At 37.3% G+C, this 71,336-nt stretch overlaps 5 protein-coding genes across 8 annotated transcripts; 3 read left to right on the top strand and 2 right to left on the bottom strand.

Moving 5' to 3' along the window:
- Window positions 1-18,241: 18,241 nt before the first annotated feature.
- Window positions 18,242-40,034, top strand: LOC121981801 (general transcription and DNA repair factor IIH helicase subunit XPD-like). The gene is made up of 11 exons (XM_042534528.1): window positions 18,242-19,327; window positions 19,692-19,774; window positions 19,866-20,269; window positions 20,350-20,543; window positions 21,676-21,856; window positions 21,923-22,047; window positions 31,215-31,304; window positions 32,019-32,097; window positions 32,214-32,290; window positions 39,300-39,408; window positions 39,739-40,034. The coding sequence occupies exons 1-11, from the start codon at window positions 18,501-18,503 to the stop codon at window positions 39,850-39,852; spliced, it is 2,283 nt and encodes a 760-aa protein (XP_042390462.1). The 5' UTR covers window positions 18,242-18,500; the 3' UTR covers window positions 39,853-40,034.
- A 1,882-nt stretch (window positions 40,035-41,916) lies between these two features.
- On the bottom strand, window positions 41,917-45,915 carry LOC121981800 (uncharacterized protein YpgQ-like). Its single transcript, XM_042534527.1, has 7 exons — window positions 45,694-45,915; window positions 44,709-44,739; window positions 44,607-44,625; window positions 44,208-44,308; window positions 43,372-43,467; window positions 42,929-43,104; window positions 41,917-42,284 (listed from the first exon to the last, which is right to left on the bottom strand). Exons 1-7 carry the CDS (start codon window positions 45,856-45,858, stop codon window positions 42,198-42,200), a joined length of 675 nt encoding a protein of 224 aa, XP_042390461.1. The 5' UTR covers window positions 45,859-45,915; the 3' UTR covers window positions 41,917-42,197.
- Window positions 45,916-51,311: 5,396 nt separating this feature from the next.
- Window positions 51,312-53,329, top strand: LOC121981798 (UDP-glycosyltransferase 82A1-like). Its single transcript, XM_042534525.1, has 2 exons — window positions 51,312-51,881; window positions 52,214-53,329. The coding sequence occupies exons 1-2, from the start codon at window positions 51,401-51,403 to the stop codon at window positions 53,110-53,112; spliced, it is 1,380 nt and encodes a 459-aa protein (XP_042390459.1). The 5' UTR covers window positions 51,312-51,400; the 3' UTR covers window positions 53,113-53,329.
- A 16-nt stretch (window positions 53,330-53,345) lies between these two features.
- Window positions 53,346-56,868, top strand: LOC121981799 (probable beta-1,3-galactosyltransferase 12). Its single transcript, XM_042534526.1, has 7 exons — window positions 53,346-53,857; window positions 54,937-55,089; window positions 55,173-55,255; window positions 55,327-55,426; window positions 55,525-55,638; window positions 56,124-56,266; window positions 56,548-56,868. The coding sequence occupies exons 1-7, from the start codon at window positions 53,418-53,420 to the stop codon at window positions 56,649-56,651; spliced, it is 1,137 nt and encodes a 378-aa protein (XP_042390460.1). The 5' UTR covers window positions 53,346-53,417; the 3' UTR covers window positions 56,652-56,868.
- A 2,968-nt stretch (window positions 56,869-59,836) lies between these two features.
- LOC121981797 (dihydroceramide fatty acyl 2-hydroxylase FAH1-like) lies at window positions 59,837-62,584 on the bottom strand. 4 transcript variants are annotated; one of them, XM_042534521.1, is made up of 8 exons: window positions 62,435-62,584; window positions 61,629-61,706; window positions 61,246-61,338; window positions 60,973-61,169; window positions 60,774-60,879; window positions 60,489-60,635; window positions 60,274-60,393; window positions 59,837-60,183 (listed from the first exon to the last, which is right to left on the bottom strand). In XM_042534521.1, the coding sequence occupies exons 2-7, from the start codon at window positions 61,677-61,679 to the stop codon at window positions 60,274-60,276; spliced, it is 714 nt and encodes a 237-aa protein (XP_042390455.1). In that variant the 5' UTR covers window positions 61,680-61,706; window positions 62,435-62,584; the 3' UTR covers window positions 59,837-60,183. The 4 variants fall into 4 exon arrangements, with proteins under 4 accessions (XP_042390455.1, XP_042390456.1, XP_042390458.1 ...); XM_042534522.1 differs by having other exon boundaries at window positions 62,474-62,572; XM_042534524.1 differs by lacking the exon at window positions 62,435-62,584 and adding an exon at window positions 62,156-62,241.
- Between the last annotated feature and the right edge of the window lie 8,752 nt (window positions 62,585-71,336).

The following is a 71,336-nucleotide window of genomic DNA, read 5'->3' as shown; positions in this document are numbered from 1 at the left end:
TATTATTTATATGGTGTGTTGTTGATTATAGAATGAAAGTGTGTCCTAGTAATCTAGGTTGATGATGTTCCCTTGAAGAGCTCATAAGGATTGTCATGTAAATCCTGCAGATGGACTTAGTACGATATGACGATAAGGATGAGTGGTACTACTCTTGGAGCTAGATATTAATTAAGTGAGTTGTCAGTAACTCATTTAATTAGTGGTCATTCAATATCTTAAACATAGGGAGACTAACACACTCATGATAAGAAGGAGCTCATATAGTAATATATGATTGGTGTGGTAGTGCAATAATAATCTTTAGTGGAATGAGATATTATTGATGAACTTGAGTTGGGTGTTCGGGGCGAACACGGAAAGCTCAAGCTCATCGAGAGACCAAAACCAATTTCTCCTCTTGGTCCCTATTGTGGCCTCTTATTTATAAAGTCTTATATCCACCAAAACTCAAATTCTTACCCACCTCTTGGTAGTCGGCCAAGCCTAGCTTGGAGCCCAAGCTAGGGTCGGCCAAACCAAACCAAGAAGGGAGCCAAGTTGTGGTCGGCCCTAGCTTGGAGCCCAAGCAAGGGTGGTCGACCACATTAAGATTAAAAAGGAGGTTTTAAATTTTAAATATTTTCTTATGTTGAAGTCATGGTTTTAAAAGAGAGTTTTTAAAATTTTAAATCTTTCCTTTTATAGCTTTCTATAAAGGATTAAGAGAAAGGTTTGATATCTTTCCTTATTTGTAGTTAAAAGGAAGATTTTAATGTTTTGATAAAAACTTTCTTTTTTTACAACCATCCACATGTTTTAAAAGAAATATTTTAATTTATATAATTTCCCTTTTACAACCAACAAGGGATTTAAAGAAAGAAATTTTTAATTAAAATTTCTTACCGGAAACAAATAAGGAAGTTTTAATTTTATGTTTAAAACTTTCCTTCTTTGAAGCAATAGATATGGTCAGCCATGACAAGAAGAAAAGGAAGCTTTAATTTTTTTGTTTTAAAACTTTCCTTTTTAGTCATTGGCAAGGAATATAAGGAGGTTTTAATTATGTTTAAAACTTTCCTTATTTGCCAAGATCAAGGAATATAAAAGAGGAGGAGGGGGTGCCTCACCCAACAACACATCTATTATTCTTCCTCTCTTATTCCTTATGGCCAACCCTTCCTATTCTCCTTCTCTTCCTCTTTGGTGGCCGGCGGCATCATCTCTTGGAGCTTGTTTGGTGGCCGGATTTTGCTTGAAGAAGAAGAGGAGAAAGGAGGCATTGTTTCCTAGCATCCCTTGGAGGTTTGTTAGTGGCCGAAACTCATCATCCTTTGGAGGTTGTTGGTGGCCGAAACTTGGAAGCCAGAAGAAAAGACTTGGGTGGATTTCATCTTGGTAGATCGTCGCCCACACGACGTCCAAGAGAAGGAGAGGAATACAATAGAAGATCAAGATGTCTATAAGCTATAAAAGGTATAACTAGTTATTAGTTTTCGCATCATAACTAGTTCATCTTTTGTATAGATCTTGAAAAACCAAACACAAGAGGTTATCGGTTTTAGTTATTGTTTTTGTTATCGATTTTCGTTTCGATTTCCTGTTTTGATATTGTGCTCCTATTGAAGTCTCTATAGTTAAAGCTAGTTTACTATAAGAAGTTAAATATCCAATTTCTCTGTGAGGCTTTATCTAGGAAGTGGTGGATGATCCCATATCCAAGAAGGCCTAGTGCCTCGTCATGTTTAACCTGGAAGTCGATCTTAGAAATAAATATTTGATAACTTTTGTAATATGGTTTAACTTAGGAATATCTCATCGGTTGAACTTAGAGTAAGAATGTTAAGTTTCATTCCCAATCCAAGTTTAACTTCTAAAGGGAAAATTTGGATTAATAATGTTAAGCATCGTTTGCAATCCAAATTTAACTTTAGTAGAGCACATAGGTAGCTAGGATAGTTCTATGCTTGTAAAAATTTTTGTACAGGGGAACTAAGACGGTATTCCGAGTAGCAACCAACAATTGGTATCAGAGCTAGGTTTTAACCTCTGTGTTTGGTTTTAGTTTAATTATGCACATGTCATACATATTTTAGATAGGATAATAGTAGGATGTGCAAATAAATTAATTCTGTGGTTGTAGGCTCCAACTATTATGGTATATTGTGATTGTCTGTGATTGGACCCTCAAACATGTCGAGGGTATTTTATGTGTGTGCATGATTGTACTTATTAAATATAGCAGGAGTTGTATTGGTTTTAGGATTTTACATTATTGTTCGATCTAGACTCTATGTACATTCCTTTGTGGAATATAGGATCGATATATGTAAAATTTTATTTTTGTCGCAGATCGTATCCTTGCTAGGCATGGTACTATTTGAGGACCAGAGGCGCAGCGAAAAAAGAAGCAAGATAGATGCGACGACTAGACCCAATTGCAGTGGCTAAAGATGATAACAACTAGGGTTGGCAGCACACGGAGGACAGCGATGGAAGAGGCCATAATAGTTGGAAAATTATTTTTCCATATTTATTACTTTTATTTGCTGTGATGTGCGTGTGCATGTTAAAAATCCTCATCTTAAATAACTAAGTGGGAGAGGGATTTATAAATAAATTCTACGGTCTCCATTACTGGTTTGTAAGTGATGCAAACAAACTTACGTGTTGGCTCTGAGTGCCTCTCTTCATATTGGATAAGTTTGTTTGCGGATCACCAGATCAAATTTCCTTTATGGATGATTATAGGAAATTATTTAGGAGCATGTGATCTTCTCCAACTGAAGGGGCACAATCCTATTTAATGAACTAAGTATCAAGTGACGGTATACACTTAGGCGCATTTAATAGTATCCTCCCCAACAGAGTCACTGCTATTATTTATGTGACCAAAGGAATACCAACTATTAATTTTATTTATCATAAAGTTAGGATGACAAGAATAAATTAATGGGTAAAACCTCCTCTTGCAAATGTTTGAATTTGTATATGTCCATACTAACGTGACATACAAAATTCACGGTGTTTTGAGGTGTTGGTGAATTTAAATAATATTGTTTGAGGACTCAATATTATTCTAAATTCTAAAGTATTGACCAAAACCTATTTTGTAATTCTTATGATGACTTTCAACCCATTAGCTATTATTCTGAAAGAGAACAAACTTACTGGTCCAAATTACATAGATTGGAAAAGAAACTTGAACATTGTCTTAACTATTGAAGGCTACAAGTTTGTACTGCTAAAGGTCTGCCCTAATGAGCCTAATAGTGATTCTAGTGAAGAGGAGATTGAGTATTATAAGAAATGGGTCGACAGATGAGATGACGCGATATTACATTTTGGCTTCTATGTCAAATGTGTTGCAACATCAGCATCAGTCCATGCCTACATCCTATAACATGATGTACAATCTCAAGGAACTCTTCGGACACCAGAATCGGGCTGCTAGGCAAGAGGCAATGAGAAACTTAATGACAGCCACCATGTCTGAGGGGACACCTGTAAGGGATCATATCCTCAAAATGATGGTTTACTTAAACAAGATACAAATCCTTGGAGCTGAAATCGATGGGGAAACCCAGATAGATATTATTCTCCAAACGCTACCCAAAAATTTTGAGCAGTTCCACCTGAACTACAATATGAATAAAATGATTTATTCATTGGCGGAACTACTGACAGAACTTCAGGCAGCAGAAGGGTTATTTCGTCATAATTCTCAAATTCATTTTGCTGAAATGTTTCTACTTCTAAGTCGAAAGGTAAGAAGAAGAAGAAGAAGAAACAAGTTGGCTAGCAAAGAAAGTGAATCGATCTCTAGGTACTGGACTAAAAGCAGGAGTGAAGAAGCCAAAGGGTAAGTGCTTCATTTGTAAGCAGTCTGGACATTGGAAGACGGACTGTCCTCGTAGGAAAGAGAACAATAAAGGTATATCTTATTCTCTAGTAGTTGAAACATGCTTAGCGGTGTTATCTACCAGTACCTGGTGTGTAGATACAGGAGTCACTGAACATGTCTGCAATTCATTGCAGGGGTTCCAGGAAATCCGTCGACTATATGAAGGAGAGATAACCGTCTACATGGGCAATGCTACGAAAGTGGCGATTGTTGCAGTGAGAGATGTCTACTTATCATTTGATAGGAATAAAACTTTAATTTTGAGAAATTGTCTTTATGTACCAAGTTTTAAAAAGAATTTTATTTTGATTTCTAAACTGTTTATGAATGGATATACTGTTTCTTTTGATGACAAGGTGGTTGTCAAGAAAAATAGGGTAATTATCTATTCTGGTACATTAGTTGACAATTTGTATACTCTAAATCCGATAACTCCTACAAAGCAACAAATAGAAATTAATAACACATCTTCTAATTCTAATAAGAGAAATGAACCTTCGAAAATGAACCAAACATATCTTTGTCATCTAAGACTTGGTCATATTAACTTAAGTATGATTCAAAGGCTAATAGTCGATGGACTTTTGGGTTCATTAGTGTTGGAAAACTTTTCAACCTGTGAATCTTTCTTGGAATGAAAAATGACCAAGAGACCTTTTAAGGCCAAGGGGTATAGAGCAAAAGATGTGTTGGAATTGGTTCATTCTGAATTGTGTGGACCTATGACTATCCAGGCAAGAGGTGGTTTCGAATATTTCATCTCTTTCATAGATGACTATTCGAGATATGGGTACATTTACTTGTTGTGCCGCAAGTCTGAGTGCTTTGATAAGTTCAAAGAGTATAAGGCTGATGTGGAGAAATGTCACGGTAAAAGTATCAAAACACTACGGTCTGATCGTGGTGGCAAGTACCTCTCAAGAGAGTTTAGGAATTACTTATCAGAGCATTCAGAGGTTGAGATTCAATCCTAATTGTCTGCACTTGATACACCCCAACAGAATGGTATGGCAGAATGAAGCAATAGGACTCTTATGGAAATGGTTAGATCGATGATGAGTTATTCAGAATTACCAAATTCATTATGGGGATATGCTTTAGAAATGGCAGTGTACATTCTGAACTTGGTACCTTCCAAATCAGTACCCTCTACTCCCATGGAATTGTGGAATGAGCGTAAGCCTAGTCTGAGTCATATTCGGATATAGGGTAGTCCAGCACATGTGTTGAAGGAAGATACTAATAAGTTAGAATCTCATACAAAAGTTCGTCTGTTTATAGGTTATCCCAAAGGAACGAAAGGTGGTTTGTTTTATAATCCTAAAGATCAGAAGGTCATTGTTAGCATGAATGCCCGATTTTTAGAAGAGAACTATATGATAAACCATAAGTCCATGAGTAAAATTATTCTAGAAGAAATGAGAGAGGACACGTCTACTTTAGTACCAACAGTGCAAGATGAAATATCACAAGAAACTGCAACACGTATCACAAATGATACACAACTACAGACAGTGTCTCGTCGTAGTGGGAGGGCTGTGAGGTAACCTAAAAGATTCATATTTTTAGGAGAGTCATCGGACTTGATCCCAGGTAAACATGAACCTAATCCCCGAACATATAACGAAGCACTCCAAGATAAAGATGCAGCATCTTGGCAAAGAGCAATGAATTCAGAAATAGAATCTATGTATTCTAACAAAGTCTGGGAGCTAGTAGAACCATCTAATAGTGTAAAAGCTATTAGATGTAAATCGATCTACAAAAGGAAAAGAGGGACAGACGGGAAGGTGAAAACCTTCAAAACAAGACTTATTGCGAAGGGGTATACTCAGAAAGAGAGAATCGATTATGAGGAAACATTTTCGCCAGTAGCTATGCTTAAGTCTATCCGAATGCTCTTATCTATTACTACTCATATGGATTATGAGATATGACAAATGGATGTCAAGACAGATTTCCTTAACGGAAGTCTTAAAGAAAACCTCTATATGAAGCAACCAGAAGGGTTTATTGCAAAGGGCAAAGAGCATCTAGTATGTAAGCTCAATCAGTCTATTTATGGGCTGAAGTAAGATTCAAGGTCTTGGAACATCCGATTTAATGAAGTAATCCAGTCGCATGGATTTATTCAGTATTCAGATGAGTCTTGTGTATACAAGAAGTGTGATGGAAACGTGGTGATATTTCTTATACTATACGTAAATGACATTTTGTTAGTTGGAAATAATATCAAAGTGTTGTCGAAAGTAAGGGTATGGTTGTCCAAGTAATTCGATATGAAGGACTTAGGAGAATGCGCGCATATTCTTGGGATCAAAATAATAAGGGATCACAAGAAAAGGATGTTGTGCTTGTCCCAAGCTTCATATATCGATACAATTCTTGCTCGTTTTAGCATGCAAGACTCCAAGAAAGGTTTTCTATCTTTTAGGCATAGAGTGACTTTATCTAAAGAGATGTCTCCGAAGACATCAAAAGAGATAGAAGAAATGAAGCCAGTTCCTTATGCTTCAGCTGTAGAAAGCCTAATGTATGCTATGTTATGCACGAGACCGGATATCTATTTTGCCGTGAGCATGGTTAGCAGATATCAAAGTAATCAAAGACAGGGACATTAGACTGTCGTAAAGTATATATTAAAGTACCTGAAAAGGACTAGAGATTATATGCTGATTTACCAAGCAGATGATTTGCTCCTTGTGGGTTACACGGATTCTGTCTTCCAATCAGATAGGGGCAATAGTAAGTATACATCAGGCTATGTGTTTACTTTAGGAGGTGGAGCCATAGCATGGAGGAGTATTAAGCAGAAATGCGTTTCAGACTCAACCATGAAAGCTGAGTATGTGGCAGCCTCTGAGGCAGCCAAAGAAACTGTATGGTTCAGGAACTTCTTGATGGACTTAGATGTGATTCCTGGTTTGCCCAAAATCATCATAATTTATTGTGATAATAGTGGTGCAGTAGCAAGCTTGAAGGAACCACGAGCCCATAAGGCGAGTAAACACATTGAGCGCAAGTACCACCTGATACGAGACATCATAAAGCGAGGAGAAGTTGTTGTCATCAAGATTACATCAGTAGATAACCTGGCAGATCCTTTCACTAAGGCCTTTCCGATGAAAACTTTTGATCGGCATGTTGAGGGGAAGGGAATCAGATGTATGGCAGCGTTTATGGCAGTATAGTCTTTTAATATAAGTGGGAGATTGTTATAGTGTATACTAAAAGTCTAGCTTTTTGTAAACAATTATTTTGAAATAAGAATCATATTGGTCAAATGTCTAAATTTATATTAAGTGTAGTTGTTCGTTTAATTTATATTGTAGATAACATGGTGTGAGGAGACACACAGAAGTTCATGTTATCAGTTCCTTATAAATTATAAACAGTTGCTCACAACCAAGATGGAATGGGACAAATCATTGGAGTGGTTATAGTGTAATTAGGTATTAGTTTATCTTAACTAATAAATTACACTAGTACACTATGAGTGTATTGAGCAGGACCATTTGAGGTAGTTTATTTTTATACTGACTATATTAAAGAACAAAACCTCTGTTATTATGGAAGTGCATACTCTTAATCATGATATAATAACAAGCACGTATACTAAATATTTATTTCTTTAATTTATCAAAGGGTGCAATTTAGTTCGTTAAATCAATAAGCCCGATAAGTTGGGAAATGATATTATTTATATGGTGTGTTGTTGATTATAGAATGAAACTGTGTCCTAGTAATCTAGGTTGATGATGTCCCCTTGAGGAGCTCATAAGGATTGTCATATAAACCCTGTAGGTGGACTTAGTCCGACATGACGATAAGGATGAGTGATACTACTCTTGGAGCTAGATATTAATTAAGTGAGTTGTTAGTAACTCATTTAATTAGTGGGCATTCAATATCTTAAACACAGGGAGACTAACACACTCATGATAAGAATAAACCCAAATAGTAATATGGGAGTGGTGCGGTAGTGTAATAATAACTCTTTAGTGGAATGAGATATTATTGATGAACTTGAGTTGAGTGTTCGGGGCGAACACGGGAAGCTCAAGCTCATCGAGAGACCAAAACCAATTTCTCCTCTTGGTCCCTATTATAGCCTCTTATTTATAAAGTCTTATATCCATCAAAACTCAAATTCTTACCCACCTCTTGGTGGTCGGCCAAGCTTAGCTTGGAGCCAAGCTAAGGTCGGCCAAACAAAACCAAGAAGGGAGCCAAGTTGTGGTCGGCCCTAGCTTGGAGCCCAAGCAAGGGTGGTCGACCACATTAAGATTAAAAAGGAGGTTTTAACTTTTAAATCTTTCCTTATGTGAAAGTCATGATTTTAAATGAGAGTTTTTAAAATTTTAAATCTTTTCTTTTATAGCTTTCTACAAAGGATTAAGAGAAAGGTTTGATATCTTTCCTTATTTGTAGTTAAAAGTAAGATTTTAATTTTTGATAAAACTTTCATTTTTGCAACTATCCATATGTTTTAAAAGAAATATTTTAATTTATATAATTTTCCTTTTACAACCAACAAGAGATTTAAAGAAAGAAATTTTTAATTAAAATTTCTTACCGAAAACAAATAAGGAAGTTTTAATTTTATGTTTAAAACTTTCCTTATTTGAAGCAATAGATATGGCCGGCCATGACAAGAAGAAAAGGAAGTTTTAATTTTTTGTTTTAAAACTTTCCTTTTTAGTCATTGACAAGGAATATAAGGAAATTTTAATTATGTTTAAAATTTTTCTTTTTTGCCAAGGTCAAGGAATATAAAAGAGGAGGAGGGGGTGCCTCACCCAACAACACATCTATTATTCTTCCTTGTGGTCGGCCCTTCCTATTCTCCTTCTCTTCCTCTTTGGTGGTTGGCGGCATCATCTCTTGGAGCTTGTTTGGTGGCCGGATTTTGCTTAAAAAAGAAGAGGAGAAAGGAGACATTGTTTCCTAGCATCCCTTGGAGATTGGTTGGTGGCCGAAACTCATCATCCTTTGGAGGTTGTTGGTAGCCGAAACTTGGAAGCAAGAAGAAAAGACTTGGGTGGATTTCATTTTGGTAGATCGTCGCCCACACGACGTCCAAGAGAAGGAGAGGAATACAATAGAAGATCAAGAGATCTATAAGCTATAAAAGGTATAACTAATTATTAGTTTTCTCATCATAACTAGTTCATTTTTTGTATAGATATTGAAAAACCAAACACAAGAGGTTATCAGTTTTAGTTATTGTTTTTGTTATCGATTTTCGTTTCGATTTCCTGTTTTGATATTGTGCTTCTATTGAGATCTCTATAATTAAACCTATTTTACTGTAAGAAGTTAAATATCCAATTTCTCTGTAAGGCTTTGTTTAGGAAGTGGTGGATGATCCTATATCCAAGAAGGCCTAGTGCCTCGTCATGTTTAACCTAGAAGCTGATCTTAGAAATAGATATTTGATAACTTCTGTAATATGGTTTAGCTTAGGAAGATCTCATCGGTTGAACTTGGAGTAAGAATGTTAAGTTTCGTTCCCAATCCAAGTTTAACTTCTAAAGGAGAAATTTGGATTAATAATGTTAAGCATCATTTGTAATCCAAATTTAACTTTAGTAGAGCACATGATTAGCTAGAATAGTTCTATGCTTGTACAAATTTTTGTACAGGAGAACTAGGACGGTATTCCGAGTAGCAACTAACAGTCCGATCAAAAGACAGGGAAGCCAGAAGTTCTGTGGCTCCCTGCTCAAGAGGAGGAATGAAGGTCTCGCCCCGCTCGGAGGAGGGTCGAGAGGCGGCCGATCTTGGGGTTTACAAGATAGAAGTGGCAGAATGGGAGGATGTCTTCATGCGGTGTCTCTTGCGCTGTCGCAGGGGTTCGCCTGGAGTAGCTGACTCCGAAGCGATCATAATCAGAACCATCGACGACTGTTCGGGCGGAAGGTCTGTTGTTGTGACCGCTGTGTCGCTTGCCGCTCTCTGACTTCTCCCAACTCTGCTCCCCAGTGCTCACGCTCCCTTTTCTTCACTGAGTGGATCCTCGTGAGAGTCGACCAACTGCATACCACGTCCCTCCAACTCGGCCATGGTCGCAACGTTGATCTTTGTGTCCACGAGCTTACACTTGTCAGTCAGACGTGCTCGCAACATGATTCAAGCTGCACAATAGAAGTAGAAATCAGTTAGATTCAAAAATCAGAGAAAGAATGAGCATACCTAAGCTAGACGAAAGCTTTGTGTAGATCGGACTCATGCCAAACACATAAAGGACTCCCCCTAGAAGCAACTTATGGATGTGGTACTTCTGACCAACCAAGCTTGAGACTACCTAGAGATAGATTGATCAGCCTTTGTACTTCCCGAACGAGGGTGAATTCATCACTTCTAATTGTCAGCGGGTCGGGAAGTCGGGCCGCTCGGGAAAGCGAACAAAGAAGTAGTGGTCCTTTTAATGCTTATTGGAGGATGACATTTTATCGAAGAAGACGAAGCCCACTCAGGCTTGGAAGATAAAGGTCCCCTGCTCAGACAACTTAGGGTAATAAAAATAATGGAAGAGCCGAGGAGTCAAGGGAATGTCGTGCATGCGGAACAAGACAACGACCCTACATAACAATCGAAAGGAGTTCAACACTAATTGGTTAAGAGAAATGTGGAAATATTTACAAACCCCGGAAAAGAAAGGGTGGACAAGGAATCATAGACCGGTGATAAACTGGTCCTTAAAGAAACACAAAAAAAAAACTCGATGGGAGAGCATGCTGCTGATCGTACGCAGAAGGAATGACAATTTCATGGTCAGAGGGGAACTCATAGATGGATTTCAAGCTTTCAATATCGTCCCCATCGAACCTGAACTCGGTGGAAGTAACCAGAGCCTAGGGACAGGGACAGGAGGCTGTGAGGAGTTAGCCATTGAAAAAGAGGTCAAGGAAGAACAACAAATGGATCAAACTGAGAAAGAATGAAGGGGTTTACAATAAAGATCGCCGGAGAAGAAGCGGTAGCAAGGTGTCGCGAAGAGACCTTGAAGATGAAGACGTGAGGGAAGAAGAAGATGGCGATGCACGAGGGGTTTATAAAGCCTTGCGGCTGATCATCCACGGTTGTTAGATCAAGGGTTACGAAAAACTAGAAGGAGATCCGGCCGTTGAATTCGAAAAGGTGCCTGTCACATCTCCAATGGATATCCGCCTATCACATCAAACATGCAGTGATAGAAAGTAAGACACGTGGCGCTCAATCATTGGGGGTCATTAATGAGGCTTAATTAAAAGGTATGGTCGCGTGCTCTGTCATAATGATTGAAGATTTGCACGGTCTTCAAGAAATCAGGATAACGTCAGGATGTCCAGTTGAGGAGGCACCAGGAAAGGAGAAAATTCGCCAAGTGTTGTCGCTTATCATCCCGACGGGGCACAGATAACGGACTTGCACATTGCCGAATGGTCGAGGCATCATCTACTAGGAGAGGCATGATCCGAGCAGCAACTACAGACATAGCTTGACGAAACGAAGTCGAATGGCGAATATGCTTGCGTTGATCAAAAACTGGGAAGCACATGTAGGGTCCGATCGGTTGCGTTAGACGCTGAAGACGCTACTTGTCCAGTCAGTCAGACTTGCAGCTGTTGGAGTGTATACTGAAAGCCTAAGCTTTGTAACCATTCATTATGAATAAAGAATCACATTTGGTCAAATTGTCTACATTTAGTTGTAGTTGTTCAATTAATTTATACTGTAGATAACATAGTATGTGGTGTCACATGCAGAAGATGATGTTGTCAGTACCTTATAAATTATAAACAGTAGCTCACGACCAAAATGGAAAGGAACAAACCATTAGAAGGTCGTAGTGTAATTAGGTATAAGTTTATCTTGACTGTATAATTACACTAGTACACTTAGAGTGTATTGAGTAGGACCATTTGAGGTCGTTTCTTTTATACTGACTTTATAAAGAAACAAAGACCTCGGTTATTATGGAAGTGTGTGCTCTTAATCCTGATATAATAACAAGCACATATATTTGATATTTATTTCTTTAATTTATCAATGGGTGAGATTTAGTTCGATGAATCAATAAGCCCGATAAGTTGGGAAATGGTATCACTTATAGTGATTATAGAAGGAAACTGTGTCCTAGAGATACTAGGTTGATAATGTCCTCAAGAGGAGCTCATAAGGATTGTCATGTTAAACCCTGCAGGTGGACTTAGTCCGACATGACGATAAGGTTGAGTGGTACTACTCTTGGACTTAGATATTAATTAAATGAGTTGTCAGTAACTCACTTAATTAGTGGACATTCGATATCTTAAACACAGGGAGACTAACACGCTCATAATAAGAAGGAGCCCAAAAATGTAATTTGGGATTGGTGCGGTAGTTCAATGATAGTTCTCTAGTGGAATGAATTATCATTGATAAAATTAAGTTGTGTGTTCGGGGCGAACACGGGATGCTTAATTTTATCGGGAGACCAAAACCAATTCTTCCTCTCGGTCCCTATCGTAGCCTCTTATTTATAGAGTTCTATACCCACCTATACCCACCTTCTATGCCCACCCAATAGGGGCCGGTCAAGCTAGCTTGGGAAACAAGCTAGGGCCGGCCTAGGTATAATAGGCCCTAGCTTGAACCCAAGCTAGTGGGGCCGGCCAAAATAAATTAAAAGGAATTTTAATTTTAATTTTTATTATATGGAATAAATAATTTATTAAAGAGAATTTAAATTAAAATATCTCTCTTATAAAAGATCTACAAAAGATTAAAGAAAGAGATTAGATCTCTTTCATTATTTGTAGATTGGTGAGATATTTTATTTTCTCTTTAAAATTATTCACATGTTGATAAAATTAAAATTATAGAAATTTCCTTTTATCAACCATGAAGAGATTTTTGAAGAGAAATTTTAATTTTAAAATTTCCGGAAACAAATTAGGAAGTTTTAATTGTTGATTGAAACTTATCCAATTTGTTCTCCAATGATGTGGCCGGCCAATGTAGATTTAATTGGGAAATTTTATTTTATTTTTCTCAATTAAATCATGTCAAGGAAATTGAGAAAATTTTATTGTAATTAAATTTCCTAATTTTCCTAGGCCAAGGAATATAAAAGAAGGGGTGAGGGTGCCTTCATGAGATACAACATCTATTATTTCTCTCCCTCTTTTGTTCCTTGGTGTGGCCGGCCATCCTCTCCCTCTCTTCCTCTTGTGGTGGCCGAATCTCCCTCTTCCATTGGAGCTCTTGTGGTGGCCGGATACTACTCGGAGAAGAAGAAGAAGAAGGAGAGAAAGCTAGCATCTCTTGGAGCTTGGTTAGTGTTTTGATTTTCTTCCTTGGTGAAGCTTCCTCTTTGTTGGCCGAACCTAGCTAGGAGGAGAAGAAGGTGATTGGTGGTTTCTCATCTCGGAAGATCGTTGCCCACACAACGTCCGAGGTTAGAAGAGGAATACGGTAGAAGATCAAGAGGTTTTTCTACAAGGTATAACTAGTAATTTTTTTTTCCGCATCATACTAGTTATTTATGGAAATAATACCAAATACAAGAGGCTTACGATTCTAGAATTTCGAATATATTTTTCGATGTTGTGTTCTTTTGTTTTTTCTTTTCCTTGTGATTTGATTGTTCTTTTTGGTTAACCTAAAGTTATTTTAGGAAATTAAATATTAGATTTCTATAAAAGGTTTTGTCTAGTCGGTGGTGGTTGCTCCCATATCCAAGAAGGCCGTGTGCCTCGCCACGTCAGTACTGGGAACCAATTATGGAAATTAATATTTAATGGAATTAATAACTTAAGGTGATTTGGGTCGAACGTGTTAAGTTCCGCAGGAGATCCAAGTCAAAACCTAAAAGAACAAATAGATTAAGTTTTGGATCAAAAGTGTTAAGTTCCGCAGGCGATCCAAAATTCAATTTAAAAGAACACATGGTAGCTAGGAAAAGGTTCAGACCTTTGTACAGAATTTTTGTACAGTGGAACCTCTAGGTTTTCCGAGTAGCAACCAACAGCAGCCTCCTTCGAGTAGACTTGAGGGGGAGGCTTGTGATGCGACGATGGAGGGAGGCCTACCTGGCACGGGGACAACTGGCAGGATGGAGGTCAAAGTTAAGGTGGTCAACGCCCGGGTGTTAAAAGACCAAATGGAGGACAATTACAATAGTCAGTCGGGCAATCAAGGCCCGACGGGCGAGAGACATGTCCGAGCAGATCACTCGTCCAACTCGGGATGATACGTAAGATAGTCGACGTTCAATATGGAGTAACAGGATGTCGACGGAGACCTGATTGCTGGTCCGAACGGGAGAGGGCATGCTACTACACAGTCACCACACGGAAGAGCTACTGAGGTCACTAAAGCGGAGGACTCCCGACCGAACGGCTACCTCGCTCGGCTAAGCAACGGGACCTGGCCATGGATAGAGCGAAGTCCTGACCGAATAGCTACCCCGCTCGATCAAGCAACGGGACCACTGTAGTATCTCTCTATATCCTTTTGGGAGGTAATGCTGCTGAAGAAGACCAAGAGAAGAAAGTATGTAGACTTAAGAATTCTATATATGGGCTAAAGCAAGTGTCAAAACAATGGAACATAATATTTAATGAAGTTGTTTATCTTATGATTTCAAGATAATCAATGAAGATCATTGTGTTTTCCTGAAAAGGGAAAAAGAAAAGTATATCATTTTATCATTATATGTTAGTGATATACTGATAGCTGGAAATGACATAGGGTATGTGAATGAAGTTAAGAAATGACTATCATCATAATTTGATACAACGAATATGGTAGAAATTGAGTATATTTTAGGGGTGAATATGATTAGAGATCGTTCAAAAAACTTTTGGATCTGTCACAAGAGTTTTATATAAATAAGATGTTATATCATTTCAGGATGTCTAATTACAACGTAGAATATACACATATTGTGAAATGTACTATTTTGAACAAGAGTATGAGTCCCAACACTCCTGAGGAAATAATTGAGATGAATAAAAAATTAAATGCTAGTGCCATTAGTAGTTTGATATACACTAAGTTGTATATACGTCCCAATATCAGCTATGTTGTTAGCTCAGTCAGTTACTTCAAGTCAAACTAAGGACTGAGACACTGAAAGGTAGTAAAAAGGATATTAAGATATCTGAATGCGACAACAAACTATTGTCTTTATTTTTAAGGATTAGATATGAGTCTGAAAGGCTATTTAGAATTGGGCTAGGGAAATGAATGATAAAAAAATCCACATCAGGTTATACGTTTTGCTGAATGGTTGTGTCATCTCATGGAATAGCAAGAAACATGCTTGTATAGCCTTGCCAACTATGGAAGCTGAATATATGACATGTTCAGCGGTCGTGCAAGAAGAAGCCTGGTTAAGAAGAGGCTTAAAGCATCTAAAGATTACTGATGACAGTGGGAGTCCAATAACCTTCTACTGTGATAGTCAAGCTGCAATAACTTTCTCTAAGGATTCCAAATATCACAGTAAAGGTAAGCATATAGAAATTAAGTATAATTTTGTGAGGGATATTATGGCTAAAAGAAAGGTAATTATTGAGTATATTTCTTCACGTGCTATGCTTATAGATCCTTTTACTAAGCCATTGACTAAAGAATCATTTCAAATATATGTGAAGTCTTTGGGACTTCGTAAAATATAACATTTTGTAAAGATAATTAGATATATGAAATGTCATGATCTGATCAGTGTAAATGTCTTTGTTATATTTGGATAAACTCTCGATGAGCATGTGGTAGGTTGAGATTGGTCTACTCATATGGACAATCATCTTTATTTAGATATTAATAGAGGTAAGACATTACTTATTGGACAACTTATGTAGTTGTGAATAGAGACATACCCATAAGTTAATGTTGCCTTGATAATTATGCCAATATGAGATTATTTATGTGTTAATAATAATCAAAGTAAATGAACCCACCATTTATTAAACCTGTTAGAAGTCATATTTGAATTTATGAGTTAAATTCAGGATTATACATTAGGTGTGTTTAAATCAAAATTTGTACGAAGTTAAATTTAAGAAAAATATGTGTTCTTTTGAGTAAAGAGAAAAACATCGCAGTATGTGATTTATACCACATGTACTATAGCGATAATAAGGGTAGTAGGAGAATGAATCTCTGCTTCTCCACTATGTGAGACCCTTGAGATTATAAGTTAATCTCAATTTTGTCCTGAGTAACTATTTAGTTGTTTGCTTAAAGTTTTAATTAGTAACTGTTAGTTTAACATGAATCATATGACTATTGATGATTCGGTCTATAGAGTATAACTAGGAAAGCGATTAATTAGAATTAATAGATTCTAGCTAAAAAGAAAGATTAAATAAATTTATATCTTTTGATGTTATTCGCTGATTGACTCATTTCTGTTATGTATAAAAATGATTGTGAATATTGAATATGGAATATGCTCTTGACATAATAGTCATTATAAGGGATTAGAGATGTTCATATTAATATAAGTTAATATTATTTAATCGGATAAATAGCAAGACATGAATATCTTCAAGATATTGACTGTGTGCCATCGAGAATTTGGATGTTTCTTGGATAACGAATATGTACCACCAAGAGAGAGACTATGTGCCATTATGAGAGTGTCTTTGATTTATTTAGAAGAGCGTCTAAGTAAAGTGTAATAACTTTGTTAGCATCGATCGCTTAGAGAGCGGTCATGTAAGATGTAACAATATTTTTAGCGACTATCGCTCAGTGTGCTTGCTGTTGCATGAATAATTTTCTCTAAGTATGGATTGGATGTTCCTGATATAGTTTTTATGACTAAACTCTTATATAGTCTATATGACTTATTTAGTCTTTGTAACTAACTAGTCTTAGTGACTTACCTTGGATAAGTAGGAGATGTAGGAAATGGGAACGTGGGCATACCCACTTTCTTTGGGACAAAATATCCCTTTTACCCCTAGGATAATTTCTATTATAAAGGGAGCCTCCAAGGATGGTTCAAGAGAGGAGTTGAAGAACGAGAGATTCGTTTTTACCATGGAAGTAGAACATCCAAGACTACAGGATTTGGTTTGTGGATTTGTGAAGGGCTTTCCGATTTCGTATATGTGATTGCTCTTCTAATGGCAAGAGACGACTTCCTCCATCCAACATTCTCTCATCTCTAAATTCCACCGCAACGAGGTATAATTTAATGGCTTTGTACAATTCTATTATAATTCCTATAGAGACGACCCAACACCATGAGTGATTTGAGAGTTAGAAAACTCATCCTTTTATTTACCATCGCACCAAGGGCATCTTAACATGATTAAGGGAATTAGTGAAACAAAGACAATTGAAATATATTACTTTATTAGAGTTTTAAAAAGGAAAATTTTGCATGCAGTCCCTAATCACAAGTACGACTTTTCATGTAGTCCTCAATGCCAAAAAAAACTTTGTTTCTACTCCCTAACTAAACATAATGAATGCTAACTTACCTAATTACCCCTCATATTTTTTAGGTATAAAAAGTCCAAAAATGAGTATAGTTCCTCTTAAATTTATAACATTAAACTAGAATCTAGTATATTTTGTATCAAATTGAGCATGACTTTTTTTCCACCTCAATTGGATGAAAAATAAATTAGATTCTTTTTAAATAGTGCTCAATTGAATGGAAAATATACTCAATTTTCTTTAAATGATGTTAAATTTAGGAGGAATTATATTAAGTAAAAAAAATATCGTACTCAATTTTCCACTCCATACCCAAACATAATGAATACCAATTTACCTAATTGTCTTTCATATTTTTTAGGTATAAAAAGTTCAAAAATGAATATAATTCCTCTTAAATTCAAATTAAAATATAATATATTTTCTATCAAATTAAGTACAACTCTCTTTCTACCTAATTGGATGTAAAATATATTAGATTCTTTTTAAATAGTGTTCAATTGGATGTAAAATATATTAGATTTTCTTTAAATGTTGCTGAATTTATAGGAGGAATTATATTAAATGAGAAAAATTATGCTTTGATAGAAAATATACTAGATTTAATTAAATATGTTGAATTTAAGAGGAATTATACTCATTTTTAAATTTTTTTATATTTAAAAAATTATGAAGGATAATTAGATAACGATATTGGTATGAATACATTGAAATAAATGAAATTTTATATACAGATAGTGGAAATAATTTTTTTAAAAAGACGAGGAGTGTTTATGGATTTTTTTTTCTCATTTATTGTTAAAAAAATTATTATCGTATATTTATTAAATCATTTATTCAGGATCAATTAAGGATAAATTTATAACATTTTAAAAAACATTTGAATAATCTTAAAATTCAGAGGCATCTCGCAAGCTAATAAATTTCGAGGGTTCTTTATATAATTGAAGAGCTCCGTTTCGTCCGCCGATCGCTGCAAACCCCAACTAGAAGGCGAAAGCCATACGCTCCGCCTACGCCGCCACCTGCTTCTCCTCCTCTCCTTCTTATTCTTCCTCCTCCTTCTCTTCCGCCTCCTCACTTCGCAACCCTAACCATCTAGCCGCCGTTATCGAGATCAAAAACACGAACAAGATCCCTTATTTCTATCGATCTCAAAGCAATCAAATTGACAGCAGTGGAAGAAGCAAAGATGAAGTTCAAGATCGACGATGTGACAGTGTACTTCCCCTACGAACATATCTATCCGGAGCAGTATGAGTACATGGTGGAGCTGAAGCGCACCCTCGATGCCCGCGGTCACTGCCTCCTCGAGATGCCCACCGGCACCGGCAAGACCGTTGCCCTACTCTCCCTCATCATCAGCTATTCCCTTTCCCGTGCCAGCAACCGTGGTCCGCTTAAGCTTATCTACTGCACCCGAACCGTCCACGAAATGGAGAAAATCCTCGCCGAACTCCGCCTCTTCCTCTCCCACCTTCCCTCCGAACTTCGCAGCTCCCTCCTAGCTCTCGGACTATCCTCTCGGAAGAACCTATGCATCAACCCCATCGCACTCTCTGCAGCCTCCCGTGACTCCGTCGACTCCGCCTGTCGCCGCCTCACGGCCAGCTGGGTCCGGGCCTCCGCCGCCGAGAATCCTGCCGTTCCTACCTGCGACTTCTTTGAAAGCTTCGACCGTGCCGCTTCCTCGTCTAATGCGGCCGTCTTGCTTCCTGCCGGAGTGTACTCGCTCCAGGACCTCCGTGCAGTCGGTAGAGAAAGGGGATGGTGCCCCTACTTCCTCGCGCGGCAGACCATCCACCACGCCAATGTCGTGGTCTATAGTTACCAATACTTACTGGACCCTAAGGTCGCTAGCATTATATCCAAGGAGATGCAGAAGGAGTGTGTCGTCGTGTTTGACGAGGCTCACAACATCGACAATGTGTGCATCGAGGCTCTCAGTGTCAGCGTCCGAAGGCAGACACTAGACGGCGCAGCCAGAAATCTCAACCGAATGACTCAGGAGATCGATAGGTAATCCAATTTTTTTTTTATTTTATTTTATCCTCATTTTACTGTCTTTTTAAGTTTGAGGTTTTGATGGCTATCATATCACACTCTTCTTTAATTCTGTTCTAAATCCTTTGTCAACAAACATGCAATACTGATAAATTCATATGATTCTTGTTTTTTTTCAAATTCTTTCTCACTTCATAGCCAGAATGATTTGTTTTTGATTCTTGCCTTGCTACCTACTTTAATACTGGATAAGCTTGGTTGCGTTAAAGCTTTAAAAGAGAAACAAACATTTGTTTTAAGTAATGCTTGGTTGTGTTTCTCCATGCACATTTTAAAATGATAATTGCTGAATATGATGTAAGCTTCATTTGTTAGGAAGGTTTAAGGCAACAGATGCTACCAGACTGCGTACAGAATACAATAGACTTTTGGAAGGACTAGCACAGAGAGGAAATTTAGCTCGTACGTTTCCTAGCATAGTTTTTATATTTGAGATCCATGGGTTTGGATTTGCTTTTGGCTATTTGTGACATACACGTCCTTTTTCCTTTAGTAACTGATGCCTGGCTTGGGAACCCTGCCCTGCCTGATGACATTTTGAAGGAGGCTGTGCCTGGAAATATAAGGAGAGCTGAGCATTTTCTCTCTGTTTTAAGAAGGCTGGTGCAATATCTGAATGGTCGTTTGGAAACAGAAAATGTTGAGACAGAAGGACCTGTTGCCTTTGTTGCTTCAGTGAATTCCCAGGCTGGAATTGATCAGAAAATGCTTAGATTCTGCTATGATCGCTTGCACTCACTCATGCTTACACTAGAAATAACTGACACAGATGAGTTCCTGCACATTCAGACAGTTTGTGACTTTGCAACACTAATTGGTACATATACACGGGGCTTCTCAATAATCATTGAACCCTTTGATCAGCGGATGCCTCATATTCCTGACCCAGTATTGCAGGTGGCTAGTTCTCTCCTTTATTTGGTTTCCTAAATGACTAAATTTTTTTATGTTATTCACTGGTTGTTTTGTAATTGCAGCTCAGCTGTCATGACGCTTCTATTGCAATAAAGCCCATCTTTGATCGCTTTCAGTCAGTCATAATTACTTCTGGAACTCTAAGCCCTATTGACCTATATCCTCGTCTCTTAAATTTCAACCCAGTCATAAGTAGAAGCTTTACTATGTCTTTGACAAGGGATTGCATATGCCCAATGATTCTAACCCGTGGAAGGTATAACTGCAATGTTGTAACGTTCTATTGTGCTGTTACATGTCTGAATGCAATAATATGCCATAAGTTCTGCTTACTTTCTCTAAACTGTTCATTATTCTATTTGAAGTTCTATGCTTTTCTCAAAATTTATTATTTATCACACTTCATGATTTGGTATCCCACAAAGGGATATGGTTCACCCCTTCATAATTAGTATTATGTAAATAGGCATGCACAAGAATATTGATATCACAGTTAAGTATCACAAATCTATATCAATATTACCTTGGTACTCACACACAACAAATGTAAAGATCTAAATAATGTTGGATGCGTTAAAGATGGAAATTCAAATGTTTTTTTTATGATAAAGCAATTAAGGAGAGATGACAAAGATTTTAAAAACTATTCAATGAGCACTCTACAAAATAAATGGTTTTAGTTTCTAAAAATTGTATCAAATTTAGGAATTATAGAAGGTAGGTTAAAGAAAATGAAGGCAGGTAAAAGTGTTTGTTTGGATGATATTTGTATTTAAGTTTGTTAGAATTTAGGAGATGATATAATTTGGTTGCAAAGTTATTTAATAAAATTTTGAAAGTAAAAAGATGCCAAAGGTAGAGGGAAATGTTTTAGTATTTATTTAAAGTTGATGTACAATGTTCTAATTGTAGAGGGAACAATGGTACACAACAACAACAACAATAACAACAACAACCATGTCTTATCCCACTAGGTGGGTCCGGCTAAGGGAATAATCATATACCATGTCTTTAAAAAAGGTTTCAGATCCTTCCTTTATTGTTATTTTCAGAGGTGTCCTTATGCTATTGAGATTATTTCTAACAAGCCGGAGGTTCCATCCCTAGTCGGGCTCAAAATGGACCCCAATCTAAACCTAACAAATCCTCCTTTTAGGAGTTTTTATAGTTATGTTCTTGGATGCCCCTGGAACATAAGCCTCATGCTCAAATAGAACTTGAAAAGAAAGGAAAAGTCCTACACACTGCATTATTACTATTTTTGGGTGTTTGAGACATGGAACTTTTCAGTTTTCTTTCATTGTACGTGTCCAAACATTTTAGATTCTTACTTTTGTTAGTGGCTCTGGTGAAAGATCCACATCATGAGTTCATAATCTATGTTGCAGTGACCAGGCGCAAATAACTACACAATTTGGCATTCGTACAGATGAAGCAGTTGTGAGGAATTATGGAAAATTATTGCTGGAGATGGTTTCTGCAGTTCCAGATGGCATTGTCTGTTTCTTTGTTAGTTACTCCTATATGGATGGAATCATTAACAGTTGGAATGAAATGGGAATTTTACAGGTGGATTTTGATCCATATGTAACGAACAACCTACTTAAATGCTATTTCTAACAAGTGTTTCTGCAGGATGTGATGCAACATAAGCTAGTATTTATTGAAACTCAAGATGTAGTAGAGACTACACTGGCCCTCGATAACTATCGTAGAGCATGTGATTGTGGACGAGGGGCTGTATTTCTCTCAGTTGCAAGGTATTTTTTCACTTTGTTCTTTTTCATTAACATTTTTCTGTTTGCATCTCCTTGGCAATGAATGAATGAATACTAATAAACACCTATTCCGTCAAGACTTTGGCTAGTGGCTCTGCTTCTCTATGTTCATATTTTCAGTTATTTATAGCTTGCAGGATGCTAAAAGTTAAATCAAGTGGCTTAACATGAACATTGCTTTTTTGATAAATTTGCAGTCACTTAGACTCTTTTTTTTCCAGATTATGTACATTTTCTTGTTGGTGAAAGAAAGCATTAATCAATATTTAGTTAAGAAAAGATTCATGTAGCTGACCTCAAATAGTTGGTACAACACTAGATTTCAATGATGTTATTGTAACCTTGAGTTATTATTTCTTTATTCCTTGCCATGATGAATTCATTGCATTTTGAGATACTTTAATATTGTTTTGATCATCTTATTGCATAATTAGCTCAAGGAATTAAGGTAATTTGAGATTTTTTTTATGTATACTTCTACGCTTTGAGGGTGTTAAGACAGTAAACATGGTAGAAAGCTTCTAGAACTACTACATTCAACCCTTTCACTGTGTGGTAGAATAACATTTAACATCTTGTTTTTCTTTTTACTAATGGAAACTGAAGTGGATATGTCTTTAACTTTTTTTAGCTGTTTGATTAAGACGACGTGCTATTATTTATAATATGAAAATTTTGGTATATGACACAAATTGAGTTATTATCCAATATTCCAATTGCATAATATTTGACAATTTTTATGAAATTCTGAAATCTTTGAAGAACTACTCTGTAGGGAAATGGAAATATGCTTATCCTTCATTAGTCTTAAATTGTTTTAGGTATGGTACAAGGCTCATGATTAAGATGCATTTATGTTCATTATCTAAGTTGATCTTTTTAGTTTCACTAGATAAGTTGGACTTTTTTTTAGTGTATTTCCCTATTACATACAGTTGAATGATATATCTTGCCAACTATCCTGCATAACAATGCATTTGATGGTCTTTCTTTCTCTATGCTCTTCGCATTGTTGTAGCTTTTGATTTGTCGGATGGTTTCATAGTTCAGTTTATAGTGGAATATGGATTCGGGTCAATGGAGTTGCGGAGTGTGAGAAATCATGTAGATGTGTGGGAGGCAACCATGGCTATCAAAATTGTCATTTGGATCTTAAGATTTATACTCCATTGCCTAAATTGATCTAAATGATTTGGTTCACAACTAGGAGCAAAATTAGTCTGGAAACTTGCAAACTTACTATCAGTGTTTAAGTAGTATCTCGATCTCTCAATCTTGGTGGCAACACTAAAGAATTGGCTTATACATTATTTCTATAGGTGTTGCTGATGACTTGTGTTCCATTATGCCATTTAAGAGATTTTTAGTCGCCAACAATGTGTTCCTAGGTATCTTCAAACACCAAAAACCCTTTTTGTATTTTTTTGGTGTTGGTTGCTAAAAGTGCGCTGCTGAATAAAGTTTCTCATCAAAATGAAAAAGATACCTTGGACTTGTGAGAAACAGCTTTCCTTCAGAAGGGTTATAGTCACTTCTCTCAGTTTATCTAGGACGTTTCTTCAATTGCTCTTGGCCAATGATAGTATCATTCTGGCATTAGTATTTTAAAAAAAAAAAAAAATAATGAGAGTAAAGTAATCTCATCCTTTACTTCCAATGATCAAGTGAGGTCCTATTGGCTTGCTCAAGTATCAAAGGGGTCTCTTTTCAGTGTCTTGACATTTTGGATTGGATTAAGTTTTCTCAGGGGATTCTACATGTATCTAGGTGTCACAGGGGTAAATTTTCGCCTCTGAAAATCTCCTGCGCGGCAGCCAAGTTCCGCACTTGACTCTCAGCCTTTCCCAACGAATGCACCAAAGGCACACAGAAATCTCAAAGCAACGCCACAAGAAAGTCACACAAAGCAACACCAACAGATTACAGGAAAACTCCCAACCTTTATTGCCTCAACAAAGGAAATACAATGGAACAATTACAGAATCACTTACAAGCCGCTAAGGATCCGCCCATACAAATCCTTCACGAGTTGCTCACAACTCTTCACAAACCGCCTCACAAATTCTCCACGAATTTGCTCACAATGCACACTCTCTGCACCTTTGGCACTCCCCTCTTGGATGCCTTTGCCAATGAACCCACCCACCTATTTATCATGCATAGGCGGCGGTTACAATGGAGGTTACGAGGTGGTTACACCAACCACTTGTGCCACTTGGACATAACTTCCTCAACTTCCAAAACCGCCATGTCCAAGTGTCTTTGGCTTCCATTGGCTCCATGCCAAGTGGCCGCCTAGCACCCATGTGCTTGCTCCATCATGATGCTGATTGGATCCACGCCAAGTGTCAGCATGCTCCCCTTGTGCTTCGCCCCATGGCTCCACCGCATTGGTCCACGCCAAGTGTCAATCCGCACCCTTGTGCTTGACCACGTCATGGCTTCGTTGGCACCCACGAACAGTCCATCTGTCCGCCCAGTGTTCGCACAATCGGCTCCAAGTCTTCGGCACCGCGGACAGTCCATCTGTCCACTTTTTGGCACCACGGGCAGTCCATCTGTCCGCACCACGAACAAGTCCCGTCTGTCCGCGTTCTCCATGGCTCCGCTGCTTTGGCCCCGCGCCAAAGTCTGCTCGCACACCAAGTGCTCGGTCCACGGCTTCGTCTGTTTGGCACCACGAACAAGTCCCGTCTGTCCGCTTCCTTGGCGCCACGGGCAAGTCCTGTCTGCCCGCATGTTCGTTGCCTCGGACAAGTCCCGTCTGTCCACTCCATCGGCAACACGAGCAAGTCCATCTGCTCGCACAACGGACAAGTCCCGTCTGTCCGCCTTTGCTGCTTCGGCATGCCCAGCACACATGTCTTGCTCGCCACAATGCCAAGTCTGCACGACTTGGGCTTGGGCAGCACCCCGCGTGCTACCGTATCCGCAACATCGACATGACTTGTGCACAGCCACGCCCGGATCATTGCCAAGCCTTGCTCAACTAAGGCTTGGGCTTTGGACAGCCCCATGCTGTTGCTCCACTGGCCGCTTGGCATGTCTAGCACACATGCCACGCCCGCTTTGCTGCTAAGTCCGCCTCCTGCAGACTTAGTTTTGGACAGTGCCCAGCGCACTGCCAATCTGCTCCTTGGCATGGCTTTCACCCATGCCACGCATGCTGGTTTGCCAAGTCCGCCTCCTGCAGACTTGGGCTTGGACAGTGCCCCGCGCACTGCCAGTCCGCTACTTGGCATGGCCTGCGCCCATGCCATGCTCGCTGGTTTGCCAAGCCTTCCTCCTGTAAGGCTTGGGCTTGGACAGTGCCCCGCGCACTGCCAATCTGCTGCTTGGCAAGACCTGCGCCCATGTCACGCTTGCTGTTTTACCAAGCCTTCCTCCTGTAAGGCTTGGGCTTGGGCAGCCCCGCGCCGCCGCTTCGCTTGGCATGCCTTGCGCGCATGCCACGCCTTGCCAAGCCTGCCTCCTGCAGACTTGGGCTTGGACAGCCCCGCGCCGTCCGTATGCTCCGCTGCTTGGCATGTGCCCCGCGCACATGCCCAATAGGCTGGATCAAGGAGCAACGAGCCAATCCTTTATGTCCAGCCGAGCCGCCAAACTTAAGGGGGTAACAAACCACCCCCACCCGATGAAGTCGACGCCCTCGTCGAACTCTTCCGTTGGCGGGCTTCCTTCTTTGGCCTTGTCCACTTGACTTTGCCATCCTGCTCTGAGAATACCTCCACGTCTCCTTCATTTTTGTTAGCATCAAAACCAACAATTGAATTCAACATTTGTAAAGGATTTACAAAAGCAGCAACTTCCTGATCATGGCCTTCATCATTCTCTACCGCTAAGAGAACATTCAACTTCTCACGCTTGGGGCACTCCCGCACCAAGTGAGGCCCATTGCATAGAAAACAGCCTTGAGTCTTCAAGTTGTTGTTTCCTTGGGCTACAGAATGATCCTTCCCGCCATTCCGCTGACTGCTTGCCGCATCTTTCTTTCGTTCCACCTCCTTCGCCTTTCGATTCTTCAAGATTTTCGGAGGGGAAGAAGGCTCCAAACTCTCCTTGTTGGAGCGAAAATCCGCCAAGGCATCCGCAGCAATGATAGCACCAGGAAGATCCCGCACATTCTGCCTTCGAAGTTCAATTTGCGCCCACGGTTGCAAACCGTACAGAAAGTTGTAGAGTTTGTCCTCCTCGGACATGTTGGAAATATCCAACATCAAGGAAGTAAATTCCTTGACATAGTCCCGAACAGAGCCCTTCTGCTTGAGACTTTTCAGTTTGTTTCGTGCCACCCACGAGACATTGCCTGGAAGAAATTGCGCCTTCAATTCCTTCTTCAACCGAGCCCAAGTGTCAATTTTCTCCCGCCCAACATCGGCATCATCCACCATGCGAGTTCGCCACCATAGCTTCGCATCACCACCAAGGTACATGCTGGAAATTGTCACCTTCTCTGTTTCAGGCACGCGAGCAGCAAGAAAATACTGCTCCATGTCCCACAAGTAATTCTCAAGTTCCTTGGCGCTCCGTGCACCCCCATAAGCCTTGGGTTCTGGAACTTTTACAGCAGGACGATCCTTTGGATGTTCAGCACTTGAAGAAACCGCTCTTCGCAGAACAACCAATTCGGAGTGCAGTGTCTCATTGTCTTTACGGATCTGCATCAGTTCCTCTATCAAAGACCCACGAATTTCATCAATAGAAGCCTCCAAGTAGGCAATCTTCTCCATAAGATTGTAATCAGCAACATCTCCTTCAGGGACAGTTCCGATCAAAGCCTCAAGATGAGAAACTCGTTCTCTGATTTCATGGTTGCCTCCAGCCATCTTGCTTGAGATTTCGCCCAAACTTTGTTTCCACAACGAAAGTTTGTCACCTTGTCACCGCAACAAGGGCTCTGATACCAGTTGTCAAGTTGTCACAGGGGTAAATTTTCGCCTATGAAAATCTCCTGCGCGGCAGCCAAGTTCCGCACTTGACTCTCAGCCTTTCCCAACGAATGCACCAAAAGGCACACAGAAATCTCAAAGCAACGCCACAAGAAAGCCACACAAAGCAACACCAACAGATTACGGGAAAACTCCCAACCTTTATTGCCTCAACAAAGGAAATACAATGGAACAATTACAGAATCACTTACAAGCCGCTAAGGATCCGCCCATACAAATCCTTCACGAGTTGCTCACAACTCTTCACAAATCGCCTTCACAAATTCCCACGAATTTGCTCACAATGCACACTCTAGCACACTCCTTTGGCACACCCTTGCACCATGCTTGGATGCCTCTTGCCAATGAACCCACCCACCTATTTATCATGCATAGGCGGCGGTTACAATGGAGGTTACGAGGTGGTTACACCAACCACTTGTGCCACATGGACATAACTTCCTCAACTTACAAAACCGCCATGTCCAAGTGTCTTTGGCTTCCATTGGCTCCATGCCAAGTGGCAGCCTGCACTCATGTGCTTGCTCCATCATAATGCTGCATTGGATCCACGCCAAGTGTCAGCATGCTCCGCTTGTGCTTCGCCCCATGGCTCCACCGCATTGGTCCACGCCAAGTGTCAATTCGCACCCCTTGTGCTTGACCACGTCCTGGCTTTGTTGGCACCCACGAACAGTCCATCTGTTCGCCCAGTGTTCGCACAATCGGCTCCAAGTCTTCGGCACCGCGGACAGTCCATCTGTCCACCTTTGGCACCACGGGCAGTCCATCTGTCCGCACCACGAACAAGTCCCGTCTGTCCGCGTTCTCCATGGCTCTGCTGCTTTGGCCCCGCGCCAAAGTTTGCTCGCACACCAAGTGCTCGGTCCACGGCTCCGTCTGTTTGGCACCAAGAACAAGTCCCGTCTGTCCGCTTCCTTGGCGCCACGGGCAAGTCCCGTCTGCCCGCATGTTTGTTGCCTCGGACAAGTCCCGTCTGTCCGCTCCATCGGCAACACGAGCAAGTCCATCTGCTCGCACAACGGACAAGTCTCGTCTGTCCGCCTTTGCTGCTTCGGCATGCCCAGCACACATGCCTTGCTCGCCACAATGCCAAGTCTGCACGACTTGGGCTTGGGCAGCACCCCGCGTGCTACCGTATCCGCAACATCGACATGGCTTGTGCACAGCCACGCCCGGATCATTGCCAAGCCTTGCTCAACTAAGGCTTGGGCTTTGGACAGCCCCATGTTGCTGCTCCACTAGCCGCTTGGCATGTCTAGCACACATGCCACGCCCGCTTCGCTGCTAAGTCCGCCTCCTGCAGACTTAGTCTTGGACAGTGCCCAACGCACTGCCAATCTGCTCCTTGGCATGACTTTCGCCCATGCCACGCATGCTGGTTTGCCAAGTCCGCCTCCTGCAGACTTGGGCTTGGACAATGCCCTGCGCACTGCCAGTTCGCTACTTGGCATGGCCTGCGCCCATGCCATGCTCGCTGGTTTGCCAAGCCTTCCTCCTGTAAGGCTTGGGCTTGGGCAGTGCCCCGCGCACTGCCAATCTGCTGCTTGGCATGGCCTGCGCCCATGCCACGCTTGCTGTTTTGCCAAGCCTTCCTCCTGTAAGGCTTGGGCTTGGGCAACCCCGCGCCGCCGCTTCGCTTGCCACGCCTTGCCAAGCCTGCCTCCTGCCAGACTTGGGCTTGGACAGCCCCGCGCCGTCCAAATGCTCCGCTGCCTGGCATGTGCCCCGCGCACATGCCCAATAGGCTGGATCAAGGAGCAACGAGCCAATCCTTCATGTCCAGCCGGCCGCCAAACTTAAGGGGGTAACACTAGGCCAGTTCCTCACCTTTGATGTTAGGATTGAGAGGGAATGAGATAGTATTAGTAACAACCTCTATTCCTTTGTCCTCTTTACTCAAAAATCAAAACCAATTCCAAAAATGATGTGTTTCCAAATCCAAACTGATTATACAAAATTAATCATTTTTATTGATAATGCTCCGTTGAAGATAGTTCTTGCTAAATATTTCATATGCAACACAGTATTGAGAATTGACTGATTTCTATTTTAGATTAATGAGATGCTGATTTGAATTTTCCCAGCAAATTGGTCTATTTGATTGACTATTATCTTTGACAATCAATTGAAAGTATGACATAGGGCAACTAAAGTTAAGCTTCAATTGACAACAGCATACAGAGCATTGGTTGAAGAAATGGATTTAGTTTGTTTCTGCAAGAAGGAAAGAGGAAATGAGAAAGAAATGGGGTAAAAGGTGTTGCAATTGAGGAGTTCTCTCCATTGACATGGAGTCATATGTAGTAGCACCAAGGAATGAAATAGTGTTCTATGCCGCTTGGCACGGATAGTTTTTACCGTTCTATCACTGAAGCGAAATCGGCACCGAGCGCGCGCTAATTTCATGCGTCACACGTGACAGACGGAATCGAGCGCCCGTCCGCAACAACACGCTATCGATTAATTGCGCGATAGAAGGAATCGATTCCTTTTGTTGTGATCGATTAATAAAAAAACCTATATAAAGCAGGGAGGCACTGGAGATCAAGGAGATCAGCAGCTACGAGGCGATGGTGAGCAGCAAGAGTGGCGACCACTCTTCGAACAAGTATTATTTCCCCTCTTCGCAAATGGCCTAGAGGCATTTCACACACCTCTGACTACGCTTCTCACAAGGATCGTGTCCTGGATGCGTTGCAGACGGTGCCGGACTCCCGCTCAATGTTCCTATTTTTACCAATAAAAAATTAACCCTTTTCAATTTAATTAATTTAAACAATTCTCTAATTACGTGTGATATTTTGAACAGGATTTTATAAACCCTAATTATATTATCCCAATAAAATATATAAAAAAATATATTTAAAATTATTTTTTTAATAAATTTTTTAAATTAATATTCTGAAAATTTGTTTTTTTAATGTTTTAAATTTCATTTAAAAATGCTAAAAAAATATAATAATTCAGATTTATATTCTAATATTTTTTATTATTTTAAATTTCATTTAAAAGTTCTAAAAAATTATAATAAATTAGATTTATATTCTGATTTTTTTTATTATTTTGTATATTTTTACTGTTTTACTATTTAATTGATATTTTGATCCTTTTTTACTATTTTAAATATATATTATTTAAATAAATAAATAGTTAATTTATATAATTATGATATATCTATTGATAGATCAATTTTATTTAAAGAAAACTATATTTAATTATGTTTCTAACAATATTAAGTTATTTAATAATTGAGAACTTACATAAAATCAATATACAACTTATTTTTAAATTATACACAATAAATATATTTATTTAATAATTACTATATATAAATAAAAAAATACCGAAACAGTATCGGCACGGCATGATACGATATCAAATCGTATCGTTTCTGTCTGGAACTAAAACCTTGGCACAGATTGAAATTTTAAACCTTGAGTAGCACAATAGTGTGTAGCTGCTGATGTTTCTGCTTTAGTGGAGCTTCAGAAGTACTATGAAGTAACAAATTTGCTGCTGTGAAGAAAGCCAAAAAAAAAGGGAAAAAAAAACTCTACTCCAATGTTTACGGATGAGATGTGAGGTAAATAAAAACAATGGGGAGGTGTGTATATGAGAGGATACACAGTCCATTTATGCACTTTATAAACATAACTGATTAAGTTATCAATGACATTCTATTAAGAAGCCATAACTTACAATTAATAAGGCGAAAGATATAAAGAAAATAATAAGATTGTTTACTGAAATCGAAATAATGTTAATAAACTAACAAGGCTATGTTACATTTAAAACACCAAAGAACAACAAACTAGATATTGCAAATTTTGAAATGCTATACAAAAGTTCCTACTAAATAGTAAAATATGAATATATTAAGATGAGTATATTAATTATTTGTTACACAACGTATTTTATAGTTTGGTGATCCACTAACTTAGCAGTCTGAAGACGGAACAGATAAATAAAGAATATTGTAGTTACAGAAATCCAGACATACTAGGTTATCTCCTGTGTGAAAAAAGCATGTCATTTAATGAGAACTTTCAACTTCTTGGATTAGTTTTTGCTAGTAACAATCTAATTATATATTATTGTATGTTTGTCTTATTTCAGATGCACATTTCAGTGTATGCTTTCGTCTTGGTATCTGTACTAAGAACTCAATATTAAGAGTTAATTAATATGCTATTGCAGGGGTAAAGTTGCTGAAGGTATAGATTTTGATCGACACTATGGAAGACTTGTTATCATGTTTGGGGTTCCTTTCCAGTACACACGGAGCAGGTAATTTTAAGGTTAATTGTCATGTCATCACTAAATATGGACCCTTCCCATCTAGCTTCTCTAGTTTGATTGATTGGAATGAGGAGATTCTGAAACATCTTTGCTCAATCATCACTTTGGATGTTGTATGAATTAAGGAGTGATAGTTTTCATTGCCAATATTTCTAATTTGACACTTTGTGTGCTTTACCGAGGCCATTCCTATTCTTATTTTCCTTGCATGGTTCTTTTGCTACCTTAAAGCTGTCTCTACTTGAGAAGATGGGAGCTCAAATAGAATCAAGGGAGGAGGGATAGTAATCATTTCCCTTGTCTACTTAGGTGGTAGGACAAAAAGGGTAAAGAAGGGAATAACTTGGCTCTTTTTTCCTCACCTTTGATTCCTTCCAAAATGGTTGTAACAGGGGAAAAAGAGTGGAAAACGGTTGGAAACAGTAGTTTAACATTTCATGTCTTGGAAATAACAATCAAAGTGTTAAACTTGCCATTTTATCTCATTTTTTTTTCCATCTCCTTTTCAAGTAGATAAAACAAAAGGAATTGTTCTTCTCCACTCTCTTTCTTCACCTCTTTCCTCCCCCAACAAAAGGAAAATGACCTTATTCTTGTCACATACTGCAATGCTTGTGGCTCTGTTTGTTTTTATTTTTATTTTCAATTACCATTTTTTTAATGTAGTTGAGGAATTCAAATACATTTTGTTTTTTTTTCCAGAATTTTGCTCGCTAGGTTAGAGTATTTGCGTGAGACATTCCAGATAAAAGAGGGTGATTTTCTTACTTTTGATGCTTTGGTATGTCCAATTTGGCCCTTTTATTCAGGTCTTATACAATTAGCTATTGCATAAGTCATGATCGTGTGGTATGTTTAGTTTGACCACGAGGCATGTTGTTATTTATTTTGAAACAGAGGCAAGCTGCACAATGTGTTGGCCGTGTAATTCGTTCAAAAGCAGATTATGGGATGATGATATTTGCTGATCAAAGGTAACTTATTTTGTTGACAATTTAATTAAATCATTTATTTTCATTTCTTGAATACTGAGAGATTTTATCAACAAAAGAAAGTAGAATAATGCACTAGAGGTAAGACAAGTGAACATTGGGATGAAACTTGAAGACAAAACATTTGGAACTAACTCTATATGTTACCTGCATAACATGAGAAATCAAATAAATTTGTAACGTGTATCACAATCATATAGGCTGCTGGATTCCATAAGTAATTGGATTAACCGAACACTTGTACGTTATAACATCCTTCATCAAGCTGATGATTTATTTGCTCAAACTTGACTATCCTAAGTCTGGGTTTATTAAAAGAGGGGGAGGGGGGAGAAAGAAGGAAAATTAACATAAAAATTACACAAGTGCCAATCATGAGGGGGACAAGTTGAGGAAATAATAACAAAATTTAGAAGCTAAGAATAAGGTTTTGGAAATCCGCATTACCATCTATTTCACCTTTTGAACATTTAGAAGAATTATTGTGTATCTTGATGAGTGTAAGGCCTGAAATAGGCTGCATCTGATCTCATCATGATGCAAAATATTTAGCGTCTCATTTGGTTGCAGCATCTAGTCACTTGTGTGTTTGGAGGCTTTTCCCTCTTCATCTGTACACTTGCTCATCTTCTAATAGGTTGCTGTCTACTGGATAAATGCTCTATTGAAAATCTGTTGGTGGATCATCCTCCCAATTTTTAAATATGTTAGCGAGGTGTAATATTAGTCATCATAGACAACAATGACTAGCCTAGAAGTCACATTTGGAAGTCAGAAATCCATTTTTTGGAAATAGTACGTGTGTACTAGAGTACTAAATGTCTTAATGAAAAATGTTTGGGAAGTTTTAAAATCTTTCTCAGGGTATGCCATTAGCGGATCCAACAGAACTTGTTTGATAACTTCATTGCCATAACCACATGGCTCAAAATGCTCAAGTTGGTAATTCTAAGCCCTTTATATATTTATTGATAATCCACAATTCTTCATGTTGGCGCAGCGGGCCGGTAAGAGGAGAGGGGTGAATTTCCTAAAACAGAAAAAGATACCCTCCTCGTTCTTTCAACTCTTCTTAAAGTGCAACAACAATAAGAAAATAAAAATGACAAAACTGAGGAAGAGACTCGGGATTGACTTGGTTACAACCTAAGTGGTTGTTAATCCAAGGCAGTTGCAGAATTCACTAAGAATCTCCTTTCTCTGAAGGCGGAGAAGTCTTTTACACACAATGAAAGCTCGAACAGTTGCTAGGAGGTTAATACAAGAGTTGATTTCTTATTCCCTAGCTCCAGGGCCCTTTTTATAGCTCCTGGAAACTCTATTCGCAGCTTGAGGGTGCCTCCCAAGGGCATGGAGGGTGCCTCCAGCGTGGCAGCAGCGGATAAGGTTTTATCCGCTGCAACAGCTAAAAACTGGGTCGAGGGCGTCCTCCATAAGCATAGAGGGTGCTCTCTATGCCTCATGGAGGGCGCCCTCTATACCTCCTGGAGGGTGCCCTCCACTTGCAAGGTATAAATTGTTCCAGCCTTCCTTTAGTTCTTCCACTGCTCCATTCGCTTGGGTGATTGCGGCCAACCGAAATAGAGCTCACCCGAACCCAATTTCAGACCTTCTCCTCGAGCAGGCTTCCGCTCCGGCTTCTCGTCCCTCGAATGTCACGTACATTCTTCTCGTCCACCGATGTACTCTTCTGCAGTTCTTTCGTCCCTCGGGCATACCGAGCCTGTCGACTCCCTTCCCGTGTCGTCCTTCTCGCCAGCTATGTCTTCCACTTGACTTCCTGTGGTCCTAAGCTCCTGCACACTTAGACACAGGGATTAAAACCAAACAGGACCTAACTTAACTTGGTTGATCACATCAAAACAACCACGAGGTCCAACAATCTCTCCCTTTTGCATCAATTCAGGTTCAAGTTAGGTAAAAACAAACAAGTAGTAATTGAAAAATAAACATTTTAAGCCTAAATTTGCAATAAAAGAAATTGCAACATAAAATGTAATTCAAATTGAAAAAAAATCTTAAATAAAAAAAACTTAACTCTCCCTAATTCCCCTAGAACTTGTACCTATTTCTTCCCCTTTGATCACATAAAAAAAAACGCTTGTATTAGATACAAATTTCCAAGTTAATGATTTTCTAAAAAAAAAATTAGAAATTTTGAGATAATAAAAAATATTAAAAAATTTTAAAATAATTTTTAAGTTATGAAATTTTCAAATAATTGACAAGGATTTAAAAGTATTATCTTAATCACATGATTATCAGTTTGTCAATTAAATATTCAATTCGATAATCGGCTTTCAAACTGTGGCGAGGCACTAGGCCTTCTTGGTTATTGGATCATCAACCACTTCTAGACAAAGCCTTTTAAGGAATTTAGACATTTAATTTTTCTGAAAGCCTTAAATTAAAAAAATTTAAACTAAATACGATTTTGGAACCCAATATAGGTTCTTTCCTACTAGGCTGGTTAAATATCTGGGGGTTACATATCCTCTAGGTATTCTTTTAAGTTATCCTTGATGTTTTCTAATGTACTAGTTTAACTTTCTATAAATTCTAAGTTTTGATTTTTGAAAGTTATTTTTCAAACATGTATTTTTTTTTAAGCCATCGATTTGCAGTTTCAAGTTATCATTTTCAGATTTTAAACTGTTTAACTGTCCTTTTAAATCAACATTCTCTTTTTCTAGTTTTACCAAATCTTTTGTAAGAACTTAGATAAACTTAAAAGACTGCTTAGGAGACAGAGCACGTACCTTATTTATCTCAATTTCTGATGCTCCCCCTTCATCGTAGCTTTCTTCTTCTGATCCTCCCCCTTCATCGATGCTCATCTCTGAGCTGGTTTCTTCTTCCACTTGATGGTTGGCCATTAGAACTAGTCCCGAGAAGGTTGCGACCTCGAAATCGGAGGATGATGAATCATCCCATGTGGCCTTCAGGGTCTTGTATTTGGAGGATGTTGGTCTTTTATCTTTCTCTTTGTCTCCTTTTTTTAATTTTGGGCAGTCATTCTTAATGTGTCCTTCGTTGCAGTTGTAGCATCGGATCTTTCTTTTGTTTCGGTAATCCCTCTTTGTCTGTGATTTAAATTTATTAGATCGAATAAATTTATTAAATTTTCTTACCATAAGGGCTGCTTTATTTTCACTGATTGATTCGTCGGAGTCTGAATTGTTTGTCCTTGCCTTCAAGGCAATGTTTTGACTCGGTTCTTTTCTTTGTCCTGCACACTGAGATTCGTGTAATTCGAAAGTAGAGAAAAGACTTTTTAATGTACTTATCTCGAGATCCTTGGATATATAGTAGGTGTCTACTATAGATATCCATTCAGGTGTTCTTGGGAACGCATTTAGAGCATACCTTTGTGTATCCCGATTCGTTACCGTTTCTTCGAGGTTTGTTAGTCCTGTGATCAGTTCCTTGATTCGTCCGTGTAGTTGTGCTACTGACTCTCCTTCCATCCGGAGGTTCGTCAGTTGATTCCGGAGCATGTCCCGTCTCGCGAGCTTTGTTTCGGAAGTCCCTTCATGCAACTCCAAGAACCTTTCCCAAAGCTCTTTCGCGGAGTTGTAATTTCCGATCTGATTTACTTCCTAGGGTGGAAGCACACTAAGCAAGTGGAACTCGGCTCGTCCGTTCGCTACGAAATCTGCTTGCTCCTTCTTGGTCTAATGATACTCTTCTTTTTCTTCTCCTTAGGGGTTTTTGGGAGCTACAAAATCATATTTAATTATTAATAATATTTCAAAATTGATTTTGAAAAATACCTCAATTCGTTTCTTCCACGACGCAAAATCTCTCTCGAATTTAGGTGGGAAGATTATTGGTTCGGCCATCGTCTTGATCTTGTTGCTTCAGACGACGATTAATCCTTCTGAGGCGGTTGGGCTCTGATACCACTTGTTGGTACAGTGGACCAGCAAAAGGGGAGGGGTGAATTGCCTGAAATAGAAAAAGATACCCTCCTCGTTCTTTCAACTCTTCTTAAAGTGCAACAACAATAATAAAATAAAAATGACAAAACTGAGGAAGAGATTCGGGATTGACTTGGCTACAACATAGGTGGTTGTTAATTCAAGGCGGTTGCAAAGCTCACTAAGAATCTCTTTTCTCTGAAGGCGGAGAAGCCTTTTACACACACTGAAAGCTCGAACAGTTGCTAGAAAGTTAATACAAAAGTTGATTTCTTATTCCCTAGCTCCAGGGCCCTTTTTTAGCTCCTGGAAACTCTATCCGCAGTTTGAGGGCACCTCCCAAGGGCATGGAGGGCACCTCCAGTGTGGCAGCAGCGGATAAGGTTTTATCCGCTGTAACAACACAACAACAACAACAACCAAGTCTTTTCCCACTAGGTGGGGTCGGCTGTATGAATCCTTTTACGTCATTAAGCCCTATTTCCTATTATATCATCATCTATATTTAAATAAATTTTATCTTATTTTATTGTTGTTAACCAAGTCTTTTTTGGTCGTCCTCTTCCTCGTTTGATATGCATGTTTATCATAGTTTCACATCGCCTAACTGGAGCATTTATTGGTCGTCTAAGTACATATCCGTACCATCTTAAACGTGTCTCTCGAAGTTTGTCCTCAATAGATGCAACTCCGACTTTCTCTCTAATACTCTCATTCCTTATTTTGTCCATTTTCGTATGTCCACACATCCACCTTAACATCCTCATCTCTGCAACTCTCATCTTATGCTCATGTGCTCGAGTCATAGTCCAACATTCAGCTCCATATAACATAGCAAGTCTAACTGTGGTTTTATAGAACTTACCTTTAAATTTAAGAGGTGCTTTATGGTCACATAAAACACCCGACGCTCCCTTCCATTTCACCCATCATGCTTGTATTTTATGTAAGACATCTCTCTCAATCTCTCCATCATTTTGTAAAAATGATCCTAAATATTTAAATCTCTCGGTTTCGGACAACTCATCCTCTCCTATCTTAACAATTATTTCATTACTTCTAATATTGCTAAACTTAAAGTCCATATATTCTGTCTTTAATCTACTACCGTCTAGTGTTTCCCTCCAAGATTCTAGCTTAGCATTTTATCCTTCACGTGTTTCATCTACCAAAATAATATCATCTGCAAACAACATGCACGTACTGTGTCTTGAATGTGCGCAGTGAGTTCGTCCATAATTAGTGTAAAAAGATAGGGACTTAGGACTGATCCTTGATGTAACCCTATCTTTATTGGAAATGCTTCAGTTACTCCGCCTGAAGTCTTTACTCTGGTCGTTACATTCTCATACATATCCTTAATTAGTTCAATATATGTTACGCTAACACCTCTCTTTTCTAAAATTCTCCATATAATTTCTCTTGGGACTCTATCATAAGTTTTTTCTAAGTCAATGAATACCATGTAGATCTTGTTTTTACTCCCGATATTTTTCAATTAATTGTCTAAGGAGATGTATAGCTTCTATTGTCGACCTTCCAGGCATGAACCCAAATTGATTTTCTGTCACTGTGGTCTCCTTCATTAAACTTTTTTCTATTACTTTTTTCCAAAGTTTTATAGTATGACTCATTAGTTTAATACCCCTATAGTTTGCACAATTTTGTATGTCTCCCTTGTTCTTATATAAGCGAACTAGAGTACTTATCCTCCATTGATCAGGCATTCTTTTCATTTTCAATATCATGTTAAATAATTTTGTAAGTCATTCAATACCTTGCTTCCCTAAGCACTTTCATACCTCTATCGGAATATCATCTGGTCCAACGACTTTTCCATTGTGCATCTCATTTAAAGTTTGTTTTACTTCTAAAGTTTGAATTCTATGATAAAAATTAAAATTTCTATGCTCATTTGACCTAATTAAATTACCTAAGTTAAGTTGGTCGCCTAAACCTTCATTAAAAAGTTGATGAAAATATCTCTTCCACCGCTCTTTTATTTCTCCATCATTTACTAATACCCTATTATATTCATCTTTAATACATTTTATTTGGCTAAGATCTCTTGTTTTCCTTTCTCTCACTTTAGCTATTCTTTAAATGTTTCTTTCCCCTTCTTTTGTATCCAATTTTTGATATAAGCATTCAAAAGTTTCATTTTTTGCTTCACTCACTACTTTCTTAGCTTCTTTCTTGGCTATTGTATATTTTTTATTTCCTCGTTTTACAAATATATAATTCCTTATAAACTATTTGTTTTTCCTTCATTTTCTCTTGTATTTTCTCATTCCACCACCAAGATTCTTTACTTAGTGGTGCATGTCCCTTTGACTCACCGAGTATACTCTTATGGCTAAAAAATTGGGTTGAGGGCACACTCCATAAGTATTGAGGGCGCCCTCTATGCCACATGGAGGGCGTCCTCCACCTGCAGGGTATAAATTGCTCCAGCCTTCTTTTGGTTCTTCCGTTGTTTCGTTCGTTTGGGTGATTGCGGCCAACCGAAATAGGGCATATCCGAACTCAATTTCCGGTCTTCTCCTCAAGCAGGCTTTCGCTCCGACTTCTCGTCCCTCGAATGTCGCGTACGTTCTTCTCGTCCACTGGTGTACTCTTCCGCAGTTCTTTCGTCCCTCGGGCGTACCGAGCCTGTCGACTCCCTTCTCATGTCGTCCTTCTCACCAGCTACGTCTTCCGCTCGACTTCCTGTGCTCCTAAGCTAAGTTCCTGCACACTTAGACACAGGAATCAAAATCAAACAGGACTTAACTTAACTTAGTTGATCATATTAAAATAACTATGGGGTCCAACGCTTCATGACCATAACCACATGGCTCAAAATACTCAAGTTGGTAATTCGAAGCCCTTTATATATTTATTGATAATCCACAATTCTCCATGTGATTATACTGTACTCTGTTTTCAAGCCGCGTTTTCAAGAATTGAAATTATACTAAAGTAGGTCATATCTCTCTTGCGTGTAATAATGTTGCTCTCTTATTTGTTATCCCTCAAATGCACAGTTTTGTACGTCTCTCTGGCCATTGACGCCTTCAATGCTTCTGCAGATATAACCGTCGTGATAAACACTCTAAATTGCCTGGTTGGATTCTGTCACATTTACGTGATGCACATCTTAATCTTAGCACTGATATGGCTGTGCGCATAGCACGAGAGGTAAGTTTACAGTTCCATTTTTCAAGATTTAGTTTTGAAGAATTGAGCCATCTTTGATACCAAATTACTGATAACAGTAATTCTAATTAAAATTTCTTCCTATTTACCGTACTTGGCTTCTTTTAGCTCCAAAGATCCAACTGTGTTGTCGCAACTTTATCAGTTTACTGTACATAATTCATGAATAATTGATTCTTGTCGAGGTGTTGTTTTTTGATGCTTTTATCTAACATATTTCATCTTAAAATTACATGGATATTTCAATCTTTCTGTATCTGATACATTTTGCAAAAGATGTTTATACTGTCTTTCGTTTTTGCATGGTTAAAGTTCCTTCGAAGGATGGCCCAACCTTACGATAAGGCAGGCTGTGGGGGCAAGAAAACTCTCCTAACACAAGAAGACGTGGAAAGACTACCACATGATGCTATGGATTTGTTTTAGCTTTTCCAGCTTATATTTTTGCTTATGCTCTTAGGAAGTGTTTGGTAGAACTTCTACTAAGTGCTTATTAGCTTCTAGTTACATGAAAATACTTATTAGCTTCTAGTTACATGAAATACTCAAGTGTCTGTGAATATGAAATTCTATTTCAGCTTCTATAACTTTTATTCAAAAGCTAATGAAATTCTGTTTCAATTTCTATAACTTTTATTCAAAAGTCAAAAGTAAGAATTTGATACTTTTTCTATCTTCCATTTTTTTTATGGTTTAAAATTAAAAGTTGATATTTATGTCTTTAATAAATTTATTATTTTACATAATTGTCATCACATTTTTACCTAATTTTTCTCCTCATTCATGATACTTTCCAAATCATTTATCAAATTCCTGTTTTTTTATAAGTATTTATTTTTTAAATAATATTAACATTTTTACCTAATTTTTCTCCTCATTCATGACACTTTCCAAATCATTTATCAAATTCCTATTTTTTTTATAAGTATTTATTTTTTAAATAATCTTTTTATATAATTTACATTTTTAAAAAATTTTATGCAAATATTTGTATATTTATATAAATTTTGTCATTTTTTTATTTTTATTTTTATTTTTATTAATTTTATATATTTTTTCAAACATTCATCTTATAAAAAAATTAATTTTAATACAATATTTAAAATATAATAATAATTATATAAATATATTGATGGTGTATTAAAATTATATTTAGATAATTAAAAAGATTAATTTATATAATTTAAGGATATTGTTGTCATTTAACTATAAATTAAATTTAAAAGTAATTATTCATTACATCAAACTTTATCTTGTATTAATTTTTAACTTCTATTTTTAAACATTTATACTTTAACTTCTCATTAATCTATACAAAATTTAATTTTAAATAAATAAAAGTTCTCCCAAATACCTCCTTAATTTATCCTAAAATTTTTGTATTTATTCCAGATGAATTAGTTTTGCATATTTTTTTATATTTAAATTGTCATCTTTCCTAAAAATTTTGTAATTTTTTAAGGATGAATTAGTTTTACTTTTTGTTTTTTTGCATTTAAATTGTTATCTATCCTAAAAATTTTGTATTTTTTTAGGATGAATTAGTTTTACATATTTTTTGTATTTAAATTGATTTATATAAGTGATTTTAGAAATGTCTATGGTAATGAATTGGCCTTACCAATTAGGAAATTGTCATCTTGTTGCAAATTTTCACTTCACAAGGCATATTAATAGTGAAAAAATTCACAATTTTTTAGATAAATTAGTGAAACTATAGTTTATATTAAACATATTTATTGGTGGATGACTCAATAATAATAATAATAATTATTTATAATGACATGTCAATCATGTATAATTATTTTATTAATTTTAAAAATTATTAATTTTTTTTCTCCAAATAACTTCAATGTATTATCGATTGGATGTTAAAATATTAAAGGTGCATTTAGTTTGATTTGTTCGTTTTTTTTTTATTTTTTAAAAATATGCATTTTAAAAAATAATATTTAGTTTGTATTTTTATTTGTATATTTTTCATTTTAATTTTCTAGAAAATACACGTTTTAAAAAAATAATATTTAGTTTATTTTTTTCATATCTATTTTTCATAAAAATAGATAGCATTTTTTAAAATAATAAAAAAATATCTAAAATTTATTTTCTATTTTTAAAAAAAATATACATTTTAAAAAAAAAATAAAAATAGAAAACGCACAAACTCGCCCTGAATTTTTAAGTTTTATATCACTGGTATTTAAAAAAAAATAGACTGCAAAAGAGTGTTTTAAAAACCTTAAAACCTTATTTACTTTGGTTAATTTGTTCAGTTTCCATTGAAAGAGATCATCAATGGACTGATGCTTCTTAACTGCTCATTAAATTACCCGTGGTAAAAGACACGGTGCATTTCCTAAATAACCTAGATTCAATTTCCACATAAGGTAATTGAACTAAGTTGGGACGCCATGTCAAGAGACACCATACTTTCTGGATTGGACGGAATGTAGGACCAGAATATCTATCTCAGAATTAATAAGATTTGGATACCTAACAAAAAAATAACTGCTCAAAGGTAGTTCTTGTTTATTTCATATCAGGCTTCTCCAGCATGCAATCAACATACACATTTTTGCTAAGCTAAACAGAGGCTGGAAAACCATTGTCACTGCAAACTATCCAACATGATGGTCATATTACTCAAATCAGATGAACTTTGGACAAGAACATATAGTTGTATTTCTGCAAGCACCGGAATTATAATCAACCTGCAATGGTGCATTTTTAATCTGATAGATAATGAGCAAAATATAAGATAAGTCAACAGTTCAAGCTCTCCCGTCCCATTCCATATGGAACTCTAGTAAGTAATCCTCCATGAACTTGTGCCGTCTCTCAGCTCTTCTTTTACCAGCCTATAATAGAGATCAATCAATTATGAGGTTTTGGCAAACAGCAATAACAAGGATGAAATAGTAGTTTTAGATCTTTTTTTACCATTTGAGATTGCAAAATATGTCAAATAATATGATGAATCTAGGCATTGTATGAAGGCCCGAAGTTGGATGGAAGAAAAGTGCAAGTGATCATATTCAAATGAAAAAAGATGCAGGTATATGAATTATGAAAAATCATGTTCAATCTGGAATTAATCCAATCTCCAAAACTCTATTCTCCCTTATTATTAGCCAGAATGGTTGCATCACTTGTAGTGGGTAGTTTAATCAGCAGCTCATTCAGTAGGCTGTAGAAGGGTGCAGAAGAAAGAGGATGAGAGGAAGAAGGAAACTGGGGAGAAGTTGTATTGCGAGGAAGATGAACAAGTATGGGGAAAAGAGAACAATTGGAAAATTAAAATTATCATCTACTTTCTCTTTTATATATATATATATATATATATTTCCTTCCATATCCTTTCTTCTGTCTCTGCCTTGCCTGTCTTAGACTAAGATACTTTCCAAGGATGCAGATGGAACATGGCTGTTGGTTTGTTGATTAATAGAGTAAAACTATTGGAAAAATACTCGTGTTTGTTTCATCTGTTGCACAAGATTCATACCTTTGTCTTCATCAAATCCTTCAGTTTGAAAAGCTTCTCGTGAAAATGATTTATGATGGTAGTCTTTGCATCTTTCATGGTATACTTCTCTTTTGTTAAATCCTCGCGAGGTGGTATCTCAGGGTCATACATTACATGATTCTTACTTCCACCATATATAAAGCATCGAGCAATTCCTGTCCAAGGCATGCAAAATCAACAAAACAAAACATGGAAAAATAGCATGACAACAAAAGTATAGTCAGCATATCAGCAAGCAAGTCTAATAAACTTAAATCGATCTTGAATATACTCGTGGACTATCTTTATAGTTATCATAAGTTATAGGGCTCTGAACTTATTACTCATTGCAACTATTGCATCAAATAAAACATTAGAACACAGAACTCCATATTGATTGCACCAAGGTACCTGTATGCATGAACTCAAGTAAAAAAAATTACCAATTGCACCAATTGCATCGAGACGGTCAGCATCTTGAACAATACAGAATTCCAAAGAATTAGAAAAAGATGCACAGGCAACTTCATTTTTGAACCCTGTAAATAAAGAAGTAAAACCATGTCAAACAATTGCAGTTAAAATTAGAAAGTTGTTAGTTGTAGTTGTGTTGGTTTGGTCAACAATAATCAGAAAAGCCAAAAGGAACGCCAACTGTTTCACATAGTAGGCAATTATATAAAACAGTCAGTTTGGAGATTATAAGAGCTGTTTATAAGTTGACAAAAGTTCAAATTTCAGGTTCAGAATGAACTTCAACTCAACTAGTTCCCTGAACCTTATAGGACAACATCATGAACGTGTGAGTCTTGTATTTTGCAACCCTGATCTTACATTTCACTCTACCTAGTAGAAATTTCAGGCAAAGATTACAAAGCAATTATCATGTTTTCATTGCATGAAATTCATAGAAGCACATAAATTATAGGCAAATGTTTATACTCTCCAGTACTTAAATATATCTATACAGCTTATTGGTAGAAAAGCGCCTATGGAACTTATTGCCTTTCTTTTATTTCAAGGAAAAAACAATCAATTGAGGTGAAGGTGGTGATTTTTCTTTTGAGTTTTTTTTTCTTTCTAGGCTATCCCTTGTGGGATTAGGCGAGGTCAATGCCTGGTTTATCTTTTGTGTTCTTTGAGTCAATTGAGATGGGGGTATATAATGTTAAATATTCTTTTATCACCATAGATTTCTCTTGTCTTGTGCAAAAAATAACATGATTTGAGTTCATAATCAACTAGCAAAAAAGTCAAAGCGAGGGAAGAAAAAGATCACCCATGTTCTTAATAATACTCAGGATTTTTTCCCTTTTGCTTTCATCAAGTCCCTCTTCCTTTAGAAATTTCTCAATGATGGTTGTGTCCTCCACAAAATCCCTATGTCATTAAAAATTCAAGCAACAAAATTGTAAACAAGGATAGAGAAGAAAAGTTTTGCACTTTGCAATAAAGCAATCGTCATCACATATACAGCAAAACAGAAACTAAGTTCAGAAGTCATAAAAATAAATAATAATCTTAAATGAAAAAATCTCAATGAAATCATAAAATAGATGACCACTATCCTCGGTGTGTGTGTGTGTGTGTGAGAGAGAGAGAGAGAGAGAGAGAGAGAGAGAGTGAGAGAAAGAGAGAGAGACGTAATAGAAAATGAGGCAAAAGCAATCATACTTACTTTGTATACTTGTAATCTCCTGCATTAAGACAATCAATTACAAAATTCAGTTGAATTATAAAACTCTTATCCAACATTCCACAAACAATGACAAACTGTTACCTATGTCGTGAAGAAGGGCCGCAAGTTCAACCTATCCAAAAGTTAAAATACAAGATTACCATAGCACCAATAGTAATAGAACTGTTCAAAAATAGTTTACACCTACCATGAACAAGAAAAATGTCAACAAGGTACAGTTCGTAATACCTATAATAAGCATAGCAGATGGTGCTTAATGGAAAAAATTCCAAATTGATGAGAAAAATAGGTTATTTTTCTTGGAAAAATAATCATCGTTGAATTCATTACTCTTCTTACTCTTTTAATTTGTACCAGGCCATGATTCACCATTATTATTTTTCATGAATCCGAAGCTTCTTCTTGGTTGAAATAGTCAGTCATCTTTCAAACATTTAGAAATTAAATATCTCACCATACATGACCAAGCATATACTCTTTTTTATTATATATATCATAAATTGGCAATTTCTTTATGCTAACTGTATTCTTTTCAATCAGGAATTTTTTCTCTTTGTTGAATTTTCTAATTTGAATTAAAAATACTAAGTTGGGTAAAGCCACAGTGCTAGACAAGTCTAGGTGAACCAATTGAATATTAAAATAGCATATCCACGGTGAAGCTATGCCAAACTAGATATGCATATGCAGGTCTATAGGCAACCACTGAACTACATGAAAGTGAAATACTTTCAAAAAATGAGCATGGAATTCATTGATAGTCTGCATTCATCACATTAAGTAATTAGAATAGCAGACTGCAATAGTAATGCACATAGGAAAACAAGTTATCTGGATTTGATGTGCCCTAAACCCATTTCAAGTTCACATTCCTGGACAAGCTGATTAATTATACATAAAGGACTGGTTTTTTATACTGTAAAGCAAACCAAAATTTATACTTTGAAACTATAAAGACTACTTAAGACTATCATCGATCCTAAAGCTCGAAACTTGCTAACGAACAACGCAGGCATACGACAAAAATAAGAAAAGATGAGGATGGAGAAGATGGGTAGATCCTTACGATCTCGAGAGAGGAAGGGCTCAAGGCCTCCTCTTTAGCAAGGGAAAGGGCAACGTCCCGCACTCGAAAAGCGTGGGCTGCATCGTGAGAGGCGTCGCGACCGCACATGGTTTCCGCAATCAGGATCTCCGCCTTCCGTACGATTTCCGACTTCTCGGCCGCCATTCCTCACCCTCTCGTCTAGTGTGACCTAATTTTCACACTAAAAATAGTGCAATTTCAACCCGAAACACTATTTCAATTTCAATTTATCCACCAAAAAACAAATATTCTTTAAAATATTCTATTATTCTTATTAATTTGTTTATATGATAATTATTATATTAAAATTTTTTAATATTTTATTGTATTGTTTGTATGAAATTAGTGATAATTTGCAAATGTAATTATAATTAAAATATATTAAATAAATTTAAAATAATAATTTTAATAAATTAAATATTTACAATTATACATAATAAAATTTAAATATACTATTAAATACACTTAATTTAAATTTATAATAAATAATAATTACATTTAAATATCCTATAAGTAAAGACAAAAAAAAATAATAATTACAAATCAATTACATTTGATTTTATTAATTATATAATAAAATTAAAAAAATAAAAACTCTCTTCCACACCAGATATGGTGATGCACTATTCACATCATCATATTTGGTGTCGAATTTGATGTGTGAGTTGGAGTCTTTTGGTGCTAATTTGATATTAAATTGATGTTTTGATGATGGATTGGATGATCTAAGAATTGTTTAAATTTATTTAATAAAAAAATTGAGCCAAAAATTTTATATTTTTAAATTTCTTTAGAGTTTGATATTAGAAATTTATTCGTTAATTTTTTTTAATTATTTATAAGATCCATAAATTTTATTTATGGATATTATATATAAATATAAATATTCATGAACAATTTATAATATTTATTTATGAATATCAGTAAAATGAACATATGCTCAATTTTATTTAATTTTAATTAGTAAATTGTTCATTTAATTAATTTTGTGAATAGTTTATGTATATTGAATTAAGTTTGTTTATGAAAGTTTAATTTATTTATAAACCTAATCATGAGTCGGATCATTTGAATCGGTTCATGTTGAGATCATATTTTAATTATTTTTCTCATCCAAAATTTGCCCAAGTCTCGATATCAGATATATCTCTCTATAATACATTACTACACGTATCCTCAGCTATGGTGCCCTGGGACTGTCTGGTGTAAAGGATGTTAAATTATCATTCAAATATTTATAATTTAATTCTTAATTATAATATATTTATAAATTTTTTCTTTAAATGGGATGTTTTATTATAGAATATTGTGTTTCTGTAGTGTTCATAATCAAATCTTTTTAATTTATATACCTTAACTGTCGGTAAAAAATTTCTATGAAATTAAATCGATCATCCCAGAATATATATAAATTGAGTAAGTACGAGGGCTCCTAATAGGATGCCTTAGCTTCATCAGTAACTCAACCATGGTAGATATGTTCTATATCAGAATTGCACCTTTTTAGAATAAAAATGATATCGTTTATTTCAAGTGGTTTAGTATCACTGATCTTATGATAAAATAAAATTATATAAATTTTGAGGAACATTTTATCCCAACACGACCCTTAATATGAGGAGGTCAAGTACTCAACAAAGTATTGGGAATTGCACCATGACTACTTGGGAAATACATCCTACTTATTGTCATTATACCAAACTCAGGACTTGATTTTCTTCAACTATAAGAAGGACACTAGATATCCAACTTACGACGATTACTCCTGAAATGATTGACTCGGTCTTACAGAAGTTTTCTACTGGGTACCATGATAAATCGAAAAATACTGCAACTGACAGTTCATTAGTACAACATTCTTAAGTCAATCGTCCATTAAAGAAAATTCAGTCATTAATTCATCAAAGTTAGACTCAATTCAGATTACAAAAGTTTATTGTCTTTTGTAATTTAGATTATATTATATTACAGATTTAAAATTGTACCAAATAAAATAATCAATCTTGTAATATAATCCTAATTATATTACGAGGTTGATTGTCCCTCATCGAACGCAGCCAAAATGTCCAGGAAACTGAGAAGACGCATATTACTGCACCATTACCTAGGGCTAAGATTTTCTTCAACTACATAATAAAATATGATAATCCTTGATCTTGTCTGAAAATGGTAAAGACAGCTGGCTAGGGATGTGACTCAGCAGTTGATCTTATGAAGACTCTGCTCCACTGTGCAAAATCAAGAATGTCAGTGTCGAGCTAAGGAATGGATCCTCGGCATTGTCCCTTTGATGCTCAAGTCAGATCGGAATAGTAGAAATATGGTAAAAAACTGTAACAACAATAGGAGCTTAAGTACAAATAATGCATACACCGTTGGTGAATGGACTTCCCTTTATACACCAGTAGCAGACGTGCACGTTTCTCAAAGCACGTGCAAGTTTTTCCAACTGTCCTATGGAAAAACACATTAGGAAAAATGTCTCTGACACCATTCCTTAACAAGGCATGCAAATATCTAACATGACAGTAGAAACTTCCGTCGTACGATTTACCTGTTGATCATGCCCTGCTGTCAGCTGCACCAACTCTCAGAAGGATACAATGAGATAAGCAAGGAGTCCCACTGTTTGACCGAGCCGGAGAGCCACTCGGCCAAGATTGTCGATCTCAGTTGCTCATTTTGCTCGGCTCGATAGATTGTTCTTCGCGCGACTAGACATGTGATCCAGTCGGACTAGCCATTATAGAGTCGTTACAATTGCGAGCATCTCACGTCCTCTCTGTATAGTTGTCCCGTCCGGACGAGCGATCTACTCAGATGAACCTTCTGACCAATCAGATCTTTCATGTCCGCTCGGCTCATTATCACCCGCTCGGCCAAATTTACTGATCCGATGATTTTTTATTTTTGATCATCTTAATTTTAACCTCAACGTCAAGTACTATTTCCACCTTAATTTAACTCGTACCTGATCAGCTCCCTTTACTGCCATATCAATCCTCATCCTGACCCTTTAAAATGATCTTACGCGATCTAGAAATTAAGAAAGTAAATCGCACAGGACTTTAATCAACACAGTGACCTTTTATACAGAGTCAGATAATCCGTGATGGCATGATGCACGTGCAAATACGTCTTCCAGCCTGTGGGACAGGCAAAAGGTCATTGCGTACTAGATTTTCTTCAACCGTGATGAATGACGTAATGGTGCTGCAGTTTGATGTGGCGTGTGATAAATGATAAATCACATTAATGACACCTAGAGCACCTAACTCAATGATGTGAACGCTAGCTAATAATACTTAGGCACTGCTCATTGGTGCTTCCTTACCCAACTCAATCCGACTCCAATCAAATAATTCCAAGCCAAATGTTTATGCACGGAATCGGTATTCAAATGAAAAAGTCTCGGTGTCAATTCTGGAGAATCCACAGATCAAAAAAATCAGGCGCCGCCCGTGTTCTCCAAAAGCACTTTTTTCCTTTTTGCACTGCCCTTGTTTCTTAAAGGCGCAAACGCAACAGCAGAAGACGACTTTCTCCATGCACATTTTATGCATAAATAAAAGTCCCTTTTATATAATTAAATAAAAAATGTCGTGGAGAGTTTTTTTTAGCACGAGCAACACATGCAGCCTTGTGTATATCTTGCCACGTAAATAACGAGTCAACGTATATCTATACACACAAATAAACTGTTCGGATTTCTCATTCTGTTATATATGAAAAATTTTAAATTATATTAAGAAATAATTATTATAAATAAATAATTATTTATTTTTTAATTATTATTAAAAATAATTATTTGTTTCCTAATTATTAAAGAATAATTATTATTAAAAAATATTATTATTTTTCTATTTTCACTTATAATGATATTGATATATACTATATGTTATTACTAATAATATTTATGAATTCAATCGTCAATATGATATCATAAGCTTAACAGTATTTTTTTTTTAAATTTTTTTTCTCCTCTTCCCGCGTTTCCTTTTCTTATAGTTCAAAAAAAAAAAAAATCTTAGCTTTTTTCTCCTTTCTCTGCCACTGACTGACGCCAACGGGATTCGCCGTTGTGGTGTCTTTTCTAAAAGGCAGCCCACCATCGACCTTATTGCGGTCAAAAAAAAAGTTCTTGCTATCCCACCGCCGTCGACATCCTTGTATCACCAACCCGCCTTTCCTTCAAATTTAGCGACTCCACCACTTCCTTCGCTTTCTCCTTCACGGGTTTAAGTCCATCCTGTGACACCTCCTTCATCGGTGTTACCTTTTCTAGGGCTTTCTGTCCGACTGCTTATGTTATCTCTTTAGTTTTCTTAGAATCTTCTTTCTCTCCTATTTTTCTTTCTTATATTTTTTTTGTCCTAAAAAAAATTCTCTTTTTTGACTTCCTCTTTTCCACTGTATAATAATTTTATTTTCTTCTTTTAAAAGGTCGATTAATAGCGAGGTTTAATTCCTCATTTTTTCTCTTTCTCTTCTTATTTTTTTTCTACAATATTATTATCTTTTTACTTAAGTTTAAAGAAATCAAATTTCATCCTTCTCTTCCTACTATCCTTTGTTTGTTTGTTTTTTTAAGCAGTAGTCGCATTATAGCGGTCTTTCCTTCATGATTATTATTTTAGCCATCTTCTGATAGGCCAAATAGCAATTTTTTTGTCCTCAAGTTTTGTTTAATAACAGATTTTCTACATCTGCTCCTAGCAGATTTTCTACATCTGCTCCAGCATATGCAACCACCAAAATGTAGTCTTCTCTCTCTGCTACTCTTGTTCCGATGACAAGTCAGATTCTAGCCTTCAAACAATAACACATCGTCTCCTTCTAGTTGTTTTTTTCTTTCATCAAAGGCAAAGTTCAACAAATCGTCGTTTCATTGATCGCACTAGTGGATTTGCTCTAAAAGAATATCTATCGGTCGCCTTCTATAATGGTTGCCACTGACGATATTACTCGCCGAAGATATTACTCGCCGACGATATTACTCCTAATTTATCTTCCAAACAACGCACGTTTGCGTGCTCTTCGACAGAGGCTAAATATCGTGCTATTACCTCTGTGGCATTTGAGATCCAATGGATTAACTCACTTTTGACAGATCTGCTTCTTCCGGTTACCACGTTTTTCATTGATAATTTAGGTATCCGAACTACGAGTAACTCATATTTCTGCTGAGGATCAGTTGGCTGATGCACTTACCAAGTCGCTTTCTGGACCTCGACTGTTTGCTATTTGTAACAAAACTGATGTCATTTTTGGGACACTATTTTGAAAGGATGTATTAGGAAATAATTTTTATAAGTAAATATTTATTTATTTCCTAATTATAGGAATAATTATTATTAAAAAATAATTATTTATTTACTAATTATTAACAAATAATTATTATTAAAAAATAAATAATTTTAATTTATTTTTTTTAAAATTTTATTTATAATAGTATTTATATATATGGTTATCATTAATAATATTCATATTTATGTATTCTATCATCAATAAATTTAATCGGAAGCTTTTACCAATATGGTCGATAAGAGTGGCAGTTGTGTCATTTCATTCTTGGAATGGATACACGTGTAAAAAGCGCAGCAGCCTGCGATCTCAGTTCAGATTATAAATTAGTGCGGCGCGGTTTGGATCGATCGGAATCGGAGAAAAGGAACACAAATCAGAAATGGGGCAGCGCCGCCGCTCAAGATCACGGATCGTCCTGGTGCCGTTTCCGGCTCAAGGGCACGTCTCCCCCATGCTCCACCTCGCGCGCCTCCTCCATGCAAGCGGCCTCGACGTGACGGTGGCCACGCCGGACTTCATCCACCGCCGCCTAGTCGCCGCAGGCGGCGGCGGCGACGGCGGATGTAGGTTAGTGTCGATCCCCAGCGGCCTCGACGCCGAAGGCGATGCCACGCCAGATTTCTCGGCCATCGAGCGGGCGATGGAGAGCCACATGCCGCCGCACCTGGAGCGGCTGCTGCTGGATGAAGAGGAAGAGGCGGTGACGTGCGTGGTGGTCGACCTGTTGGCCTCGTGGGCGATACCGGTCGCGAGGCGCTGCGGAGTCCACGTGGCTGGATTCTGGCCAGCGATGCTCGCGACTTTCCGTATCATCTCCGCCATCCCTGAGTTGATTAACAGGGGCCTCATATCTGAATACGGTACCAGGACCAACATATCTTAATCATAGCAGAACATGTTTATCTTGCACCCCTACGATTTAACAAATATTATATTTTGACCGTCATAATTTATAAAACAGATATAAAGTAGACCAACTGTAACTGATAATTTTGAAATACTCTTCGGATTTAATATATTTTAAAACGACCATAAAAATTTATTAGCAATAGAATCTTCTCTATTTTGATTTTATTTTGTAAACTATGAAGATTAAATGTAATATTATAAATTGTAGGGGCAGAGAGACAAAATGAGATTTTTTTTTTGTTTCTTGTTAAACTTGATCACTAATTTTATAACAATTATGTAGGAAGTCCTGTAAACCATCAAGAACAGATGGCGGCGGCGGAGGAGTCACTGACCCTGGCGGGGCAAGCCAAGCTGAGCACCAAGGAGTTGCCATGGCTGGTGGGCAACCCTGCCACCCAACGGTCGCGGTTCATCTTCTGGCTGCGAGTCCTGGAACGTGCCAAATCCGTGCAGTATCTACTGGTCAACTCCTTCCCCGACGAATCAGGTCAACTTGAGCAGAGTTCCCATCACCACCACCCGCGGCCTCTTCCGATTGGCCCCTTGTTGTTCTCCCACCGCACCGCCAACATCAGCATGTGGGAAGCAGACCGCAGCTGCCTGCGCTGGTTGCAGCAGCACCCTCCCGGTTCCGTCGTCTACGTGTCGTTCGGCAGCTGGGTGGCGCCGTTCTCGCCGGAAAAGATCGCCGAGATTGCGTTCGGGCTCGAGGCTTCCGGGCGGCCGTTCCTGTGGGTGCTGAAGGACGATTCCTGGAGGGCCGGCCTTCCGCCCGGGTTCCCGGGGAGCCGGGCCGGGATGATCGTGAGCTGGGCACCGCAGGAGGAGGTGCTGAGGAGCCCCGCCGTGGGGTGCTACCTCACGCACTGCGGGTGGAACTCGACCTTGGAGGCGATCCAGTACGAGAAGAGGCTGCTGTGCCACCCGGTCGCCGGGGACCAGTTTGTGAACGCCGCGTTCATCGTCAAGGTGTGGGGCATCGGCGCCATGCTTGACGGCGCCGGGAGGTCCGCCATTGAGGACGGCATCAGAAGGGCGATGGCGAGCGACGAGGGCGAGGAGATGCAGGCCAGCGTGGAGCGGCTGAGGAGGAGAGTCATGGGGGATGGCGAAGGGAGTTCCAAAGCCATAGAAAATTTACAGTGTTTCTTGGATCGGATGAAGCAAAACATGCAATAGGAGATCGATCGACCCTCGTTTTGTCTGTGGTTTTGAGTTGACTTTGACTATTGACTCTGTTGTTGTTTAATTGTTGGTTGACTTTGGGATTTTTCACCAATCGAGGATGATTTTAATACGAACCAGAATCAACTATACCGGTGTCAGCCAAAGCCTTGGACCGATCTGGCCAATTCACAAGGTTGAACGTGTTTGTTTCCGGCCCGGAACGGCCCATTAATACTTGTAAATAAAACCGTCCCACCACCGGACTGCACGCCAGCGCACTGTCGACCAGCTGATAATTGCTCGCGTTAATTACGGAAATGCCACAGCACAACCACTCCAGCTCTTACGACTTCGTCGATGACGACGACGACCTCCTAAAGAAGAAGAGGAAGCCGCCGTACAAACCTCCCCTCTTCCTTCCCACTAGCTCTACCGGCCCCTCACGTCGCATCGTTGCCCTCGTCCTCATCATCGCCGCCGCCTGCGTTGTAATCGGTGTTTCCGGGATCGCATTCGCGGCCGCTGCACTCCGTCGGCCTCCGCGGATCGTCACTGTATTCCGATGTGGCCGTGCCGAGGACACCCTCCGTACTTTCAGATCCAAGTCCCTCGCCGCCGCCGGCCGGGAGGAGGAGGTCGTGGCGCAGAGGCCGAAGGTGCTCGCAGTGGTCGGCGTCTATACTGGGTTTTGGGCGGCAGATCGTCGAGCTGCGCTACGTGCTACCTGGTTCCCCTCTGATTCCGATGCCTTGAGGCGGTAAGATCTCTTCTCTATTAAATCTCCGCTTACCCGCTTGAAGCTTCGATATATGGTGTCTGATCTTGAATGTAGATCTGATAGATCACTAATTTTTAACATCAATTTGGAATTCGATTCATATCTGTTTACAATCGACTCAGTTTGCGATCTTCGTTCTTGAGTTGATAAACTATCAGGTCTAAATGTGAATCGAGGTCGGGGTTGAGGGATATTTGAAGTTTTTAGTTATTTTGAATCCTGAGCTACGAAATTATCAGAGTATTGCTTTTTTATCGGTCTTTAGTTGTATGAGTTCTTGAATCTAGAGATGACAGGGTAACTGTTTTAAATGTGGATCAATGAAAGAGGATCTTCTTTCAGGCCTATAAGGATGTTTGCAATTTTAGTTTTAGGGCAGATGAAACACCAGAATTATAAGTCGAAGAGGGCGAGAGAACTCAAGAGTGTTTCATGAGCTCAACCTCGAGTTGCTGCCAGCTGGTACAACGTGGCTAAACACTCTATTATCAAACTAAAAGAAACTGACACTTAAAATCGGAAAATTAGTAAAATCAGTTACAAATTTATGTTTATTTTCTTTCTTCCATTCTTTGTTTGCATCACAATCTTTTATGATTATCTTCTGCAATGAACTTTTTCTATTTCAAAATTTTCTCAAATAAAGCCATAGTTTATAGTTCTTTAGATGAGTATTGAGATTGTGTAACCATATTGTACCTATACTCACTTAGTACATTAATAGTAGTATACTACAATAAGCAGCCATTGAAGTGTATGGAATACACCAGCTTGATGGTTTGTGATCCGTTGCTGCCCACTAATTGTGGAACTGCTTTAACTACTATCATGTCAGGAGAAGTAGTTGAAACTTAAAAGCAGTAATGCCTTGCAGAGTTCTACGTAACATCAGTACCTTGTTTTCGTATAGGAGATGCATGGGTCATTTTGGGTTTTATAGAGAAATCTTCTAGAATAAAGTTAAGTAATTTAGATATATCAAACTAGTACATGTCTAAGATTCCCTTTCCATCATATGTTAGTGCTATCGTCATGTATGAGAAAAACTCTTGTTGCAGCTTGGATCATGATACTGGATTGGCTCTTAGATTTGTGATTGGGTCGACAAAGGATTCGAAGAATATGACAACTCTGCGAAAGGAAATAGACATGCACCATGACTTCCTTCTTATAGATGCTGATGAAGATAACTTGAATTTGTCCCATAAGACGTGAGAAGCCACGTGTTTTGGTATATTATTTTGTTCTTGGTTTCAGCAGATCCATGAGATTTAACGTGATTCCTATTTTCTAGGTTAGAATTTTTCAAAGCAGCTTTCAACCTTTTTGATGCAGAGTTTTATGTGAAAGTTGATGATGATATATATTTGCGGCCAGGTAAGCTATTTTGTTTCAAGTATTTTTGAGGTCATTCTTATTATCTGACAATTTCCTTTAGTTTTAATCAGACCGACTTGCTACACTTCTTGCCAAGGATCGAGCACATCGTCTTAGTTATATTGGTTGCATGAAAAAAGGCCCTGTAGTCACAGACCCAGATATGAAATGGTAGATGCTACTGCAGAATAATTTCTTTGAGCTTCATGTTTTGGTATTTTTGATAGAGTGAATGCCTCTTCTCCAGAATAATAGTTGTCAAACTGCAGGTATGAAAGTTCAGGCAAGTTGATTGGCGACGAATACTTTCTCCATGCTCATGGCCCAATATATGCTCTCTCTGCTGATTCTGTAGCTTTTTTGGTAAATGCCAGGAATGATAGGTTAGTTGTTTCGCTGTATCCCTTCAGTAGTATTGATGGTTAATTTTGAATTAATATACTCAAATGAATTTCTTTCCATGTTCTTTCTTCATGCAGAACATATCATTAAATTATATTTTTGTTCTGAAGTCATACTAAAGCTGTTATTTTAAAAGTTTAAATTACTCTTAGGATGATTTTGCGTTTTCTGCTCAATTTTAGAACATCCATAAACAAATATGGCCATTTCATGTTGTAATTCCGTAATAAAATGCACACTGTTACTAAAAAAGTCAAAAAAATTGTAACCTGCTGTTGCTGCGGGACAAGACTTCTTTGGATTTTGAATTTGCTTCATCTAAATCGCATCACTTTTGTGTAAAATTTTCATCACGCTGACTCAATTTCTTCGCACTTTATTTATTTATTTATTTATTTTGAAAGTTTAGCAATATGATTTGTTTTGCTGCTCCTGATTGTACTTGACTAAACTCTAAATCTTTCAGTTTGAGGTTTTTCGATAATGAGGACGTCACTATTGGTTCATGGATGCTTGCCATGAATGTCGATCATGAAGATAATAAAGCTCTGTGTGAGCCCATATGCAGTCCCACATCTATTGCTGTCTGGAGCAACCCAAGATGCTTAGGTATGTTAGTCTATCGGATACCACTCGTTTGGTTTTGTCGATAGCCTTGATTCATTCCCAGTTCCGATGCTTTTTTTAGTTAAAAATTAACCATCAACATCATACAGTCTCTAGATTTTGTTCTTTTAATGATCTTCAGACTTTGTAAATCTTGACATGCAACTATACATGCTGGCCAATTCTATGGCTTGGTATTTCGGTTCTTTGGGAAAAGAAATAAAAGATGATATATATTATGCAATGCATGACTAGAACAATAACATTTGAGGAAATAATGGCAGATCCCTGCAACCTTCAGGACAAATTGATGGAGCTTCACAATATCAGCAGTTGCTCAAACAGCTCTACATTGCCTCCAGAAGGCGGCGACGATGATGAGCGCTAGTGCGTTGGTTCAAGCAATTTTTCTGACTATACTCGTGATCGCCATGTGTTACATTATTGACAACACAAACATTGCATCGACCTTTTCGGTTACTTCAATACCTGATGTAATTAGCTGCTGCCACAGTGTCCATACCACGGAGTACATGTAAAATTTGTCGTACATTTTTATAATGTATTTGTTTTGGGTATTTCGAAAAAAGAGGTGAGTATGCTAACTCATGGAACCAAGTTACTAAAGAATCTGAAGAGGGCCGAAAATGTGGAGGGTTCCCATTGAAATGAACTTTCAACCATATGAAAGAAAAGTTGTGGTTTGTATTGAAAATTTAAACTTCTCTTTCTAAAAACATTTTCTTGTAATTTAATGTCTTCAACATGCGCCTATAAATAGCTGAAGAAACATCAAGTTCAAGAACTGAATCAGATGGTTCATCATCTGTTGGCATGCCACGCTACCATAACAAGGTTATAAATAAGAACCACAAAGAGATTGAAAATGGCAAATGCTTGATCATGTTTAAATATTTGGACAAAAATATCGAAACAGATGGCAATCTACAAACAACTCTCCACATTTTTGCATGATCAAACGTTATAGTGGGCTCTAACAACCGGTTGAACTGATTGTGTTGACTCTCACAGTCGGTTGAACCGAACCGATTGGATAAGTCTGGTTTCAAGAAAGGAAGAACCCATTAAAAAAAAATATGACTGTAACTGAATAAATTTTGGTCCTTAATTAGTGATTGATTTTTTTAGAAGGGGAGTTTTGACGTAACGATAAAGTTATTACACGAGTTTGAATTTTGAAAATAATCTTTTACAAAAAGTAAAATAAAATTACGTATAATGGATCCATCATCAGGACCCGTATGACGGGAGTTTCATATACTAGACTACTCTTTTTTTAATTAGCGATTGATTTTAAAATTAATCGCTAATTTAACAACAGATTTTACAATCGATTGCTAATTTAATGACAGGATTTACAATCGGTAGGTATTTCAACGATCAATTCGTAAATTCATCGTTAATTTAGGATCGAAAATTATAACGGTCGTTAATTTAATGACCATAATTAGTAAGTTGTCGAGGTACCATATTCAGGTCCTTCTCTTTTCTGTACATGTAAACTATGTTTATAGAACGATTTACTAAATTTGTAAATGATTAGTTTATCAAAATATTGATTTTAAAATTAATACTGATTGAGATTCTGGATGGTCTCTGATTCGGTCTGGTCCGAGATCAAGGATGAGATGACGTGGTAAAGTAATTATGACGGATTAATTTTGATCGGTGGATATAAGTTTGGTTGCTTCTTATCAATAGGTTGATTTTCTTCAAGTCAGGCTTTCTTTAGGTCAGATTTCAATAGACTGACTACCTTCAAGTCGAGCTTTCTTCATATTGCTTTGCAGAATGCCGAATAGCAGGGAGGTCTAAGGACGGAGTCACGTATTATCCTACTCGAGCTTTAGCGAGGGATTCTGATGAGTTGAGAAAGGAAGAATGTAAGAGAGGGAGGAAGAAGAAAATTTAATCAGGTAGATTGGTAGTCTTTGGAGGTTTTTATTTTGGATTAACCCAGAATCAACCGGGATAGATCAGCTCGGATAGGTTAGCCCTTCTAACTCTACGATTGAGGAGGTCCTTTGTTCAAAGGTCTGAAAAAACTTAAGGAAAAGATTATAAGAGTGGTCATGTTAAACCTTTATAAGATTCCTCCAACACTCAAGTTGAACCTCAGAGGAAAGATGGAGAAAAAATTGGAAAAAAGTAGAGTAAAGAGGTCTGAAATTGCTTCTCTTGATACTACCTGTTACCGTTAAATAGAAAGTTAAAGGGTAGCCCTGGTTCCTAAAGGGCACACCTCTTCTTTTCTTTACTGAGAGATGACTCGCTTGATTATCGGTGCTTTAACAACGGCATCCCTTGGCGATTGACACTTTACTAACAACCGAATTGAATCCGAGTTCTAATTTGGATGGACTTGAATGTGACTTCGAAGAATTGACTTGAGGTCATCTATCGGAGGTGGCTTGATCCAAACTTGGTTTGATTAAATCTAAGCTCAGACAGACTTTGTCGCAACCGATTGGCTAAGTCTGGCTTGAAGAGAACATGGCCGCAACCGGTTGGCTAAGTCTAGGAATGTTAAGTCTGGCTTGAAGATGGAAGAACCAATACAAGAACATGGCCGCAACCGGTTGGGCTAAGTCTAGGAATGTTGTGAAAAACTCAATGACCCAATGCAAACTCATAGGGTTGTAAATGGAAGTGTTTGTGAATAAATTTGATGTTTGACTTGGTAAAAATTTATTTATATTCATTCAATATATATAAGATTAATTAAATAACAAACTTGAACAACTCGTTAAACTAAACAAATAAGTTTGAACATATATGTATTCAGTTCGTTAATATTCATGAACAATATTCATGAATAATGTTTATGAATCATATTCATTAATAAAACTCTTTTCAATATGCTAAATAAATAAATAAATAAATTTAAATTATCAAACTCAATAACCAATTAAAAAATTAAAAAATTTAAACAATCAAATAAACTTGAATTAAGAGCTCGATAATATTTAAATGAACCAAACTCAAACCAAGCTTAAATTTTTTTTATTTTTATTTTTATTTATTTTTCTTTTGTCCCCAGGGCGTAGCACAGATGGGGAGTGCATGGTTCTGTGACTAAAAGGTCCAGGGGTCGATCCCCGGGGTGTCATTGCCTGGGGTTAACGTCTCCGCTATGCACTTTCCACCTGTGTACCTGCATTTACCTTCCTCCATATCCGTGGGACCGGCTCTAGGGGGGCCGCTGATGTGGCGGTTCCACATTTTTTGAATTGAGAGTTCGATAACATTTAAACAAATCAAGCTCAATCTTCAAATAAACTCAAACTCATAAAAAATAAACCAAACTAAAACAATCATTTCAAAAATTTGATTCATTTTAAACTCAACTTGGCCCAGTTACCTTATCAAACAAACTTGCATACCTCGACTTGGCTCGTTTACAATCCTACCCTAAAGACTCGTGGCAATTAAAACTAGGGTAACGGTGTAACCAAAACAACTGCAAAGCACATGGCAGGGAGCGTGACAAATGTCTAACTAACATCTTATTATTTCTCCAGTTTAAAACCAAAAGGAGTAAAACGGGGATTCTGAGAAAAATGACTTCTAACAGCACCAACTTGAATGTAGTGAAAGAACATTGTTCGGGCATTACGGGATGATCGCAAAAGTTCTGCCTCATACATAAATGATCAGATGTTGCAAACTAGGTAAATGCCTTGTACAAATGATGAATTATTTTGCATGAGAAGAATTAGAATAAGACTTGACTATTCAAGATCAATACAACTACTGATGCGACAGAATTTGAAGTACACAGGATGCAAATGAATGCCACGAGAACAGAAAACTAGTTTCCGTAGAGCTCCATGCCAAGTTGATCTTGGGAACCAAAAATAGAACCAGCAGCAAAAAATTACTAATGGAATCTGCAAGAGCTATAAAGCAAGAAGCTAAATCAGTTAGGAAACACAGTCACAATTTTAGAATCTAAGCTTGACAATTTTTTTTTGGACACTGTATATTACCTAAGTGGTCTTAGAAGGTGATTTTTGTGAAGGCAATGTACCAAAGATAATATCCCATAGTGAAGAAGTTATTCCAAAGCCCTTGTTTTGAATCCTGAAGTGATGATTCAGATGATACCGCTGCAATCGAAAAAGGAACCATTTACCGACCAAATACGTGATTGAATTGCCAAAAAAGTCAAGCATTCCTTGGATATAATTGTGATTATGCAAACCTTCAACTTTTTGCTTGGCTCTCTCGTAGGTCGTCCATGATGCAGATAGTAGTGAGTACAGTCGTAGATAACATAACCCAACAACCCACCTCCGAACAAGGCAGGAGATAATGTCGGAGAGCTGATTAATTTAACAAGATTCCAGAACTAGAAAAAACATATTGAAAAAAACAGTTAGCCTCCAATGCCACGAAGAAGTCTGGCTAGTAATTTAAATTTCCAAGGAATATAAAAAAAATTCAAATCATAGATTCATACTTTTGCATTCAAGAATGACTAACTTACTGGTAGACATAAAATAGCTGTAGCAGCAGGGGGGAAAACTAGTCGCAGTCCATCCATGGGATGTTTGTGATGGCAACCATGAAGAAGATAATGTGCGGTGTTTCCCCTGTAGCACAGTTTTGTTAGTTTCATTAATCACAATTGGGTTATATATCAATCTAACTTCTCTGGAAGCAGTCATTCTTTTTGTTACACCTACCAATAGCTTTTAGTTTCAATGTGGAAAACGAAGCGATGCAATGAGTACTCGACCAAGGTCCATAGAAGTACTCCGGTGACAACCATCAAAGCTAACAGAGAGAGTGTAATGCCCCTTTCTACAGACATTGCTAAACACCAACAAACAACCGGCAGCCATATCACAGGAACAGCCCACCAGACTGTCCGTGTTAAGAACTGGTAAATGAAAAGCAGGTGATTAAAGTAGACCAAAAAAAATTTAGTGTGCTGGTAAATAAGAATTGTGTATTACCTCCAAGATTTCATTTTGAAAAAAGCGCGGGCCTTCCTTGCTAACTATAGGTTGATGAACCCATTCTTGATAAGCTTCTTCCAGATGACCAACCTAAAATATTTGCAACAGCTTAATTAGTACCAAGTTACTTGACTAATAATGCAAAACATGAAGTACCAAATAATAAATAAAGGCATAGAATATATTTCTATGATGAGTTAAAGAAGAAAGCATTTAATGTTGATGCTATACTCATTTGTGAAGAGAAAGATAAAATTTCTCCAACACACATTTGAGGTAGATGAGACAATAAGACATAATTCATCATTTGCTAGTAGCTGATGTTAACTATCCTAGCTACCACAAAAGAAAACAAGAGAAGAAACTTCAGAGAATTGCACCTGAAAAACGAGTGGCTTATTCAAATCAACAGTGAACTCCTGTGCAACCATTTTGGTGCTTTATATTACTTAAATACACTGCAAATATAAGCGATAAGTTATACCATAAGAAGAATCAAGGCGTTCAATCAATGGATTTTACCAAAAAGATGTGCAAATATCTAGCAAAGGAACAAGTAGAGGTGCAAGCCTACTGCAAATCTAGCAACAATTTCTTTCATCGCATATGCTAATGGAACCTAATGAAATAATTACTAATTATACTGAAATTAAAACCTGAACATCTTAGCCAATCAAACATTCTAGATTTTCAAAGGTCTAATGCCAAAACAGTCAGAGAACCACAAATCTAACTCGGTGTATATAATGCATCTAACAATCCTGTAAGCAAATTTCTACTGACCAAAACTAAGTTTCTCATTTAAACAGCAAAAGTTTGAGACAATCATAAAACTGAGAAGAATGGCAACAAAGGGAGAGGAGCGGAGAAAAGGACCATAAATGAAAAGATCTCCATAAATCCTAACCACATTATCAAAGCAAAGAAACAGATCTGCTTCTCCTTAATTAAGAGCAAACAACATCTCAACAATTCAAAAAAAAAACAAAACAAAAAATGTGGTCGGACGGCTGTCATTCAGGCCAGATAAAGAACCACAAGTGATCAAAACGAGATCAAATCGCGAAAAAAACAAAAGCAAAAAAAAACACGAAAAGGACAAATCCAATGTTAGATCAAGCGATGAGATTCGTCCCCAAGGGAAAACAAACAAAAAAACAAAAGGCACAACAAAGAATCGACGTACCAAAACAATGAGACGGGTGTGGTAACCCTTAAAAATCACCTTCCGAGCTGTCCTCTTCCTCTCGACGTCGCCAAGCGAAGAAGAAGAGGCTAGGAGAACGGACGGGGATGACGAAGGGGCTGAAAGCTGTGGCCTGTGCTATATTATGCGTTGCAGCTGTTTTTAGCGAGTTCGGGTCCGGAATTGAATCGACGCCGTCAGTTCCAACGGAATCTCCGGATGCCACCTGAACCGCTCCATTATCCTCGACCGGATGCCGTCCGTCATCGTCACAGTAACGGTTCCGGTACGATCGATGATAATCGGACGTGGTATTAAGAATACCGCACATGCTGATTTAATTTTCTAGAAACGAGGATATTTTTTAAATTTTATATATTAAATTTTTATTTCTCTTCCTTTCCTTTCCTTTCCTTCTGAACAAGCTTTTCCTCCCTTATAAACAAAGAAAAGATTAATTCTTACTTTCCTTCTCTTTTCCATCATTTCCCTCACTTCTACTATTAATTCTTTACTTTTCTTCTCTTTTCCTTCCTTCCTTTCCCTCACTTCTCCTACTGTTAATAAACCTTCCTTCATCTTGTCCAAATAGTTAATGCCTTCCTGCTGCTATTTATCAAAGGTATATGATAGTTTTGTTTATACCAAAAGGCATAAATAAAAATATGAAATTTCTCTTTTACCCCTCTTGTCAATATGTCAACCTCCTATTTTTAATCATCATTTTCCAAACATCTAAGTTATATTTTAAATTAAAAAACATTTTATGCCTCGAATGCACATCCACTCACCCTCTCTCTTCCTCCATCCCTCTACCTAGTTTTATAAACACGAAATGATCATGAACCTCCTCCGCTTGCCATACTTGAAGGTGTTGAAATTCCGTTCTGTTTAAATTTCCTTGTACAAAATTGTACAAGTACAGAACTTTTCTTAGCAACTCGCATGTTCGATCAGACATGTGTTTGATTAATCAAGCAAGTTCTTGATCAATCAAAGCACACCTTGATCGAAGTACAAGATCACTGACCTCTTATGTTGGTATTCCAAAAACGATACAAAGAAAACTAACTAATTACGCAACGAAATTAAAGAACTAGTTGTACCTTTTCTTTGTAGCTAAAGATTTCTTGATCTTCTGCCGTATTCCTCTTCTCTTCTTGGACGTCGTGTGGGAAACGATCTACCAAGACAACACCACCCTCCTTCTCTCCTCGATTTCCAAACCGCCGGTTACAAAAGGAGCTCTTAGGATGGGGCACCTTCTCTTATTCTTCCTCTTCTCCAAGCCGTCGCCTACCAAGGAGGATAAGCAAGAGTCGCCGACCCCTAGCAAGGAAGCGGCGTCGGCCCTAAGGAAGGAGAGAGGAGGGAGGCGCCGACCCTTAGGATGGCGGAGGAGGCTTGTGGGAATTATGTGCCGCCGACCCTAGCAAGGGAAGAGAGGCGCCGACCACAAGGAGGAGAAGAGAGAAAATTAGGTTTTAGGGGGCACCACCTACTCCTTTTATAACCTTTGTCGTCGGTTACAAAGAAAGAAAAATAACAGAATTCTGTTAAGAAAAAATCTCTCTTTCTATAACCTTGTTAAACCAAACCAAGTTTAAACCAAACCAAGTTATTGATGAGTGGATGTGAGGCTTTATATAGAGGCTACAACAGGGACCTAGAGGAGGAATTGGTTTAGACCTCCTGATGGGCTTGAGCTTCCTATTTTCGGCCCGAACACCCAACCCAAGTCTATCAATAATAACTCATACCACTAAAGGGTTATTATTGAACTACCGCACCAATCTCATATTACAATATGGACTCCTTCTTATCATGAGTGCATTAATCTTTCTGTGTTTAAGATATCGTATGCCCGTTAATTAAATGAGTTACTGACAACTCAATTAATTAACATCTGATTCCAAGAGTAGTACCGCTCAACTTTATTATCATGCCGGACTAAGTCCACCTGCAGGGTTTACATGATAATCTTTATGAACTTCTCAAGAGGACATTATCAACCTAAATAATTATGACACAGTTTCCTTCTATAATCAACAACACACCATATAAATAATACTATCTCCCAACTCATCGCACTTATTGATTTAACGAATAAATCTTACCTATTGATAAGTTAAAGAAATAAATATTAAGTATACGCGCTTGTTATTATATAGGGATTAAGAGGATGCGCATCCATAATAACAGATGTTTTGTTCTTTTATGTAGTAGTATAAATCGAACAACCTCAAACAATCTTGCTCAATACACACAAAATGTACTAGTATAATTTTATAGTCAAAACAGACTAAAACCAAATTACACTACAACCGTTCCAATGATTTGTCCCAACCCATCTTGGTTGTGAGTTACTATTTATAATTTATATGGAACCAATAACATGATCTTCTGTGTGACACCACACACCATATTATCTACAATATAAATTAAATGTACAACTGCATTGACATATATATAAATATAAAATGCAGACATTTGACCAAAGTGATTCTCATTTCAAAATATTTCAAAACAGATGTTCATACAAAAGTTAGGCTTATAGTATACATCCCAACAATACCTTCTCGTGCTGTTTGGTGGGATTGCAAAAGACTATTTAGGGTTTAGGGATATTGTCGTAAGAGTTTCAAGAGAAGAGTTCAAAAGACAATAGCGATTAAGAACGTTGACGTTGAAGGACAAACTTCTAGCAAGAGTGAAATTAGTAGAAGAATACAATTAAAGATTTAGCGATGTATGTATACATTTAATATTGTAAAATAAGGTTGTGATATAAAAAAATTACAGTTTGGTAGCAAAAGGTGATGACAAAAATCATGTTTATGGTTTCATTGGATGTGTGAAGAATAAATATTCAACAACACTTGCAATATGATGTACTCTAATACTTAATCAGTTTGCAAGGTGCTCTACTATGATGCTATATTTTAGCTAGACCTTGCTCATGCATTTTAGGTTGAAATGGTAGGTATCAACACGTTGGGCTTGATATGAGATCATATCAGGCTCACTTTCTTCCTTGATCAAAATTTTAGTTTGATACCATATTTACCTTCTCCTCGCTTAATCCTTCATAGTGATTGTGAGTTTGCATAAATCCAATTACCCTAGGTCCATCAATGTGTTTTGACAAAAATCCACTTATGGACCTAAACTTATCTGATTACACCCATTTAACGTGTTGTTAGTTTCTATGGTTGTAAAGAGTTAAATTGTGCTATCCGTTGGTTATTTAGGTCTCTCAGTGATGATCCAATGTTACGAGAAGTTTCTGCTTCAATGCGGGTCTGATATAGGATTATATCAAGTCCAATGTGATCTTTGGTTAAAACTTTATTTTTACACCATATATACCTTTTCCTCGCTCAACCCTTCCTAGTGGTTGAAATTATGCAAAATTACAAAAATCCTAAGTCCATATCAGTCGGATTATGTCACAACCACTGATAAATTATGAAAATCTAATATGTACCCCATATACTTGGTCTTTGTTAAATTAGTATGTAAAACAACATTTGATTATGTAGTTATAAGTTTGCTAAATTAGTTTATAATTGATTTATTAGGGATGATCATATCACTAAAGAAATTCTCTCTTAGATATGGAATACGTTTGATGCAAATTCTTGCATTGGACATGAAGCTAATGTAGGAGAATTATCTAGAACAAATATTCCATCGTCTTTGGAGTATAGTGGTGTGTAGAATATAAATAGAAATACAAGGAGCAATTTGACATTTACTCTAAATAAAGAAGCAAATATTCTAGAAGATGAGGTTCTGAATCCTTGTACAACACTTGGTGATTACTTTGAGCGTACTTGGAGCGAGGAGGAAGGGCATTATACTCGAATTAGAGAGGACTTACAATGCAATACAGATATACAAGAATTCTTAGCTGATGATATGGAGATTGAACAATATGAAATTCCTCCAAAGCAGTATAGTGACTTAGAGGAGGAGTTCTCAATAGTTGATGATCCATATATTCTAAATTTTCTATTGCTCCAAAGGCCAATTGAAGAGATAATAAATGTAACAACCCAAATTTCCTCATTTCGAGTCTTAATAGTGCTTAAAAATATTTAGAAATGCTTTAGAAATATTCTAGAGATTTTTAGGAATTTTTAGAGTATTTTTATGTAATTTTTGGAGTTCGTTTGATATTTTTACCAAAAGGAAGAAGTTTCAAAAAATAAATAGGTTCGGACGAGGTTCGAACCTGCGACCCGACCCGTACCTTAAGCAGATCCGGCTGACCAAGTGCCCAAGCGAGCGTTGCTGATTAAGGAAGGAGCGGATTTTATTTAAGTAGTGGTTGGTAACAGGATATTGGAGTTATAAAGAGAGGGCTTAGGTATTTACCGTAACCTAATTACCTCACCTCTCCTTCCTCGCGTGCGACGGCGTCTCGGGCGACGACGAAGACAAACCTAGGGCACGTCTTCGGCGGCCGGCCAAGGCTCGATCCGAAGGGTTTCTTCACCGAATTGAGATCCTCTTGTCAAGGAGAGTCCGTGGGCACAAAGAAGAAGCCGGAATCTTGAGCTATCCGAAACCCTAGAAGTTCTCTTCTCGGTTGTGAGTCCAAGAAACCAATGTAAGTTGCTTCTCACCTGCGGTAGGAGTAGCTTGGAGTGGTTTCTTCTCGTTTTTTTGAAGCATGATGTAGGACCATATGAAATCTAACAATGTTCTGTTTTGTTGTTGCCGTGGCACTGGGTATGAGTAACAAGTATGGTTCTAGATTTCCAGTAGCAATGTTTTCCTTACTAGTTGCATCTTGGTCTTCCTTGCCGTGCTACAAGGCATGCAGAATAGTTGCAATTTGGGTTCCTTTTGTTCAGTTGCCGTGAGTCTTAAAGAAGGAGCATGTAGGGGTTGAACATGTTGAGCATTCTGTGCTGTATGTTTTCCTGCCGTGGCATTCAGTTTCAGGTTTAGTTTTGTGCATTAAGTTTTAGGTTTAGTGTTGTGCATAAAGTTTCAGATTTAGTTTTTGTGCATGTTTATGCCGGTACAAATGCATTCGGGTTTGCTGTGCATTATGTTTTTATGTATGCAGATTTGGATTGGTATGTCATGGGTTTTATGCTTTAGTTTGGGTGCATGTGTTATGAACGGATAGTCTCAGTTTTTAGATTCTTAAAGTATGAAACAGTTTTAGTTTTTTTTTGGTTGCTTGTGACCTTAAATAGATTTAATTTTGAGTTGAAGTATAGAGCATGAATAGATTAGAAGACCACAGTATCATCTTAAGCATTGTAGTTAGTTTTCTCTTCTTAAAGCATGCAATTTAACTTGTATGCAGAATTCCATTCATAGTGCAGATTTTTGTAAGCATATAGTACAGATTGTGTAAACTTATAGTGCAGTTTTATTAAGCATCTCAGTGCAGTTTTATTAAGCATCTCAGTGCAGTTTTATTAAGCATTTTCAGTGCAGATTTTGTTAAGTATCATAGTGCAGATCTTGTTAAGTATTACAGTATTTTGAGTTTAAGAAAAGTATAAGAAAGATAAAGAAAAGAAAGAAAAAGGCCAAGGCCTTAAGTAGATCCCAAAGTCAAGACTTTAGGGATTTTGGCACACAAGGTGCTTGTTAAATGCCGAGGCATTATATATTAGAAGTAATAAAAGATAACAAGTATTTTATTTTTTTTAAGAGGCTAGTACCCGACTTCTGAGGTTGTCGTTAAACAAATCCAGGTGACCAATTCTGAGGTCTTGGCCCTGGTAAGACCGAGGTCTTTACCCTCGTAGGACTGGTGGGTCGCTATCCCAGTTTCTATTAGGGAGCGCGCTTTGGTACTACGCCTGGGCCCAAGAAGAGATTGATTATTATTTTGAAGTATTAAAGTATAAGTTTTAAACAAGTGAAAGAAGCTTCACATAGGTTTAAAATTCAGCAAGTTTAGTTTTCTTATATGCTGACATGTTGTTTAGATTTGCTTACATGTTTAGTATTTTAGTATGCTATATTTCTTTTGCTATTAGATGAGCATGAGTAGTATTCCTTTTTGAGCATTCAGTTCTAGATTTCTTTCAGCTTACATGCATACTCGAGTTTTTGTGAGATAGATAGCGCTTACTAAACATTCGCTTATAGTTTGCATTTCCTCTTACTGCAGATAAAGGAAAGGAAAAGGTATAACAAAGGAAGGCGACAAGGAGGTGTTCGATGATGTGTGTGATGCCAGGACTATGGGAGAGACTTGGGGCTTTATTAAGTTTCTGTGTTTTAGTGGATAAGAAACATTTGAGATTGTATTTTATATTCCATGTCATTTGAGATTGTACTTTATATTTCATGTCATTTGAGATTATTTTTGTTCTAGATTGCATGCTAAGATGAGTTCAGTTTAGTAAGTAAGTACTTTTGTGTTTGCATTGAGATATAGTTTCATATGTTTTCTGTTATTATGAGCTATATGTGCATGTCAGTAATGTATTGTATTTTAGTCTTGTTGAACTGCATATACTCTGCCGAAATTTTAAGTTTCTGGAAAAAAAAAGTATAGTTTGTTATACTAGTGAGTAAGAATCTATAGTAGTTAAGTAACGGTTACTTTAGAGAGTAGTATGAGTAGGGTGGTCGTTACAATAAATGAGCATGAATTTTATGTTGGACAGATTTTTCTGTCTCGACAAGAGTTCAAGAATGCACTTGTGAAACATGTCATGGTTAAACATATGAGATATAACTCAGTTGACACCTGAAAAAATAAAGTAAAAGTTGTCCGCTTCAATCAACCATGTACATAGAGAGTAGTTGGTCGGGGATGTAGAGTTTACTGTTATGAAATATGTAAAGGAACACCAATGTGGCACCATTAGGGAAAGTGTTGATCATTAAGCATGTTCTTCCTCCTTTGAAGCGTCTTTTGTTGAAGAGCAATTTGTTGCTAATGACCAATATAAACCAAGTATGATTATATCTGATATAAAAGTTAGGTTTGAAGTGATCATATCATACAGAGAAGTATACATAGCTCAGGAGAAAGCGATGAAAAAGGTTGTTGAAGATTATGACCAAGCTTATAGAGATCTTCCACTATATCTGCATGAGTTAAGAGTCAAGGATCCTAAAACCTATGTAGCACTACACATGAATGATGATAATCAGTTCTAGCATTATTTTTGGGATTTTGTAGCTTGTTGAAGAGTATTCAGGTCTTATCTTCACAAATTAATCAGAATTAATGCCACACATCTAAGAGGAAAGTATCCAAGTGTGTTGTTGATAGCTACAACAATTGATATTAATGACAATGTCCTCCCAATAGCCTTTGGAATTGCTAAAGTTTAATGTGGGTTTGCCTAGGAGTGGTTTTTGGATCATATGAAGAGATTCTTTACTATTGATGCACAGTAAATAAGCATAGTATCAGATAGACATCGCGATATTATATCAGTAGTTAGAAAAGTCTACCAAACTGCCCATTATGCTTTCTGTTGCCACAACATGTCTTGTAATATGGTAATAGATATTGACAGTAGGTCAGGTTTAGGCTTATTTTGGGCAGCAGCTCGAGCAAACACTGTTGGAGTGTATACTTAAAAGTTTAGCTTTTGTACACATTTATTTTGAAATAAAGAATCACATTGGTCAAATGTTTACATTTATTTGTTAAATGTAATTGTTCAATTAATTTATATAGTAGATAACATAGAGTGCGGAGTCACACTTAGAAGATCATGTTGTCGGTTCTCTATAAATTATAAACAGTTGCTCACGACTAAGATGGAAAGGAACAAACCATCAGAATAGACGTAGTGTAATTAAGTATTAGTTTATCTTGACTAATAAATTACACTGATACACTTTAAGTGTATTGAATAGAATCATTTAGGTAAGTTCTTTTTGTACTGACTTAGTAAAAGAACTAGACCTTAGTTATTATGGAAGTGTGTGCTCTTAATCCTAATATAATACCAAGCATGTATATTTAATATTTATTTCTTTGACTTATCAAAGGGTGAGGTTTAGCTCGATAAATCAATATACCCGATAAGTTGGGAAATGATATTACTTATAGTATGTGTTGTTGATTATAGAAGGAATCTGTGTCCTAGTTATCTAGGTTGAGAATGTCCCCAAGAGGAGCTCATAAGGATTGCCATGTTAAACTCTGCAGGTGGACCTAGTCCAACATGACAATAAAGTTGGGTAGTACTACTCTTGAAGCTAGATATTAATTAAATGAGTTGTCAGTAACTCACTTAATTAGTGGACATTCGTAATCTTAAACACAGGGAGACTAACACACTCATGATAAGAAGGAGCCCATAATGTAATTTGGGATTGGTGCGATAGTGCGGTAATAACTCTCTAGTGGAATGAGTTATTATCGATGAGCTTGAGTTGTATGTTCGGGGCGAGCACGGGATACTCAAGCTCATCTGAAGACCAAAACCAATTTCTCCTCTAGGTCCCTGTTGTAGCCTCAATAAAGCCTCAAGTCCATCCAAAGAAAAGCCTATCTTGGTGTCCAAGAAGGGGCTGGTTCATTGCTTGGTGACCAAGCAATGGCCGACCACAAATTCTCTAGAAGTGGCCGACCCTTGCGGCCGCAATATTTAAATTAGGAAGGTTGTTTTTGAATTTTTAAATTTCCTCAGATATTTACAATTTGTAAAAAGAGATATTTTAAAAATTTATAAAATTTTCCTGATTTAAATTAGGCCACAAGGTTTTAAAAGAGAGTTGTAAAATTTATAAAACTTTCTTTTAAAAAGAAATATTATTAGAGATGTTTTAAATTTTAAAACTTCGTTTTAAATTTTAAAACTTTCCTTTTAATATCCACATTGAAAAAAAGAGAGTTTGTAAAATTTTATTAGAAGTTTTCTTCTTTTAAATTTTATAAAAAAAGTTTCTTTCTTTC

The sequence above is a fragment of the Zingiber officinale genome, chromosome 5A, assembly GCF_018446385.1.
Source record: "Zingiber officinale cultivar Zhangliang chromosome 5A, Zo_v1.1, whole genome shotgun sequence".
Classification (NCBI taxonomy): domain Eukaryota; kingdom Viridiplantae; phylum Streptophyta; class Magnoliopsida; order Zingiberales; family Zingiberaceae; genus Zingiber; species Zingiber officinale.
Note: the sequence above shows the minus strand (reverse complement) of the source record. Positions and strands in the feature narration are given on the sequence as shown.

Excerpts from the sequence above, each read along its gene's own strand:
- LOC121981801 (XM_042534528.1), top strand. The coding sequence starts at position 18,501 with ATGAAGTTCAAGATCGACGATGTGACAGTGTACTTCCCCTACGAACAT. Across the intron at positions 20,270-20,349 it reads TTCCTGACCCAGTATTGCAG|CTCAGCTGTCATGACGCTTC; the intron begins GTGGCTAGTTCT and ends TTGTAATTGCAG. Across the intron at positions 22,048-31,214 it reads GTATTTCTCTCAGTTGCAAG|GGGTAAAGTTGCTGAAGGTA; the intron begins GTATTTTTTCAC and ends ATGCTATTGCAG.
- LOC121981797 (XM_042534521.1), bottom strand. The coding sequence starts at position 61,679 with ATGGTTGCACAGGAGTTCACTGTTGATTTGAATAAGCCACTCGTTTTT. Across the intron at positions 61,339-61,628 it reads ATAAGCCACTCGTTTTTCAG|GTTGGTCATCTGGAAGAAGC; the intron begins GTGCAATTCTCT and ends CAAATATTTTAG. Across the intron at positions 60,636-60,773 it reads CAGCTATTTTATGTCTACCA|TTCTGGAATCTTGTTAAATT; the intron begins GTAAGTTAGTCA and ends TGTTTTTTCTAG.
- LOC121981798 (XM_042534525.1), top strand. The coding sequence starts at position 51,401 with ATGGGGCAGCGCCGCCGCTCAAGATCACGGATCGTCCTGGTGCCGTTT. Across the intron at positions 51,882-52,213 it reads GGGCCTCATATCTGAATACG|GAAGTCCTGTAAACCATCAA; the intron begins GTACCAGGACCA and ends ACAATTATGTAG.
- LOC121981800 (XM_042534527.1), bottom strand. The coding sequence starts at position 45,858 with ATGGCGGCCGAGAAGTCGGAAATCGTACGGAAGGCGGAGATCCTGATT. Across the intron at positions 43,468-44,207 it reads GAGTATTATTAAGAACATGG|GGTTCAAAAATGAAGTTGCC; the intron begins GTGATCTTTTTC and ends CTTTATTTACAG. Across the intron at positions 43,105-43,371 it reads CGATGCAATTGGTGCAATTG|GAATTGCTCGATGCTTTATA; the intron begins GTAATTTTTTTT and ends TGCCTTGGACAG.
- LOC121981799 (XM_042534526.1), top strand. The coding sequence starts at position 53,418 with ATGCCACAGCACAACCACTCCAGCTCTTACGACTTCGTCGATGACGAC. Across the intron at positions 55,427-55,524 it reads ACAGACCCAGATATGAAATG|GTATGAAAGTTCAGGCAAGT; the intron begins GTAGATGCTACT and ends GTCAAACTGCAG. Across the intron at positions 55,639-56,123 it reads GTAAATGCCAGGAATGATAG|TTTGAGGTTTTTCGATAATG; the intron begins GTTAGTTGTTTC and ends TAAATCTTTCAG.